This window comes from Pollachius pollachius (genome assembly GCF_949987615.1).
Source record: "Pollachius pollachius genome assembly, chromosome: 6".
Lineage (NCBI taxonomy): Eukaryota > Metazoa > Chordata > Actinopteri > Gadiformes > Gadidae > Pollachius > Pollachius pollachius.
In genome coordinates this window covers 14,011,029-14,083,117 of record NC_136939.1, presented here as the reverse complement: position 1 = coordinate 14,083,117, position 72,089 = coordinate 14,011,029, and the positions used below count along the sequence as shown (strand labels likewise).

Here is a 72,089-nt window from a genome sequence, read left to right as displayed (position 1 = left end):
AGCAGGACTGGAGAAGAATGCAGGGGGAAAAGGCAGAAGCCAAAAGACGGCATCTCCTACGTTCACTTCAAGGCTAAAGTAACAGTAGAGCCGGAACTGAAACTGTATTTTGGTTTTGTTTGATTTAATGATGACGAGGTTGCCGAGAGGGTTTAATGAGTTGACTGTCCTCCATTTTGACAAGTGAAAGGGCCTTTATTCGTCAACCACTGCTTTGTAGCCGTCCAGGGACGCGGTGACATCGTGTTTCCTTCTCTCTAAAACAACAGTTGATAACTACGCTTGAACAAGGTGCAGGGTGACGTCAGCGGCACCTGGGAAAGATACAGGTGTTTCATTTGGTGGTCCCCTAGCAAGACAGTCACCTACCCTGACTTTAATTGGGTGTTAGGCGCCGTTTTTTACCGCGCCAGTTGTTTTTATTGTTTATGAAAGGACACCTGGGTGGTGTTCGGCTGGCAGGGAGACGAAGGCCCCACGGCCCTTGGAGTTTATGGGAATTTGTGTTAGTTGCAGCCAAACCCAATCCTATTGATCGATCAATATGATATTAAACGACGGCGGTAAACAACCCGCTTCGCAAGCAAATGAACAGCATGTTGCTGCAAATGTAAAATATGGCAAAGAGATTTTCTTTGGGAGCAAATTGGAACAGAACCAAAGAGTGTCTGCTTGAGGAAACCACTGCTGCAGAACAAATCAGTCCTCTGCCTGCTCCCTGGCATATTCACAAACCGCTCCCTGCGCCGCCTTTAAACTCATCGCTCTTACTTTACCTGTGGACACACTTCTATGCCTCACACTGAAGTGGGGAAGAGGGGAAGGGGGGAAGGACATGTCAAAATAATCGCACCGCACCCACAGAGACACACGATAGGTAGACGACACACGTGTGCACACATACACACCAAGTGGGCCATGAAGTAGTTTTCCCATCAGCACAAGGCTGTCTGGTGACACTCCAAAGGTTAGATTTGAATATTGTTCTGCAGGCAATCAATTCGTCAAGGCCCTCTGATCGGTGGGGGGGGGGCTTTCATGAGGTATTAACTGCTTATTCCTTCATGCTTGCTGGGGGACAAGCCAACATTTCAATTTATATCTCAAAAAAGGGGACAGTGTGACATTTCCGGAGACGATGACAATGACAGAAGGTATATAAAACGAAAGACAGGAAATATCTATTCCTACCCGTACGATCATGTTTAGACAAACAGCTTCGCTTCAGTGAAGCTGAGCTCTAGGTCTCTAGAATGCAATAATGTAGTTTATTAAAACTGCAACAGTGAATTCTCATTTTTACGAATCCTCTAATGAATACCTCAAGGTTTCATCCGAGCAACACACAACCATGAGCCAACCTTAGGCAGGTATTTCGTAATATTCTTAATGTTTGAAGAAAATTGCTCCGTTCTGTGACTTCACCGGGGGGGTAACCCGGGTGGAGTCAAGGTGTACCTGCCACAGTGTCAGGTCTACGTGCTAAAACATTGTCATCCCCCCTTCTCGCTCACTTCACTCGGTGACTAAAGTTCCCTTCTCAGTGTGTACTCTTACCACCCAACTCGCACTGAGTGCCTGATGCAACGTTGCACAAACAGAACGTGTTATACGCATAACGAAAGGACAATGCAAACATATTTCTGTGCAATCAGCAAGCTATCGTGAACTTGAAGAGCGGAGAGAGGGTGCTATTCTCTGTGGTAAAGGTAACAAATGACCACATCCATTTCATCTGCAGTGTCAAGGGCTATTTTAAGAAAGGATGAGGACGATCATTTGGAGACATCATTGCGATGGAACAACCGTGCGTGCGCCGGTTTTATATTTAGAAACCGAATCCAGTGCTCGGGCTCTTCAGTCGGCCGGTCTTAATTAACAGTGTAGAGATTAAAAAGAGCGCGCTTGCAGATGCAGACTCAGTAACTCGGGCATTAGAATAATTCCCTTACTTCTATTAAAAGGACAAATTTAAATGGATTGCCTTTACCCCTGCCAGGCCCTCACAGGATTAGATCATTCGCCAAACAAATGAGAATGCAGCTGCATAGCAAGTTGATTTTGCCCAATAAAATGAAGAACTATCTTATGTAACTTCTGCATGTGTGTTGGATTGTGCAAGTATGTAATAATGCACTTACAAATGGACGCCATTCGCTGTGGTGTCTGTTTCCTCACTGCAATGAAACTCTCAGCACAACTGACTAAAAACGTCTCAAGGTCTGTCCACAGAAGGTTAAATCGTTTAAAACCCCTGCAAAACCAGACATTGTGTGACACAGTATGGCAAAAAACCAGTGCAAAGCTACTCATTGAAAAGCGCATACAGCTCTTTTCCAGCACACAAGCAGTGAATGAGAAGGTGCTCATGAATAGAGCGATGCCCAAAACGTACATTGTGTGTGAAGTGTGAGTGAGAGAGGAAGGATTGGAGAGGCTCAACAGAAGAAGAGCGTGCAGGCTTTTGTGTATGTGTGTGTTGCTGCGGACACATGCGTGAAAGTGTGTGTGAGCGTGCACATATAATCCAGTTATCCAGCCAGTAATTTATTATCCATGACCTTGGACAGGGTTGTACAATTTCTTGATTCTCCCAAATACACTGTGGCGTTAATAAGGCAAAGCCTGAGGAAAGAGAGGGGCCATACAGATTGGGGTCAGGGGGGGGGTTCCAGAATGTCACGGAAATATTTGGTCTCCTTTTTTGTCTTTGGCACACAAGAGTATCAAATTTAATCCATGGTTCCCCAAGCAAGAGGAGAAAAACAAACAAACGCGAGACGAAGGGTATGCAGGTCATCGACGCATGCCTCTTGGACGAGTGGGAGACTATAATAGGGCCGTTGCTTCAGATTTCAATGTAGTGCTTTTCATCATCACATGGTATGTTTGAATGTTTAATCTATCTATTTTTGGTTCTTTGCTGTATATTTACAAACTGGCCTGTGGCAATGTATTCCCATCATGCAGAGCCAATATGCTAGGTTCAGAGCCTGCCGTTATAGGCTTGAGTAACATATAATGAGTGCACATGAGCAGGGAGGATGTGCAGAGTTTAAACGTGACAAGCATATATCAGCACATTGTCACGTTTCAAATTGACAAAGATACCAATGAAGGGGGAATACAGCCATGCATACCTCCTATGTATACCTAAATTATAATGTTAGGAGTAAATGTCTGGCTTAACGAACCCGTGGGACAAATTAGCACATCCTTAAACCTCTGGAAAGGAAGACCGAACACCCTTGTGCCATTAAAACCAGGGATGAGAAGCCTTCTGTTTAATCCCCTGATCAGCAGTTGCTGCCTCATTTGTCCACGTAGTAACTCGTCACCATGGCGATTATCTTGTTCCGCCCAAGTCATAAAGATTGGCCCTTGCTAAACGCTGTACTTCATCATTCATAGTCAAGAGGGCAGCGATGATGATGACTACGAGGATGATGAGGATACTACTGCATAGACACCACTAAAGATAGAACCACAAAGATTGATGAGGATTTTGCAATTAAAAGAGAGCAAAAATGCACTGTGAATATTTCCATAGAGAAGAATGAAAGTGAGTCAGCAGTCATAAAACATACGGTAAAGCACTGACAGGTTAAAATGCTTGCTTTATGCGAATCATTACGAAGATTACGTTTCCGCAGAGAGGTACACACCCACAGACAGATGTGGAGAACACGATGCCTCTCAACACTCAAATGCAGTGAAATAAAATGAATCTGATTCATGGTAAATCGTCAACTCCCCCCATCCTCCCCCCTCCCCATCTCTTGGTTCAGTGCACATAAAAAACACCAAGCATGCAAAGCCGGGAGTTTTCCGATCAGCGGGGAGGACATATGGTGGTCTATAGTTAAAAGCTATAGAATAGAGGACTGCGGGGGCTGACACGCTTGGAGACCATCCCGGGTAACAACGGCCCTCGCTATCCTGTCTGCCGGCTTGGCAGGGCTTCTGCTCCATTCTCCTCCACAACCCTCCTGGGCCTTGTGGGGCATTCTCATCCCAGTGCCCCCATCTCCAGGCCTGGGCAACCAGGAGCTTGCCTTCCCTGGTACTTCAGTCCATGTTCAGCCAGTAAAACGTCCTCTCCAGCCATTTGCTGAAATGCCTTTTAGGCTGTTTGCTTTTTCTCCCTTGAATCACTGTCAATTCCAGCAGAATGGCTTAGGTCTCATTGCCTGCCTCCTCTCCCCAACTCTCTCTCTCTCTATCTCCCTCCCTCCCTCACTTATATCAGGCTGATATGAGAGATAGCACAGCTGTGTTCCAGTTAGTGATTCTGATAACGACAAATTCAAAGCTATCAGAGATAGTTGAGCTTTTAATTCGTTTTTTTTCAAGTTCCCTGCATGCACCAAGCTGACTTGGTTCAGTTGTTGATACATGTAATGCTGCACAAATGCAACATCTATCTATATTTACCAGGAGGTTGACCACTTGTCAGGAGCAAATTGATTATTCATTACTGGACATAATTAATTGTACTTTAATGCTATGAGGAAGAATGTCCCTCTGTCTGTGTCATAACCAAAATCAGGGATTGTTCTCCATCTGCGCTCTGTTCTTTAACAGATGGACCAAATTTAACATTCTTCTGTTCGCAGTCAAAATGAATCACGCACAGACAGTAGTCAGTCGTATTCCAATCATGATTAAATACAGCTCAGTGGCCAGTTTCCATTAGGCACATTCTTTAGAAAGATGGCAACATAGAATGCTGTAGTGAAGTTGCTAGAACGAATCATGTTTGAATATCTCCCAGAATGCATTACATTTTTTTTTGCAGAGGGGGGCGGTTTATGAAAGTAATATTATTCATTTGAACCGAAATCGTTATTCACACAGTACCTTTATACCAAAGGAATACATTTGCCGCTGATACCATGGCTCATCCCATTTATTACAACCTGGCCTCGGGGAACCCAGCAACGCTCCACTGTTCGCACACCTGTGCGGGACCTGCATGAGCAGGGGCAAAAGCACTGCAATTGCGGAGATAAGAGGGAAATGACATTAGCTCTTTAGCCATGGCTAGTTATGTTTCACCCAAAGACGGCTGCTGGTTTTGCAGCCATACTGCGGCCTTTGACTCATGTGGAGAATGGAAGTGCTGCAGGACATGTGTGGAATGTCACAGCTTGCGCATAATTTGAGACAAAGAGGACGATGATGACCACAGACTAAAATAGGCTTTTACTAAAGAGCTTATATCAAGCATGCTCTATGTGAGACAGATTGGCATAAAGGGTAGGTGAGATGTCTTCAGAGTCTGCCTCCTGCCTGCCATTGATCTGCTTTGCCCGGACCGTGAGAGACGGCTCGCTTCGGCTCGCTTCGGCTCCACAGGGGAAGTGTCAATGAATGAGTTCCTTCTACCTTGAACGGTAAGGGATCACCTACAGTCACAGTACGTCACATCCACCTGCAATCAAATCCCATTCGCGCCCAATTAGTGTGCTCCTCTCTTGCTCTCTCTCTCTCTCTCTCTCTCTCTCTCTCTCTCTCTCTGTGCAATAGAGTGTACACGCCAGGTAATTCTTTCCAGACAGATCCGTGGACATTGTCACCGTCTGTTGAATCTGTGAATCTGAAGCCAATTGATTTGCTGCGGCTTGGCGGGTTCCAGGAAGATGAAGAAGTGGGCAGGCGGATTACATCATCATACGGTTAGGACAGAGGAGGGGGGGGGGGGGGGGGGGGGAGTCGGGGTGCCTTCAAGATATTTAATACCCCAATGAATGAATACCCTAAAATGGCGGCAAAGATCGAATCCCTCCACCTTCAACTCAAGTCTCTGGAGTGGAAGGCTTTTTACACCAACTTGTACATGAAGCAAAGGTCAGCTCTTGCTTTCACCCACATCCACACCCTACACACGCCTTCCCCCCATCCACAAAACACACAGACCACCACGGATATGGAGCCAGCGGCACTGAACCCGAGTGATACAGTACAATAGCCTTAAGCACGTGGAAAACTTTAGAAATGTCACAATGGCCTCGCTGACCTTCTGCAGCTCAACTACAGGGAGAATTTACTATCATATTTGTCCATATCTGCGCATATTTCTACAGATGAACTTTACAGTGCTTTGGGGGAAGCCCCCTAAGCCTCTTTCTGGTATAAAGAATCCCGTCTCAGCTTTTGTAGATAGTCTATAATATGTCCAGCTCGAATGCTCAATGAGCTAAGCATGAATGTACACCGTGTGTCGGTTGGTCAGGGAGCCTGTTCTGTGGATAACACAGCACACGATCAGGTTGTCAAAAAAGGAACACTGTGCTTTGCAACCAGCGGTGTGCACTGAGGGCACGTTTTGCCCTCCTTGTCTGACACGGCCTTCTGGACCAAATAAAAAAATGCTAATACAATTTCAGGAGGCCATTTCACTGCTGAATATTTAAAATGGGAACTTGACACATGCCTGGAGTGCAGTGGTTGATTGTAGCCCTACGACCCGTGTGATTTAATGTCCACTCAGGCATGAAGGAGGCCCCACTTCCTCCGTGATCCATGGCCCACCCTGAAATGCAAAGTGGCTGGATATAGTGCACAAATGTAGCATTGAATTGAGATTGTATCGTAAAACTAAATGTTTCATGATGTGGCGCCTCCATTTACATATGTGAGACTGTAGGGATCATGTGTCTCGTGACAATGATACCGACGGACACTGCGCTGGTCCGTGACCTTTGGCCACACTCCCACGGTCCTTCCAATGTGACTTCAGTGGACGTGACCCAGTCATCTGTGTGCATTGTTGCCCATATTGCCGTTCACACATCCTATGAATTCTTGTCACAATGGGAGCCTGATTAGCCGCCTGGAAGGAGGTCTGGGTCCAGGGATCGCCGTGCGCAGCAGGGCCCGACGGTGAGCCTGAGCCCCGTCTCGTCAGGATGATGAATGTTGCATTCAAAACGACGAGGGTTTCCCAGGTCATGTTTACTTCGGGAGGTGAACACTGCACCTTTCAACTCGCAGGGGGATTGATTATCAAACAGCACATCATGATCAGGTCACTCATTGATTGGCGGCCACTGCTGAGGGTCCTAGGAAGAGAATCCGTAAGTCCTGCAGTAAGGCATGCACTACTAATTTCAATGTCCACAAGAATAATACTTATAACAAGAGAATTCAGCCACAGATGGTGTAGCTTTAGTCTGCTGTGGATAAGCAGTTTTGATTTTCTAGTGTTGTAGGTACAATTCCAGTGTCTCCGAGTTAGAGAGATTGTTAAGATTTCAGAATCTAATGAAAAAAAAACGTGTTTCATACTTTCCTCGGCCTTTGAAAAGTTTTCACGGATCTATCATTGCATAGGTGGCAAGATGGATTCCCTGAACCAAACAGGCAAGCTATGCTATGATTTGTCCGAAATTAGCCGAGAGCAGTCTGAAATCTAAATTGGCTGATACAGAGGCTGGTACAGCCCACAGAGCATTTTACCTGCTTACAGCTGAAAAGATTGCTATGCCATATCTAACAAATTGCAGTCGAAAAATGTCCATACAGCACCTTTGAGGGAAAATAATACCTGATGTAGTTCTACCATCACCAATTCACATGGATAACTGACTAATGGTTTATTTGGTCAATTTCAACACACACAGACACACACACACACACACCCATAGGCATATACTCAACACAGGGAGCTGAGAGGTGTGAGCATGCATTTATTGGGAGCCCTGATTTGTGCCATATTTGAGCTTGTTGTTTGTCAAATTGTGATCTGTGTAATAACAGGAAATAGTAAGGGTTCTTCGTCCCTTTCCCACTGGCTACCGTCACAAGTCTCACCCTCTCGCTGTAACCTTGTGAGATTTGCTTTAATATTCATGGTGATTGAACCTGGAGGAATTCGACATGCATCACTAATTTAAAGTGAGATTGCCTTCATTATTCAACTGCTGATTTAATATGCATCGAGTGTGTAGGTGTGTGTGTGTGTGTGTATGTGTGTGTGTGTGTGTCTATGCCTTTGTAATGGATGGAGGGAATAGGCGGGGGGGGGGATTACAGTGAGGAAATCTGAGAAATCCTCATTTCAATGGCGTGCCTCTCCGAGGATAAAGGTTCAAACAGATGTGACCGATAGCACATCCCCACATCCCCACATCCCCTCGGGAAGACAACTCTGTTACGCCTCTGTGTATTTTCCCTCGGTGTTGTCATAATGAATTATATCTCCCTTCCCTCTCCCCCCCACCCCCGACTCATCTTTCTCCCTCGGTCAAATCACTCACTCTCTCTTCATTTGAATTCCTTTCCAATCGGCGTCACACACTTTGTCACTGTCTCTTCCGCCCAGTCTCTGCTCCGTGGCGTCCGGCACACACTATCTCCGTCACCTGGTACTCGGGCGTGGCTCAGTGTGGCGCACATCAGGCCGTGTTCAAGGTTCATATTCGGGTGGACAACCGGTCCGTGACCTTCCTCGCCATCCTCCCTCCCTCCCTCCCTCCATCCGCTCTCCCTCTCGCGTCGAGGCATTATCTCTCCCCTTCCGCCCGCCTTTTGTATGCTAAAGATGAGGGCCATTTGTATTCAGGAGTCATTCCGATTGGCGCACGTTTATCTCCTACGAGAAAAGGCCTTTAAAGAAAAGGGAGAGGGCGAGGTGGGTGCCGAGTGCACATGAAAAAGATGTGCGATATGGCGGCCTTGTGACATCTTTGTGACGCTCTCACTTGGATTATGGAGCAGAAGGGGTTTCCTAAGGGGAACATATTATGAAAACAAAATATTTCCTGGGATTTGGGGTGATGTTTTGGGTCTCTGGTGCTCCCACATGCATACAAACTTTGAAAAAAGTCTACATGATTTTTTGAGTGAGATATGCAATTCTGAAAGTACTCCGCTTTAGTTACCAAACGAGCGAGTCAGTTTTCGGCGCCCCCCCCCCCCTACGTAGGAAGGGGGCACTGTTGAATATTACCTCCCACTTCCCCACTCCCCTCCAATCAGAGCATAGCTAAGTTTTTGTGGACCAGCGGACGAGCCGCTCCGGCGGGGGGAACTCGGCGGCAGCTCAGCTCCGGGAGTACATTCCCTTTCCCTGCCGACGGCACTGCCGGAGCTTCGGCGGCAGTCCAGATGAGGAGACATGGAGAAGGAAGGGATGGTACTCCCGGAGCTGAGCTGCTGGATTGCGGCCGAGCTACCCCTGCCAGACTTTTCGGCTCCCGGAGGACACCCGCCGGAGCAGCGGGAAAGCTTCGGCGGCAGTTCAGCTCCCGAAGCTGTCCGGCAGCTCCGGCGTGGGGAGCTCGGCGGCAGTTCGGCATCTCAGCTCCCGGAGTACAATCCCTTTCTCCTCCATGTCGAGGTTCATGGACTTCAGAGAGTCAAGGCCAAAGTTCCTTTCTCCCAATTCTTCTCAACCATGGCCGAGATATCCCCCACTACGAGTCTTTACTTGTTGTGAAAGTGACAGAGACATAAGACGCAGTCTTTATGATTCATAATATTATCCGAGGCGCACATAGCTTTAGGCCGTGATATTAGATATAATATTATATAAATACCCATACATAATATTATTGTTATTATTATTATATTATATTATATTATATAGATATAGAGCTCCAGGAGTCCGCAAACGGTGACAATCTCTTCTCCTCCATGCTGTGGTTCAATCTGACAGCTCATTGGTCAATGGGCAGCAGCTCATTTGCATTAAAGCTACAGACACCAGAAACAGAGCATTCTGAAGGGACTGAAACAGAGGGGAATGGCAGTAGGCAAGATTATTTTTCCTAAAAGCTATTTCCAGCAAACAGCTTCAAAAACATGTTTTCTGGAACTCAAATACTATGAGCGTTATGTGAAAACGCCATAATATGTCTCCTTTAAAAATTATATATGACCTTGTCCTTCACGGGACAGGATTATAAGGAATTCACCTGGTTGGCATTAAGGTAGAGGGTGGATCGCAGTTCGCAGTTGCAGAGCTATATTGAGAATTGCCTATGATACAAAAAACTAAAGAATACACATTGCCTATGCCGTGTCCACACCTGCACACGTGAAAATGCGTGTGAAGAATGACTTGCTTCTAAAGGGTAGGGCGGTGCCTTGTTTCCACATACTGTATGTTTATGCTTGACATCAAGGTTCTCCTTATGTTCACTTTTGCTTGGAACAAAGATGTGTTGCGCTAGCCTAGACGTGAGTTAAAGCGACAAGTCTACCACACAGTAACACCTCCTTTCAGAAGGATATCGGAGTGAACACAGTGTGAGCGTACAATACATTTGTCATCTCTCATGCCTATATTCTGAGGGCTTATTATGACAGGAAATAAGCAATAAGCAATAAGAAATTTCACAAAAAATGTATCAGCTTTTTATGGTGATACACCCAATAAACCCAAAGAGGCATGCTGGGATTCGAGTTACGCAATGGCTGTTGAGAAACTACTCGGCTTCAACTGATTGGTTCGACCCTGGCAACGGATCTGCATTGGGGTGCTTGTCTAACAGTCGATGCGAAAGATTCCAAAGTGAATGGGGAAAAGGCTCACTTCAATTGGCAGATGTATCAGTTGACGCAGATCGGCACATAATTAGGAGGCATGATATACTTCGGTGAGCATCTAGCAAACTAGAGAGTCGGGGGGGGGGGGGGGGGGGGGGGGGGTAAAGGTCAGGGGCCTTTGACATCTCAGAGTATCCTTTGGAGTATTCTTCCAAAGACTACATTGAGGATGTGAAAATGGATCTTAACTGTCATTGTCCCCTCCCTTCTCAAACCATAAGGGGGCAGTTCGATCGTCCTCAGGCCATGGCTATAGCCGTTATTCAATAAATGAAGTCGGTATAACATGAACAGCCATTCAGGCTGAAAGTGGAGGATTTCATTTAACGTTGCCATATTTTATAGAATGGTTTTCGCACCTTTGAAGGACCTCTTTAAATCGTTACATCTACTAAACTTGATGTTTTCATAGTTCACTTTCTCTACTCAATTTAAAATTGATTTAGAGTGCAGCGCTAGGCTGCTAGAATAGCTCACGACCCAAGACACTCCTGCCGTACTTCACGCTTCTACACTCCGGCTGCAGGTCAGGAAATAATTGTTCCATAATCACATTGTTGAATGTAACAACAAGACAAAAAAAAAATGAACAGTATATAATGAGACTATTAACGCATATTTGCTAATTGTCCATTTTTGGCTTTCAACTTAATAATTTAAGCTTTGGTATAGCATTAGAAACGAAAATATAACTCTTCGATAGGAATGTACATCAAGAGATTTATTGGGCAGGAAGAAATGTTTGGCCACTGCACACTGCAGAACACCAGTGAAGAGAGCTGTTCAGCAGTTAACCTCTATTTATTTTGTGGTATGAACGCATAGTTGAGGCCAGAGTGTGAAATGCAATGTGGCAAGAATATTGGAAATTACCCCATTGTTAAAGAACAACAAACACATTTGCCTAGCAAGGCCTCTGCCGGCTGTTAGATAGAAATCAAAGGGCACCATCTATCACAAAGTTTTTTCTTAACTCAAATAAAAAATAGGTCGACAAGAATTTATTTTTCCTGCAAGTAACCCACCAGCAAAGAATCAGGGAAGATTGGATTTGACAAATCACACTTTTCGTCTTTCCATCTCTTTCTCCAGTGAAGAAGAGCAAGACAGAGTAGAAATTGCTTATAAGTGTCACGAACGCAATGGTTTGACTCTGAGCTTTCACTCTGGGTTCTACGCAATCAAGCAATGGTCCTACTCTTAGCAAAAAGGATGTTTTTTTTACCATCTAATATTTCTCTGAGTGCTCGCTTCAAGGCATTTTCTTGCCTCTCTGTTGTTGCCGCTGCCCGGAGCATCGTCTTAAATGACGTCCCCAGATGACAGTAGGCTTCATGATGCGGCGATATATTGCGGATGGAGCCGCGGCGAATTCCCTGCTCAATTTAGAAAACAGGGAAGTAAGGGGGAAAGCCTCGGCAAAATCAACATTTATAACAGCCCTGAGACTGTGGAAAAGTTAATTTCTTTCCACTTAGCTGGATTTAAACCTTAAATGGGCTGAACCCTTCTTTATCGTTCTTCTTCTGCATTCCTGCATAATCGCGTCATCAGGGATCGCGTTTGAGACAAAGCATGGAAGAGGCGAAGACCTAACATGCATCTGCAGTTTTTAAGATTAAAGACAGACATGTCACAGTAGTGTGACATATTTTTCATATTTGTGACATATTTGTCAAAGTACCAAGTTTTAATGGTAAGATGCCGCAGCACATCGCCACACCGACTTTGGCTTGCCACCGTTTTATACCACAATCAATTAGGACTGTTGCTAAATGATCTGCCGGCATCTGTCTGATAGTAGGAACTTTATTCTTGATCCGTAGATCACAAGGTTGACTCAATCATCTTTTTTTAATCCGCTTAGGCACATAGCAAAGGTGAGATATGTTTTAAAATGAAAGATTACTGAGAAGTAACACAGAAACACCCACACCCACACACACACCCACATTATTGTCAACTTAGTAGATAAAAATAGGAAATGTGCACCAGCCACACCCTTCAGGGTTCCATCTTGTTATTCTTCATTCCTTTACCGTACTTTGTTTAAATATGTTCACAGGTCCAACCATAACAATATACGTGTTTCTATGTACTATGATGTTATTCAAACATTCCCTTCGCCTTCACCCTAGCATTGCAGGTACAGCCGTGCTCTGAGCCAAAGTGCTGAGCTCACCCGAACGCACTAGCAGGCAGGACACAGAGGATCTGTGGCGAGCGTGCAAGCTCATTCAACACTGGAATGCCGCTCACTTAGTATGCATGGGGTGTCGGTAAGAGCTTACAGAAAGTTGCCGTTTACAGTAGCCCATACTGGCACACAATAACAGCCCCTGGTTATGTGCATGTCTAGCAGGCAGTGCTTGCTGTAGCAAAAAGAAAAAAAGAAAAAGTAGAAGACAAATAAAAGGAATTTCTGATGACACCATTGTATGTTATAAACAGTGTTTTGGGCTGTATCATTTACATTACACTCTAGTGATGTGTTCTAACGTCCGTAGGAGGATTGATTGTGGCGCCACACATCAGAAGAATCTAATGAGAGATATGGCCCCAAATACCAAATACACATGACTCTCTCGCTTATTACTTTCTCGTTTTTTCTTCAGCCAGCCTTTACCAACTCCATCTCTCCTAAATTCGGAAGGGTGATAGTATACTTATCACATTAATTATGTCAATTTTTGTATTCATTCAGGTATTTTGCTTATTAATGACCTGGTGGACTAGAAAAAGGTTGACTGGAAAAATTCAGGTTTTGAACCCAGAATCTTTCTGCTGGGACTACAACATCCTAACCACTAGACTATCCTGCCTCAGCTTCCATTTTTCTCCACCTCTGCACAACATAGGACATGTAAGATAATCATCTGCTGATTAGAAGTCATCTTTCCTTGTTTTCATTTTACCGTCATGCAACCAGGTGTGAGTGAGATTAGCCATTACAAGCCGTTTTCAAAATGTGCAGCATTGTGACATCACAGGTGGGCGTGTCCACCTAGATGTGTGACAGATAGATAAGCAACGTTTGCTACAGTCCACTGGGTAGGCTGGTAGACTGATCTATCCAGCGCACATCTAGGTGGACACGCCCACCTGTGATGTCACAATGCTGCACATTTTCAAACCTGCTTGCAATGGCTAATCACATTCACACCTGGTGGTATGATATGTCACCTTTAAACCTTTCCTTTTGGCATCGCAACTGAGTAAATGGCATCACAGCGTGTACGTCATTCACTTCAGTCATCTAAAAAGGTGTTCAGTTGAGTCACGCAGCCCGTATCTATATTTTCTTTGCCCGGATTGAAGACTTGGTTTTAGGGACTGAAGCCATCCCAACTATTTCTGATTCTGATTTGGACAAATATGGCAAGATCCACCTTTGACCAAGATCACAGGTGGGGCCTCTGGAAAGGTAGGCCTGCATGAGGCTGATCCCATCCTAATCTGCCTTCAATGGCTCCATCTCTCCATTTTTTTTATCAGTGCAGCGGGATGGTGGAGGGGGGGTGGGGGGAGTCCTGACACAGTTATATTCACAGTTTATCGCGCGGCTCTCCTACGTCTGACAGCGTCCTCGTCACTCGGGGGACCGGCCCCATGCGGCAGTAGTTAGGCTGATAACGCAACACAAACACAGTCAGCCTCTGATGGGCAAAATTAGCATCGTGCTAAAGTGGTAATTACCGATTATGATAATAGTGCCAAAATAATCAGGGGTGACGAGCACAGTGCTCCCCGACAATGAGGAGATCGGAAGCCAGATTACGCTAAGGACAATGATCCATTGATCCCTGGCGCCACCAGTCACGAACACAGTGGTGAAAATGCTTTGAAAAAGGGAGACTGGATTATTATAATGCCAATACATAGTTGTATCTGCTGCGTGCGCTCATCCTCCACTCTGATGGGCTAGCGCGAGAGGAGCAGCCGGATTATGCAAATGCTGCTCTCGCAAGGAGCCCTGCATTTTTTTCCCCTCCATGGCAGTCAACTTCAAAGAGTGTAGGACTGGAGATGGAATTAGTGCTCTGTCTAATCCCACTTGGGGAGGGAGGGAGGGAGGGAGGGAGGGAGGGAGAGAGCGAGAGAATGAGGCAGGCTGCACTTTATTAATGCACAGGCAGGTCTAATCACAAGTGAAAGAGAGAGAGAGAGGGGAGAGAGATGTTAAAATGGACAAGTACAAGAGAAAAACAGAATGGCCCCATAATAAGATAAAAGAGTTGTGAAACGGTTGGCTGCAGGACCGGCTCCAGGGAAGAAAAGAGGACGGCAAGGAGAGGGGGAAGAGGACTAAAGGAAAGGAAAAGGGAAGGAGGAGAGAGGAGGAAGAATCATTGTCAGGGTGACTTGAAATGAGTATGATGGGGAAGGGCAAAATAAATAAAAACCTGCAACTCGACAGAGCAGTGGATCAAAGAAAAAGACTGCTGTGTATACCAGTAACCCTCATTTCTCTTTTCCATAAGAACCCAACACAGATGGCCGACTACCTCTCTCATCACGAAACCCCGGGTGAGCTGAACGTAGAGATTAGGGAACTGTCAGAGAAGACCAAATGAAGAGTGAATCCCGCTGTATGAATCCAACCCCTGTCAGGATGTTGAATATGTGAGCTCAACACCAGCCATCTAACACACATATACACACAAACATCCAGCAACGTGCACTTTCAATGTTTAATGTACCATCAATTGTGGTTTGCTTATGCAATGTGTATTCCCCAAGTTTAGACATTAAGTAGCAGTAGTTAGAATGGTTAGGATGGTAACTTCTGTCTCCCTGCACCTATTAGTTCCGATTCATGAGAGATCAGCAGCCAGTGCCAAATAACTTACATTTGAACCGGTTTGGTTAATGCAATGAGCAGTAATACATTCCAAGGAGTTAAACGGAAAGAAGCTTTTTGTAGAGCAATTTGCTTGCCTTTTTTATGCATACCATTTTGGGTTTAATTGATGCTCGTATACATACACAGCAGACTAAAATAGTAGTTCTGCGCAAATCACAGTGGGACATAATAGGCTAGATGTTCTATTACCCCACTGCTCTGCAGATGCAGCGAGCTGCAGAGATCGAATAGAGAAAATGAGATACCGTTACCACTGGCACCACCATGTGGTAGTTTTGTGCTACTGTATGGCCGCCATGACTTATTATATTGATTGCAATGTTACGTTACAATTAAGAATCGCAGCATAACTCCATGTCCGAGAATTGTGTGGTTAATTGTATAATGAATGACCTTGTAAAGGAAGCTTTTATGTTAATGTTTTTACCTTAACGTGTGTCTTCTCCCTGAGTAGATAAGTGGAACTTAAGAAGAGGAAATATAAGAGGAAATCATAGATAAATTTTAATCATCTGACATTTAAACCTATTATATTGTAAAACACATTAAATGGACAAATTCCTTCCACTCACCCAGATCCAAAGAGACTAATGGGGTGCCAAGAACTGTAGGATAGCTATGCTGCTGCTGCTATGGATATTAATTTATTGTACGCTCCCCAGACCAACAGTGGACAGTACCTTCCAGTCTCAATGTTCATGGCTGATGAAGGCAATCACTGGGTGTCCAAACCCCTGTTGATACACTCCATCAGTCCTCTTTCTTCCTCCCCGTCTATCCACTCCCCGCAATCAGGTAGAGAGAGAGCAGCTCGTGTCTTGATCCACAGATGCTCTCGGACCCGGATGTGAAGTCCCTCCTCTGATCTGTGGTTTCCATGGACATAAGCAATGATACCTCAAGTTTTGTTGCTAAACTTCCAGTGTGTTATAGAAATGATATCGCTGCGATAGAGGCCTATTGAGTCTCAATCTGTGGTACAAAGGTTCTAAAACATCTATCTTCAGAGAAAATAAAAGAGAGGAAATAAAACCAAGGTAAAATTTTGGGGCGGACAGGTGGGAGCCAACAAGCCTACCTGGGGGCTCGTGGGCTCTTCCCTGAGAAGTAAAGGGGCCAGCAAACTGGGAAAGAATTGGAGGTGGTGATGACATCCCACAATGTTGTCACATTTTCCAGGACTTGTGGTTTTCTCTAGCAGCAATCTAGCGTCAATCACAGACCTGCAAGGTTAGAGGAAACCATTAACATCATTCATGAAATGGTGGCAAAATCAGGAGAGGCAGGTGCGTAGTCGACTCAAATATCGTCCCCCGTCATCTTGGCCATTTCACTTCACATACATTTGTAGCTAGCTGATTTAGTTCTTGAAACAAAAACCCTCATATTGAGAAATATTAATAGAGGATGATCATGAGGGCGCCACATTGTTGGATAGTGGATACACCCTAGAAAATAGAATATGGGAACACGGTAAATATCACTAAAAATGTCAGGTTTCTGTATTCTGAATAAGCCTCAAAAGTATGCAGTTATAATGCTGCCCGTTTGATTCATCTGCACCTCACCTGTCTTTCACGGCAGCGCCAGTGTCGTCATTCATCACTACCCGACCCACCCACCACCACCATTAGCCTATCGGGAGCGTGTTTTCCTGATATGCTAATAGCCCATCTCCACTGAATCCATCCATTCACTTTCAGTGGAGAACAAGCGACACGGTGGCGCGTACTGCATTACGTTGTTCAGTGAGTTGTATCCCCGACATTGAATATCATTATAATGAATATATATTACCCCAACCAGTGTTCACGCCTAAACAATCCGGCTTTCTCCTCGATTGTCTCGAACGCAGTAAGGACAAAACGACGTGATGAATTTAGGCGGACTTCTCCAAGAGCAAGTGCCAATCATTTATCACAGAGTTTTCTGCGGCTAGATGACGTAAAAGTATCAGCAAGAAGCCCATTGTTCTTCTCACTAAATTCGCATTTTGACCACCTTAAACAAACGTAGGCTACATTCCACTTAACATGATACATCACTTTCTCCAGCTCAGCTCTCTGGCTGGCTGGCTATAGAGGCTAGAGTTACTCACCTGGCTCAATTCAAACTTGAGAAACGGCTTTAGCTACTGTTGTTTTAGTGTTGACATGCAATGTATGTCAGCACGTTGATGTGATGTCGGCCAAGTCTTGAAAGTCTGGTTAAGCTATTTGACTTTTACGCTCTAATGCAAGGGGTTATCTGGGTGTAATTTGAGTGTGTGTGTGTGTGTGTGTGTGTGTGTGTGTGTGTGTGTGTGTGTGTGTATGTGTGTGTGTGTGTGTGTGTGTGTGTGTGTGTGTGTGTGTGTGTGCGGGGGGGGGGCGGGGGGGGGGGGGCAGGAGAGAGATCTCAGTTACATTTTTGGAATATTATATTGCTGGTCAAATTTACAATAATAAAAACAAACATTTATTCTCCGTGTTTATGATGCTGTTATTATCGCTCGGAGATTGAAAGATTGTGTACACAGATTATAGGAAGCGACCGGAAATTGGGTTGGGTTGGACCGGGATAACGCTACATTTCCTGACGCCCTCTCTAATGCACTGGAGCGAACGCAGTTTTATTTGCGTGACCTTTTAGGAATCCCCACAAATAGGACGCTCCCTCTGACATTTAATGTGATTCTCATTTTAAGTTATATAGTATAATCGTGTTATCTACCCATCAGACCGCATCAACTACATTCAAGAGCTCCCTCCCATTCGGCCGCCAACCCAGAACCCTCAGACGCAGTAGAGCCCGTTTTAGCAGTATCTTTGTGCCTTTTGCCATCCTTGCATTCAATTAACACTATCCGTAGTCAAGCAATCAGTCCGTAACCCTCCTTTTAATGTGTCCATGTATTCATCAGGTGTGTTGTATTCCACCACTAATGACGACTTGTGGACCGCGTCTATGTACATGCGCGCTAATATTGTGAAAATGAATTTCCAAATTGAGAACAATTCAATCAGCTCTATTAATGTTATTATGTGTGTATTTAATAATCCTGACCGAATAACACTCCTTATGAGTCCGTCGACCATTTTACAACTGTCAAACGGCAGTGCTCTCTGGTGGCCAGACTCCAGATTGGATGGGAGCAAAATAATGTAGCAGACCTTCAATTTTTCTTTTTCAAGTTTATTGTTAATTTCCATGCTGTGTTTCAGTAAGAATACAGATGGTGCTTGTGGCTCCCGTCAGTAGTACAAATCAAGATTCACGTTACACTAACTGAGAGAAAACAGAAGTGAGAAACACAGGTCAAGCAAATATACGAGGAAGAGACGGTTCAAAACAGAAGGAAAAACGTGAAATAGCAAGAGTCATGGGAGGGGGGTTTCCTGCAGGTCTCTTTCCTCCCCCCCCCCCCCCCCCCCCCCTCCACCAAAGTGCCAATACAGAAATGCATTACACTAGTCAGAATACTTCAAACTGGATTGTTTGATATATATCGTTGTTTTTTTTAACTTCCATCTAAAACAAGTCATCAGTGAGCAAGCTGCCATAAGCAATAAGCGCAACAGCCTTGTAGTGAAATGCTTGACCCGGAGGTGAAACTCTGCAGCCACGTAAGAGCAAAGGGGTAAAACAGTGTGGAGTAGGATACGGGATGGCGCAGGGGTGGAGGGGAGGGGAATACCACTAGTGTTATGAGGAATAAGAATCATTTCTATGCCAAGAATGGAAAGAAAAAGGTTAGAATGGACAACCGAAGAATAAGCAGGGCCTTGGTTTACTTTACCGAAAGCTAAACGTACAGTGGATCCCTTTTTCTTTATTTAAACCACTCGTCACCTCTTTTTCCCACATTCAACCCTTACATTTTCCAGAATAAAGACAAACGTTCTCGCCTTCTCACACATACTTATAATTTTTTTTTCCGAAGCATTATCTTTTCTTTCTCTTGTTGTGTACACACATGCATGATTCAGGTGGACATAATTGGCAAGACATATTCAGCAATGTGAAAGCAACGAAGGGAGGTGTGTGTATGTGTATGTGTGTGTGCATATGTATGTGTGTGTGGGTATGTGTATGTAAAGGGGACATTACAGGAACCCGGCAGGATTAAGCTGGAAACGACTCAAAGGGTAGAATTAAACAAACAAACTTGGGAGAGGAGAAATATACCGTAACATTGATCTTATGATTTCCTTCCGTATGTATTTAACTGGCAGGTATACCAGTGCAATGTTAAAAAAAAAGAAAAGAAAAAAATAACTAAAAGAAAAAAAAATGATACAAATAAAATGGAGAAGCCCTGAGAGGGGTGGTAGCCTAACGGTTGTTGGTGGCATTAAATGAGCTCTAAATAATTAGAATAATAAAAAACTTTTGGCATTTGGGCACCAACACAGCTAGAGTGAGGGAGTCCCGGTGGCATGCAAGACACCCGGCTCACCCCTCTAAAGTCTGGCCCCCCGGGTGGATGGTGAGGGGGTGGGGGGGAGGAGGGAAACAATGTGGTGTAACACGGAAGGTGGCAGACATCTTGGAGGGACGGGAATGGAGGAGAAAGAAATCAATGAAAAAAATTTAAAACAAAAAAGATTGGAAGGAATAAGGAGTATTTTTTTGTTTGTCGTTGCATGTCGTCTCACTGGGCCGCCTCCTCCTCTGCATCCTGCACTGTCTCCTTGTTCTGTTCTTCGCCTGCAGGGAGAAAGGGAGAAAAACAACAAGGTTCTCATTAGGGTCTGGGAAGACCTGCTTATATAGATAAGGAGAATGAGGGAAAGACAGAACGCCCACAGGCTGGACCTCAGAGGAGAACCCTGTACAAAGAGAGGCCCAGGAGGGGGTCAGGTCCCGGTTGAGGTGGGTACCGGGTGAAAACAACAAAGAGTGGAAGTAGCGGTGATGTATTGCATGTGGTTGGCTGCAGTCAGGAGACTTGGATTGTGAAGGGAGTGGGGCAAATAATAAAACTAAATAAGTGGATCGTCATCGCAATTCGTAGACCAAAAACCCTTGTTGGCAAACCAGTCAGATGCACTACGAACGTACAGGCGTTCATACCGTTCATGTAAAATGTCTCCATTAGCTGTGTGCGTTTGCAGTGCACAGCCATTTGAACCTACAGGAGCAGTTGCTTGGGTAACATTTTTACTGGAATGGCTCAGCCATCTTTGGATTAAACTAAACAAAAATGAGCCACTAAACAGGCAGCTTTGTCAAAACAAAAAAGGGTTTACAGTCCTATGAGGGGAACCACCACTGCAATCCACAAAGAAACCAGAAAGAAACCACAACGGTGTCAAAATGGCACCTGAAAAGTTGATGCTGGCACAGATTTCATTAAGGGTTTGGAGTGCAACACAACCTCAAAAAGGGTATTTTAAGTGTAACTTATGACTCTTCTGTGGATTTCATACCGTTTTCCATCTTTTAAATAGCAAGTGCAATGTCATCACATATGTCACACTTGAAGGTGTTAAAAATCTAAAAATGCCTAAACAATATAAGGTACTCATAATAAGAACTGCTCCGATGCCATGTCTATTCTGATAGGCCATTAAGTGGTATGAATCTGAGAATCAATAGAAACTTATACAATGTAGGACACAAAGTCCAAAGGTAAAACTCTAAAGTAAAGCCATGTTTTGGCACCAACTGTTATTTGGAAATGGGCGTTGTGCTAATTAGCAAGTACAGACAGTTGGCTCATCAAAATGGGGATGCCTTTTTCAACCCAACCTCTTGCAACACTGGCCAAGCTTCAAACAGTGGTGCCATCTTCAACGGCAATGATGAGTACAGTCAGCATCACAAACAACCCAAGTCCAAACTGCCAATTCTTTTTTTATTTCTGATTAGTTTGCATTGACCAGGAGCAGATGGTATACCCGGTATGCATCCCTCCAGCAAGCTCTGTTGGCACTATATGCTCCTCTTGGGTTAGTATACGGGTGGTTGCATTTACATCAAAATGTGATGAGAAATGTGAATAGATCATTCAAAGTTGGCGAGGATGTCAGAAACATGACTTCATTAAATTGTTACAACAAACGTCACAGGGATAATACAGCCAAAAACTGTTTGACTGATGATTGCTATTGAATTTAAAACGTCTTGGTGAGCATTTCGCCATTGCTCAGCCTCACAAGTTTATGCTCAAATAAATAAGGGATATGAATCACTGCCCGACTGTTCAGGGCATGGCAAAACCTAGGTGCATCGGTCAAATCTGGGGCCGGGTTAACAGTGAGTACCAGACTGTTCCCTCTTCCGATAAGGCCATCCCTCAGCAGCTGTACGTAGATCATTGCCGCGCCCCAAGCCCGCAATGCCAAAGTGCATTCTGGACTCACAAGGATGCTGTGGAAGGCATGGATTTTGAGAGAACCCCTAATAGGTCACATATGTGAATGAAACTGATAATATACGGATGATGCTACAGTGATTTGAGGACCTGCTCTATTAAACAGTATTGTGCCTACTGCAGCAATGTCTCCTTTAAGAGCAGTAGCGTCTTAATAAGCGCCGAAATGGATGGTGCAGGGTCGTGTGACGGGGCAGGGTCTACGAGACCAAATGTAACTGCTGACTCAATCAAGACGGGTAGAGTCAATACGAATGGCATGATCCCATTACCGAGGAAAACTAAATGAGTAATTTAGAGAGGAAAGGGGAAGGGCTTTCCCCTCTGTAGATTATTTCCAAAGAATCTACAAAGTGGAACATGGGAGAATGCGAGAAACATTTAGGAAGGAACGGAGGACAGCGAGAAAAATGCTCCCATCGTACAGAGTCAACAGGCTGCAGTGCAGAGCTTTCGAAGAAAGGCATCAATATAGGCAGGCTGTCTATGTCAACCCCACTGCTCAAGTCCAGATACCAGTTGTGACAGTCAAAACTAGTATTGTTCGTCTTAAAATTCAGCCCAGGCAATTTGATCTCTTCAATATAATATCTCATTATTCTGTGGGAAAATGGCAAACTGAATGGCTCCCTGAATAGGCGAAATTCTTGTAATTGCACACAGAGAGCAAGAGAGATTCAGGGGATGAAACAATGGTTTTTATTAAGGCCTGGGGGTTGGAGGGTGCAGGTGACGTGTGCTCACCGTCTGCCTGCATGTCTGAGGTCCATAGTGTCAGGTTGTCGCGCAGCAGCTGCATGATGAGCGTGGAGTCCTTGTAGCTCTCCTCGCTCAGCGTGTCCAGCTCCGCAATGGCGTCGTCAAACGCTGTCTTTGCCAGCCTGACAGGACAGACAGTTGGAATGTGTTCATGTCATTTATTTTTTAAAAAGGGCACTGTTCAATGGGCACGGCTCATTGGGCACTGTCTACATTAACATTTGAATGTTTTACTACATCAACCAATGTATACACATGTCACACTGTTAGTGGGTCACTAGTCTTTTTGACAGAAAAATACATTTTTAACAATTCAGGGATCCGGTCACTGAATAATTTGAAAAGATTATTCCGAATTTTTATAGAATCGCAATAAATATGACATCAGCACTAAAGAACAGTTGGAATATTATAGTGTGAGGTCGCTGCCGATTACCGTCCCTCAGGTGCACACAAAACCCATACAATACAACCAATGCCCATAATCAACAAAATAACATGAAATAGATGCAAAGAAAGAGGAAGTCCACCTACTTGCAGGCGCGGTCAGGCGAGTTAAGGATCTCGTAGTAGAAAACGGAGAAGTTGAGCGCCAGGCCGAGGCGGATCGGGTGTGTGGGTGGCAGGCCTTCTGCGGCGATGTCATTGGCAGCCTTGTAGGCTGCCAAGCTGTTCTCAGCCGCCTCCTTCCGGTCGTTGCCAGTGGCGAACTCAGCCAGGTACCTATGGTAGTCCCCCTTCCTAAAAGGTCAAAAGGCAAACGTTTTTGTTTGTTTGATACCCTGTTAAGATTCCGGAAGCAGATCACCATCTTTATAATAGCCAAACATCTGCACATTTGTTTTGTAGTGAGTTGATTTGATGCTGTAGTGACATGGACTTCAAGAGAACACTATATGCTGCACTGCCTTATCCGCAAGCCAGTTAATCTTAAATCCATATCAGATTCTTAACAGAGTGTCTGCCTGAGTGTGCATTTGGTTAGTACGTACATTTTATAGTAAAAGACTTTGGACTCTCCCGTGTTGGCTGATGGAATGAGGTGCTTGTCCAGGACATCCAAGATGTCCTTGCAGATAGTCTTCAGCTCCGTCTCCACCTGGGGGTGGAACACCACACATGAACAAGAAGAAACATTTAGTTGCAGGCGTACTACACATCCAACCGTTAAGCTAAAAAGGTTGTGATAAGAGTAATCATTTAGAAGTTCCTAAAACATTGAAATACATGACAAAATAGAAATGTTTCTCATAAAAGGTTTTGAGGACGACAATAAAGAAGGTTGAAAAAAGAGGTTTCAATGAATATTCCGGATTTTTGTGCAAGAAATGAACACGATATAATGGAATGTTCTGTGCTCATTCGTTCAGTCAGTGTCAAGAAACTTGATACGAGTGTGATGATGGTACATTTTCCTGAGTCATGACAATACTGCAAACACGGAGCAAGCAGAAGCATCGTTCAACGAGCCAGGGTTTTCCCACTTCCTCCCAATTATAAGCAATTACCCCTTAAACAATTTAAAAAGAAAAATCTAGCAATAGCTGATCATACTAAAGAAAACCCCAAAGTACTGATTAAAAAAAAAATCTAATAAGATCCTCAAGACACTTGGGTCCCTCCCGAGCCTCACTGCCACCACTTAAAGCATATAGTGAGCATTGATCTCCTTCTCTTACCAATTGCCTGTATTCCTGGATCATCTTGATGATGCCCTCGCCCTCCTTGCTCTCCTCCTTCTGCTCCAGGCTGCTGATGATCCTCCAGGAGGCTCGGCGGGCACCGATCACGTTCTTGTAGGCCACCGACAGCAGGTTCCTCTCCTCCACCGTCAGCTCCACGTCCATGCCAGCCACGTTCTTCATGGACTTCACCATTTCTGGAAGGGCGGAAGGAGGGGATTCCAACACACACACACACACACACACACACACACACACACACACACACACACACACACACCAAGTTAGCTCATTATACACAGGAAGCTGTCAATGTACTCCTAAAAAGGATGTTACCTTACCATACCTATACGAGTACATCTCATAAAAGAAAGCTTGGTTTAACTGACATTTAATAAAATAGTTCATTGATATAGAATAGATCATATACCTCATCGCTCTGACTCCATTGAAATCAATTTAATTTGGTGCTAAATAATCACTGCAGCATGCTCTGCGACCACAGCATTAGTGCTTTGGACTCCTTATGGAGTATGCGCACTATAGATTGGCCTAATGGTTGAAACTTGGCATCCTTTGCGGTTTGCCTTCGCCTGAAACCATCCATTACACTATAGACTGGCCCACTAGAGTGAGACAAATCAAGGCTTTTCTTAAGGGGTATTGCTTCATAAAAAAAAACCCAAAGAAAACATTTAGGTAAGCACATCGGAAAGATTCTGACATTATGCATTTTATAATGGGATCATAAATCAATGTTAACACCATGTATACACTCCATTTTTACAATTATGACTATTGGAAAGGGAAATTTGACTTTTCTGCAGATCCTGTTATTGAGGGCTGTTTGGGCATGCAGTAAGTTAGAAACACACCCAAAAAGCATGGGAAGTCAATGGCATTGCAAACACAAACCATTTTTAGTTTGCCTGGATCTAGATGTGTGGCACTTAAAAGGGTGAGTCAAAAGGTGTGGACACTACATACGCACACAACAGCCTTGCCAGCTATTGTCATCGCAAAACTCCTCCCATTGTTGAGGGCGAACAGGATATATGTTATGTGAAGGTGTAGCAACAGTCTAAAATGGTTGCTTGTAACATACGTTATACAATTATTCTACATTTATACAGTAGCATTCCATCAGGGATGTATGATTCAAACATGAACACTCATTTTTAACGTTGTGTCTTGAGGATCTATGGAGGCAAACTGCACTTGTGCGCCGATGCCGGAGCAGCCCTACTGACATAAAATACAAATATCCTTTGGATGCCTATATGGTACAACATCTAGATAGACAGACAGGTGTGAGGGACCACCAGCGGTCATACACCAACACACGTCAGGGATCCTACTCATCAGCACCAGTGCAGTCCTATCTATGGGGCGCAAAAGTTGTCCCCGGGTTGCGGAACAACTTAATCCAAATATCCCCGAAAAGGGGATCCATTTCGGCGTCGGAATCTAGCTGAACTGTTAAAGATCGCACAGTAGATCACACTATCAAACAGTACACACCCGCAACGCCATTAACGCCCCACCTTGCGTTAAACTGTGGTGTGCCGTAGGGCGAGTAGCATGGCGATGTGGTGGTGGCTGCTGCTGGCAGCGTGAGCAACGACCCACTAGCCTGACAGGAAGCCGTGCAGCTAGATGCTAACATCATGTACGGCTATGTTTTGTACTTTAGCCCGTAGCTAATGTCGGCAGCGGCACACGGTTCACCACCACTATATTCAATGCTTGATAAAAATCCACTGGCTGCTTTTCCGCCATTTTGTTTCTTGGCTGATCTCTGACAAAAGCGGATCCATCGCCAGCCACCACCTTACCTGCTGCTCCTCGCAGCCCCCTGCTGAAGAGAGCGAAGGGGATACAGGCGGCGGAGGGGCTGACCGTGATATATTGGAGATCTTACCGTCGTATCTTTCTGCTTGCTCGGCCAATTTAGCCTGATATACTGCGTTTTCCCGGTCTGCCATGGCCGTCGGTGTTGAGTTATCGATAATGTCCTGAAACAGACGGTTTATCGTTGGTCGTAGGTCCCAATTGGCGATTCCTGGTGGAGCGATAGCAGCTTCCCCACTGTAACCAAATAGCCACCGGTAGCACTTGGGCAAAGATGGCGTCAGATCTCCATCCGGGAAACGCAACTTTACTTCTATCCCCTCCCCCATCCTTTGATTTTAAATGTGTAAATCCTGATTATTAGGCATGCTGTAAGCTAAAAATACATTTCGAGATGGTGCAGATCATAGTGTCGGTGGTATCTAGTACATTTTATTGACGCTATCGATCACTGCATTACAGTATCAGTGTGATAAGATTGGCTTATGGTGGAATATATACATATACTGACGTCATCATGCAATATCTATGGTGCGCAATGATTTTTTCTCATCCACGATTGGAATATATTATGAAAATGACAATTGAGACGTTATACTGACAAATTGGTAGTATTTTATTGACTAGGTATTTTAATACATTACATGCTACAGAAAAATAAAATGCAAAAGTTGTAGGTAAAACTAGGGACGAATGCCACTAAAGGAAAAAAAAATATGGAAATGACAACAAAAGAAAAACATGGAACAGAACACATTTGGCATGGCACTTTTTTTCCTGGGACAAAACAGAATTAAGGTGCATATTGTTACTGAATGGCATTACCTTGAAAATACACTTCTTTAGAATAATTTCAAAAGCAAATCATTGGTCAATCATCAACTCACTTCTAGTATATAGCACACACTTCCAAATAGGTCCAAATAGTGTCTGTGGTGTAAAATGGGGCACTGGTCCTCTCTAAGAGGTAATAAGTGGAGGGAGTTTGGTGCCAGTTAGTTCTCGTGACAACATTTTCAGAAAAATAATGAATTTAATTGAAAAATAATTGAAATACTAACTGGTAACACAATACAAAAATGCGTATTACTATGAACACAAACTAATGCGATGCTCATGTTTTTCTATTTTGGAAGAAAGACTTGTTTACACTCCTCCACCTATCAAGGTGATTTCAAGCAATGCAAAACCATTGGTAGTTTCTATCACATTTAAGTTGTGGGTTTTTCACAAATTTGTGCAAGCATTGTCATTGCATGATTAATAAAACAAAATAAAATAAACTTAGGCAAAAGGTCACATGTTGATGTGCTTTTGAATATGCTAATTCAATGTTAAGTGATTTCTCTCAATGTTGCAAAATCACCTCATCATTTTTAAAAGGATAATACTCATGTGTATATAGCAATGTCATGGGTATCCATAAATGGCCATGTAAGGTGACATATGGTTTTCTTTTTAGGATATGTTCAATATTTCTCAAATCTATGGCACCAAACCAAGTGATCTGCATTTCTGTATGCAGACAATGATGAAGAACATTGGGGCATAGCATTCAACATGGGTAATTTAATCGGTGTTGTAATAGTAAAGCATGTCGGGCTTTCCTTTTATCAAATGGTTAGAATTAGATATGGTGTCAGCCCGGAGCATCACTTCAATGCGGTATTTCTTCCTAGAGTGCACATATTGTTCTTACATTTCAATGTTGTTAAGAGACCAAGCCCACTACCAAAAACTGTACATCCAATATACAATAATTTTTATATATCTTGTCTACGGACTGCTCCGGTTGTGACATTAATTAAGTTGGTAGCCAACAACTAAATGAAATTATTATCATGGGGCAGTATGATGCACATTAAATATTTTTCATGAATCATGTGATTCAAGATGAAATGCCATATAGATGAGAAAACAGGGTGCTGAAAAAAATCCAGAATGGCTCAATTGAGTAAATGGTGAAGAGGACATTGACTAAAACCTTTCTATTCCAGCAAGACTACAATCCCGCTGAACTTCTTTCGAAAAGTTACAAGAAATTAGCAAAGTAAACGGTAGGACTGTGAGACAGTTGACTTCTGACTCAGGTCTTTAGACCCAGCTCAATTGATCTATGGTGAAATTAGATAAAGATGGGATATAAAAGTGTCAAATATTGTAAACTCAGAAAACTGTGCATGGGGCACTTTCTTCTCTGAAGTTGCAAACAAGAATGCAAAACTGTCATAAAAACCTGTATGATTTGCGGCATACGAGTATATGGGGGCATATTAGCGTAAAATAAAATTTCTCAAAAAAGAAGAAGAAAGCATTGTAAAAATCAAAATACTGATGGACTGAGTATCAACGTCCAGGCGTGTTAATATCATATTCAGAAGTCATCTTCTCTTACAAAACCAAACATGAGGTAGAGAGGACTCAAATAATTACACGAAAAAAAACAAAGTTCTGGCAATCCTCCCCAGTGATCGACATACAAACAGCCAGCAAACCTCCCATGGGCAACTAGCTAAATTTCTCAATATTTCAATCTCCAACTTTGGGACCAATATCCGAATAGCGGAATATGGCACCGCGGCACAGCTGTCGGTATTTATAGGTCTTCTTCAATAACAGGACCAGAGAATGAGAACACAACAGGAAAGAGTAGTGGCTTGGCAGAGATAATGTCGTACATTCCAATTAACCTTTAAAAAAACAAAAACATTTATTAAGTAAAAAAAATGGTGTTTTACAGAAGTATAACGCCGCATTTTGATTGCAACAAAGCATTCTAGAATCAGGTATCCAATTTCACTTGTCTGCAACGCTGTTCCATTCCAATATCATAATAGCAAAAGCAAGCCTTTATAATTAGGGCTGGGTATACAAATCGATTTAGGATTGATTTCATTTAAATTTTGCAATATCGATTCATAGGACATGAGAAAGATTATTATTATTTTTTAGTTTTGTTACCATTAATATTATTTTTGCACTTTAATAAACAATGCCTTGATCCAATTTGCACTTGCATTTGCACAAGTACTTTCACTTGCAATTCCTTTCTAATTTCAAGTTCAAGTTCACAGTTCATTATTTAAGAGCAGATTGAATCTAACCTAATCGTGAATAATAATCGATTCAGAACCTTATGAACCGAAATCAAATTGATTTAGGAAATTGGCCACGATACCCAGCCCTATTTATAATATTAAAGATGGATATAAAGTAGGTGCACACAGTGGTCACTTTCAGCGGTCAGTTCCTTGGTAGTGTGTAGGGTGTGCTAAAATGTTATTGAGCTCCTACAAGTATCTTACTAACAACATTACAACATATTCACATACATCGCACACACACATGTTCACGCACACACACACACACATCCAGGCATCGTCCAAACTTGCTTATAAGCAGCATCGATGAATCACATCACATTGCCCCTACAAGGGCAATTCAAAAAATGACTTGCTCATTTTAAAGATTCATTCCCTAGTTTCTTACACTTGTCAACTGCTGCATAGCTATTTTCACTGACCATCTGAGTTGCCATCCAATAGTGTTTGGGAATAAAAATATAATGGACAGTCTGTAATAACTGGGAAAACAATTAAATATGGAAGAAATAACAGTTTACAGTATTGAGCATAAAATCTTTTTGATTACACATGTATATGGTCAGTTGTTATCATCACATTTCCCATTTTGTCTGAAAAATGGTACTCGGTTTGTAGTGTGTGAGTGTGTGTGTGTGTGTGTGTGTGTGTGTGTTTGTGTACATCCCAGTGAAGTCTTTACCGTGCAGAGGCTGATGCCGCAGGCACAACATATTTCAGCTCCACGAGAGGGCGCCTCTTGGGTTAAAGTATCTTGCACATGTAGCACAGCTTCTCACAACGACCTATACAGTCTAGCAACGTGCAAACAATGAGTTAGGATTCTGTGTGGAATCTAGTGTTTTGTACTGGTTGCGTCAATCTTCCATCTGTGTGTGGTTTCATTCAAATAAACAATGATGTGAGACAACGCTGCACTAACGCTGCTTTCTAGGCAGTAAGAGTCCTGCCCACTGAGAAGACACGAACACAGTCTGTATTCGGTGAGCTCTTCAGAGCGCGTGCACGCACGTGGTTGTGTTTGGTAGTGGTGGGGGGGAACGGGTCTTATTGGTGGGTGGGTGATGACAGAAAGTGAGCGAGAGAGAGAGAGAGAGACAGAGTGAGAGTGAGAGAGACGTGTGCCGGGTTCTCCTCTCTCAGCTCTCGTCTTCCGGTTGCTGCGGTACCAACAAGCGCACGTGTGTGAAGGGGAAGTGGCCACGCTTGCCCTTGCACTCGCCCTCCCACTGGCCGTTCACGTTAATCTTGGTCACCTCAACTCTGTCACCCACCTGTGGGGGAAAAAAATAGCTCATTAAAGACCCCCACACAGAGGACATCATAGCTAAACACATACATACAGGAGAGGCCACGTCTACCTTATAGCGCTGTATAGACCGATACCATTAGTAATGCCTGGTTAGACTATACCATTAAGTTGCGCCTGCCAATATGGGACTGCTGGCGACCTGAAACTCCATTAAAGCAACAGAGAGGGGCTGGTATTGATGGGTAATAGATTGACCCGACTCTCACTATGGAAATAGCAGCGCAACAACTGGTACAGTAACACGGTGCTAGTGCATCAACTTGTATATCCGGATAGTCTGCCGTTAGTGCCTGTTTAGGCTACACACAGTGTATTGGAGTTTAAATAAGTACAGATGCACAACTATGTTCATTGCTCAGGTTGGCAGTTGATAAAATTATTGACGACTAGCTTTGGTAAAAAAAAACATATTTTTGGAGGCCGGGAGGGTATGGATTCACCTTCTTGTGTACACTAAAGGGGCATTGAACTACAGATTGAGGCAGTTTTGAGCAAGAGAGAGAAGGGGTTAATTAGCATCTTGTCCCTTTTTAGATGTGGGATAGCGGGTGCTCTGTGCTCAATAGTAATGAATGTTGACTGTCACGCTCACATCCAACCCCCAAGAGCCACTGTGCACACCAACACAGAGCATTGTAAAAGGGCCCTCTGTGCCTGCCCTTTACTAGGGACTCCGAAGTGGTGTGTGTTGAGCCCCACACCAGTTTCTCAACTATACGTGTGTCTGTATTGGCATGCATGAGTTAAAAGTAAAAACAGGGTACCTGGTCCTGAGCCTAGTAAAGATATGGGGCACCCAAAACTAACCACAGAGAGGGGAATGGGGGGATAAAACCTACCTCCAAAGCGAGCGCTGTCTTGTCGTACGCGTTCGGCACCCTCTTCTGGATGGCCCGGGCGAAGACGGGACCGTTCTGCAGGTTGGGGAGCTGGGCGTTGCTGACCACTGGCTGGGCGTACTGGCCGGGCGCCTCCAACGGCGGCCCTGGTGCGTCCGGGGCCCCGGCCGCGGACCCCCCGCCGCAGGCCCCGCCGGCCTGAGGCCCTCCAGCAGCGCCGGGCGAGGCCGGGCGGTACTTCTCCACGTAGGGCACGGGGATCATGCCGCTGCGGCCCTCCTGGTTGGAGGCGTTCCACCACTGGTCCTCGGGCTTCTCCAGCACGCGCAGCACGTCGCCCTTGCGGAACGGGAGGTCCTCGTCGTCGTTGCCGGGGAAGTCAAAGAGCGCCCGGACGAACTCCACCTCGTCCGGCTGCAAGGGCCCTGGGGCACTGGAGGTGCTGATGAAGCTGGCATGCTTGGACCTACTCACGGGCTCTATGAGCGTGGTGGTGTCCAGGTAGTGGATCTTGTAGAACTCCAGCAGGGCTGGCAGCGCCTCAAACTCCTGGTCCCCGATGCGAAACCGAGGGGGTATGAGACCTGACAAGCAAGAACGAAAGAGAGAGAAGAGTTCTTATTGTGGACATTTTCAGATTTATTCTGAAAAACAAACAATAATACCAGCACAGCTGTACCACTTTGATTTGTATATGGTTTTAAGTATCGTTACACATTTTTAATTTGATGTCATACAAACCAATCCAAGACCTCTTACAGTGCTGCCAACCTCTGCTTCTGCTAAATAAACATGTTGCTCCAAGACAGGCTCTTGCATTAAGCCTGCATATGTTCTAGTGCTGTCAATTTATATTCAAAATGAATACAATTATTCAAGCTTGAGCATACTAGTCATCGATCCGTGTCCATTATAGTTGCATGCTATTGCATTTATACACTGAAAAGGAGACAACTGAATTCATTAAATTTAGATTTACTGTAAATTGAAGTCTGGGAGCCTAATGTGTTCTTTATTACCCAACCACTTTCCATGCTCACTGCCTTGTTTCCCCTCCAGTTATAAAATATTGTATGTATATTATATTACGGTTTAAGTACAATATTGTGTCCAATATATGCTTGAGTATTAAACCCTTTGCGGCATCAATAGCCTAGGGTTGCTTTTCAATTGCATGAATCTACCGTTTCCATTTTATTCTAAAACTTTATAAACCTGAGCATTGGTGTGAGATTCCCAAAACCATGACTGGAATTAATTGTACACAGATATAATATACACAAAATATCCTGCTCCTCCAAGCACTCGATCTTATGAAAAATGACCTTCTTTATCTTGTAAAAAATGCCATTGGTGCGAATCTAGATTGCACAAAGATAAATAGATTATAGACTACAGTTTGTAGAATATGCGGTTCCATTAACATCTACCGGTCCAGCCCTGAAATTGCCCATCATTATCACTATCATGATAGTCATAATACATGTGGCCTTATATTCTGACTTCAAATTTAGACTTTAGAGCAAGGATTATATCTAGATTCAGACTAACTTATAAAGAGGATATGGTTGTGTGGGAAAGAGTGAGTAATACTCAACACCTCTGACACTACTTCAACTTTTATTTTGTACTAAATTAACACTGTAACTATGAGCCAGCTACGTGTGCTATTTGGAAGCGTATATTAGCATATACTATTTAGTAGCAGTTATGAACGTAACCTCTTGGCTGTGGTTGTCCTAATAAATCTTAATAAAGACATAGTGATTCCCCTACTGGAACAACCAATAACCAATGTAGGCAGACTGACTGACACAGGAAGATACTAGTAGCAGCAAATCAGTGTGTGCGTCTAAGTGCAATAGGCCACGATCACACACATTCCGCAAACACCATTGTTAGTAGTCATATTCCAGTTGTGACAATCTACCCCACTCCCATTCAGCACACAAAACCCAACCCACCTTTCCGACTTCTGTCTACAAGGCCTAGACTCAAAGAATCAACTTACCTGCGAGACGCTTAAGTTACATCTCGCACATCTGTAACACTAAGGTCGATCCGTGAACATCCCATGTACTTACGTAAAACTGAACATGGTGTAATTGATTTCTGATGATACGTGAAAGACACCGTAGCTAACATTATATGAAATGGTCAACTTACGTGATAGCATCATATTGATACGTGCAGCCAGCTAATCTAAGTAAGTGGCAAATAATTCTCCACGTTACCTGGTCCCGATTGCCGGTTGTTACTGATGCTATTGATGATATAATGAGACACTTTGGAGTTCTCAGAGACAGACAGCACGTAGTCGCCGGGGCTGGTGATCGAGTCCCTGACCAGGAACACGCCATGTCTCTGTCCCTGCAGAAGGGAAACCGCTTCTTGACGACTTAACCTCCCCCAGTACCAGCTAGCACGGTCTTCAGCGTCAAAATTACCGGCCATGGCTAATAATCGAATCCTAGGCTCGAGGCCTTCCCGTTCACCTCCACTATTGGCAACTCATACAAAAACTTTGGTTTACCGTGCGACACGCTCGTGGAAAAAGCCCAGCATCGGTAGCGCTACACTCGCAAAAAAAAAACCCGCTGTAGATAGGACACTATGGCCAACTTCTACAACAAATGTCGAGGCGCCGTTAGTTCAAATATATGCTACGGCACGACAGAAAACGCCCACTTGTTTGACTTTCAGGAAAATTGTAAGAATTTAAAAGTAACTTGCAAAGCAAACTCGGGCTGAAATGGCGGATCTGGTGGGAAAGTTGACCTCAACTACCGGATGTGATGCCTGGTCTTTGGGAAGAGCGCATCATTGGTGGCGACTACGGCCGTTGCTGGAGATACCAATAGAAAATCAAATAAAAGAGACAGTGGGGCCTATCAGTGGGACAACAGCTGTGGCCGAGTCCTTCAAATGATATGTATATAAATATAAAAATATATAAATATCTAAATATATATTTATTAATATTTTTTCACATTTATTTATATTTATTTATTTTGTATATTTACGATAATAAAGTACTTTTTGTAAGTATTATTTCTCATGAAGATACATCCGAACACAAAATATCCCAAAATGAAAGAAAATGCACGCACAGACGCACAACGTTAATTAAGGGTTAATAAATCACAGCAATCCGCAGGACAGAATCACCAGGCACTTGTTGTGATATCCCGTCTGGCAGCAGATGGCGCTGTCCTGACATATTTTAGAGGTTGAAACTGATTTATTTTTTCTTTCAACACACTACATATGGTATTTAGTGTCTAGTCTACTTGTATGAGATCCTATCTTTCCTGTCCTATATTTTTGTCATCAATTCAAAAAAAGATAATACATTGAATGCATTAGTTGACGAAACTATGTGCATTTTTCCAAGCAGCAAATTTGCAAATGTATCGAAGTCACTGTGTCTCTAATGGATCCCAACTAGTTGTGTTATCACCTTGTATAGCCACTATCATGTGTTAATCAATTTATTTGGATTCCCATTCACTGCGTGGGCCAAAAGAACATTGCCCTCTGGGTTTGGGCGATAATACTTAATCAGAACTCGGAGGGAAACATAATTAATAATATGTTAATTCAATTGTTCAATTAGTTTATTTTAAAGAATGAATTCCAACATAAGTGTTGACACAGGCTTCACAGACACCATAACAGTTTTGTGTATACTTAAATACAAACAAGTTACAAATCAAAGATCATACACAACATTTTTTGTAGGGGTTGATGTGCGGAAGTAGAATTCCTGAAACCTATACTCGATATGACTACATACCTTTTTACAAAGTCATGCAAATTATGTAAAAGTAAGAAAGAAACCCTAAAACCCAACACTTTTATATTCCTAGGGTTATAGATGCATTGTCATTGTAGTGAGGATGATCATGGTAATGACTTTATATTATTACTATGGGGATATAATCTTCCTGTCTCTTTACACTGTATAACACCTATGTGAAATTTCACTGTCAATAAACACGGGAATGTCTCCTCCATTGGCTGAAGCATACTAGTAGATGAGAAATACCATAAACATACATTTTTCCAGCTCAGCTCTGCCAGAGTATTACTCCCCCTCACTTTCTCTCTCTCTTTCTCTCACTCACTCTCTCTCTCTCTCTCTCTCTCTCTCTCTCTCTCTCTCTCTCTCTCTCTCTCTCTGGTACCACTATATATGAATGTGCGGAGAGGAACACAAAGCATTTGTGTTTCACTTTTCTTTTAACCATGAATTATAGCAACTTAAGACATAACAGATCACATGTTTTATCGTAATACAACTGTATTTGACTAAAGGGGGGAATTCAGTGAGAAGTTTCAGCTGTATTTTCATTCACCTCAGCTTTAGGCATTGTTTTCATTGGCGACTGCCCTTTCTAAAATTTATCAAATCGAAAAAAATTGAAGCAAACAGTAAACAGAGCAAAGCACATTACGAATACAGGTCAGTAGACGTTTGGCATAAAAAACAACAACAACAAAGTACGAATATCAATTCATGTACGTAACACACACAAGCAAGTGCTATAATATCATTATTTCTCAAGATCTAAGATTGCCATGGGGCTCAATCCACACAGCCAAGTGAGAGGTTGGTTGATGATTGGAGTGAAGCATCATTCAAAGGTCTTGAGGTGGTTGTAGAGAGACTGGACATATGTAAACACGCACATTGGGTCCGGTCTGTCTCCCATCTCCAACATGTCCTCCACCTCGATGAGACGCATGCAGTCAGCCTGAGATCTGGAGGACCGAGGAAAACAATAAAACCACAACACCATTTGTCTTGGGCATTTAGAATTGTCACGATCTTCATCATCATCCTTATCACCATTTCTCACTCTTTCTTTTCAGGGTTTGAAAAAAATTGTGTGTGTGTATATCGTTGAGGCAATGTTTAAAGTGACAACCTCCTGACTTCATCTTCATGGTCTTAGCCCGTATACGTACTCTGCCGTGGTGAAGGCCTGCTGCAGGTTTTGCTTGCGCTTGCCAGGGTCCAGCGTGTTGTAGTCAAAGTCCAGAGGGAAGAAGGAGTGGACCAGAGCACAGAACGCCATGCCGTCGACCCAGCTGGTAGAGAAGTTCTGGATGTCTATGTTCTGCCCATCGGATGGAGTTGAGAGCCGTGAAGGGTTAGCATTTACACGGTAAGTGTATATTTTTATATGCATGAAGAAACTCAACCTAACACCCATTGTAACTCATTTAATATTATGTTATATATTTGTGAAAATAGCTTATTCTGCAAGCGCAGTCTTGTGCATATACACAGTGCTCCTGTAGTATGAGGAAGATCTCGGCTGAAGTGAGAACCGTAGCCGAGAGGCTTGTGGGAAGGGGGGGCTACCAGGCGAAATTCAGCTGAAAACCGGGTTGGCCGGGTATTAACAGGGCCCACCTTGTAACCAATGGTTTTGGAGCGACACCACTCCAGGAGCATCTGTTTGATGCCGCTGGCGCTGGACACGCCGAAGCTCTGAGAACGCTTCAGCTTGGGTTTGCTGTCCCCAGACTTGGGCCTGTACCAATCACATGACACAAGAAATGACATGAAGCATCACCAGGTTAAACATATATGTCACATAGGCTCTATTGAGAGAATGCCTGCTCTGAAGATATATGTTATAGTGCACCTATGTTAAAACATACAACCTAGTTGACATGTATTGTATTCATGGTAATCAAAAGAGTCTGTTCAGGTCAGTAGTGTGTTGTCACAACACACTACTGAAAAGCCACAAACTACTTATACTGAAATTACAGTCCAGTGACGATGGACTACATGTAGGCCTTTAGGAACAAGAGGCCCCAAACCCAACCTGGTCATTGAGGATGTGTCCCTCAATTCACCTTGGATAAAAGCGTCTGGTCAAAGACAAAGCTAGTGATAGTAATAGCTTTAGGGCAGCCCATGTAAATCATCTCACTTGACCGGGTCTGAGTTCATCCTCTCGAACATGGCGCGTCTGGCCTGCGTCCCGGCGTTCTGCGGGAGTGTCTGCGTCTTCCCGGGTTCCCGCCGTGCCTCTGTGAGGCCGCCCAGCCCGGCCCCGGGGCCCTCCTTGCGGCTTGCCTTCCTGTGGACAGCGGGTTAGCATAGCACACGGAGCTGTGTCAAGGCTAGGCTATAGAGCGGGATGGAAGCAGCCGCAGTGGCAACTTACTTGTCTAAGATAGGAGAGAAACCTGTGTTTTTCACCAGGGTTTTGGAGGGAAGCAATTTTTCTGCCCGGAAAAAGAGAGACAGGAAAGTGAAGTGGGGATGCAGTAAACTGGTCAAAGGGTGACAGAAAGCAACAAGTTAGAGAATGACGGAACCATGGAAGAACTAGAGAAGCAGAGAAAGAAGACAAAGAAGAGTTCAAACAATAAAGAAGCAATAAAGAACCTATAGATAAGCTTAAGAATCGTTTTGTGTACATTCGGTCGGTAGAAAGGAGACTGAAGTGTGCATTGGCCTACCTGCGGACTGAGGGAAGCTTACACTTCTCTTTAAGCTGGGACTGGGAGTCTTTAGAACTGGTACTGGAGTAAGAAGGGACAGCATTTTATAAAAAGGTCAGATATCAGATGAATGGCGATGAAATCACTTATCGAAACCTATAGTCTCTTCCATTCAGCATATTCAGCGAACTTCACCACTCTTTAAGTAAACATGACCGTATCCATTGATGGCATCCCACTTTACTCACGTCTCATAAAGGGATATTCTCCTGGTTTTGCATTGGGGTCAGGCAAAGGAAACTGACTGGGCAACTTGGGCTCCAATATAACAGGTGGAGGCCTTTGAACAGCATGAGAAGACTCTGTGTTGGCTTTGGTCACAGTAGTAGCAATGGAAGTGGTGGACTTACATTCAGTGACATCTGACACACAAAGACATTAAGGAAAGTAAATACAGAATGCATGGCTCATATATTGTTCCATTATTACGCTGCTCAGCTCAAATTGAATTATTAAATATGTTTTTAAGTAATTTAAAAAAAAGTTATTACCACGCTTGAAATGATAATCGCTAAGCTTGGCTGCGAGAGGTTCTGGGAGCGAATGGTTGGTCGCGGGTGCTGAAGAAGGAGAATCAGGACTGGGTTTGGAGGCTGCTGTGACAGGGAGATGTGCTGTCCTCTCCTGGCCAACCGGGGGACTTGGCATCTTAATTTCAGCTACGCCTGTCAAAGTAAATAAATTCAGTTGAATGTAATAGTTAATGTAATCAATTTAATATCTTAGCAATATGTTAAGGTAAGCAGACAGTTTTCTAAGCAGTTACAAAATGTAATCGACGTGGGTGAACACACGCAAGTGCACAAGCGTGCACACACACACACACACACACACACACACACACACACACACACAGACACACACACACACACACACACACACACACACACCTGACCAGCTCCACTGCCCTTCACCTCTTTACACATATAATGTCTTGCTCTCTCTGTATTTACTGTATCATCTCTCACAACGGCTAGGACGTATGCTTGTAATTGAAAGTCTGGCCACCAGGTGTCGATGATGTTCCCGTTGAGAACAGTCCAGTCCAACCAGTCTGAGTCACAGTATAGCGCTCCACTCACCTCGTCTAAAAGCATACTCCGCTGGCCTCTCTGACGTTCCCTCAGTGACCAAAAGCCCTGTGGTTTTAGGTTGCGGCGCCGGGGACTGAAGCGGGCTGGCGGCTATCTGAGGCTCGGGATTAGGCCTGGATAGCATGGCTGAGACAGGTAGATGGGGCTTTGGTTCAGTGTCGTCTGGATGAACAGAAAGAGACGAAGAAAGACAAGACACACAATGGGGATGGTCATTTTAATAATTTTAAAGGAACATCATTGTTTTTGTATTTTAAGAAGACCAAAAATCCCACGAAAAACAATCTCACAATTATCACTTCCATAGTTTTTTTCTAAAGACTAACCGATTGAGCCTGGTGATGGGACCTCTGAGCTGGGTTTGGTGGACGCACTAAGGGGGAGATATGCTTGAGTCGGGAGCTCAGAAGACACATGTAGGCCTACTGTAAAATGAACACATGATGTCACACATCAGCGACATTCATTAAAATATGACAAACTTTACATTTGTACTTTGTACAGAAGGCAGTGGTGAGCGTTTACATTTGATACCGGACTACAAAGTAAGACAGGAGTAATAGCTTAATAGGAATAATACATTGTGTTTAAATATCAATAAAAGATGGGCTTCATATACAGCATTAGCACTAGCCGCTAAAACCACTTGAAGCACTTTGTAGGAAAACCTCACATAGCGACTAATGCTTATTTCATTTAGAGAGAGGCTTGGTTACAGGGTGGAAACAGCAGATTGTCAGACAAACCGCTTACATCCATTTGGAATTTCAAACTCAGAAGTCCATCATACATATTTTTCATCAGGCATTTACATCGCAAGGTGACAAACACAAAAAATGATCGACAAAATTAGGAAATGTGATTGGATAATCTGTGAATGGTGAATGGATGCATACTGACTGAGGCTATTTGTTCTTCATAAACGTCACTGTGTTTGTATTGGTAATGATAGACAACCTGCAGGTAGGGTTGGTGAGCTTTGGAGAGCAGTTTCCTCTGAGGCTGGACCGTGGGCAGTTACAGTTGGAGTCAAACAACTATTCAGAGGAGGACAAGTTGAAGTTTGGGAAAGAGGCATCCAATTCCCCTGATCCGTGTTGACAGTATTGGCTTCCCTGAGTGGAACACCTTCGCTTCCTGGAAATACAGAAACAAACACGGTACTATTGTGTTCTCTTGTAATGAATGCCTTTTTGTCGAATAAGGGGTGGACAGATGCATTACGTTCTCTCCCCAAGAGGATTCGGGTAAATATATGAATTAATATAACAAATGTTGCATCAACCTAACACCTACCTAAAACATGCTCTTACTTTATAGCTAAACTTACTCATCAATAACTTAAATAATTAAGACAATTTCTCACTTGGTATTTGAACCCCATAACTACTATCTAATCAAAACAATGTATTTCTTTATACCTTCACGTTTTCATCAAAACCCTAATAGCTAAACATAACCATTTTTAACTTTGTACTTGTTGTTAGGTAATAACTATTCATCGTCTGATCCTACAGCCGGAGCCACATAAACCCCTAACCTTAACGGCTGCATCAAAAGGCCAATGGAGGATCATTGTTTCCAACTGTTTGTAATCCATTAATACCTATCATACGTGTCCTTTCCACGTGGACTCCACCAACTGGCCTAATGCGGTGCAAGGCTGGGGCTTTCGGATGAGGAACAAAGATAACTTGGTCCCTGATTTGACCCTACTGACATATCGTGCTTCAGCCTTTTTGAGACAAGCGTGCACTGAATTAGTAGGGCATTTGATAAAAAATGTAAAGCAACAAATTAAACCTGCATTTTGTAACTTTTCTACTACAGCTTTTAACTCCATTAAAAACATATCTGAATGAGAAACTATATCTAAAAGACGCCCATCCACTCGTAAATTTTAACCTTTGACCCCTTCCCCAACGGCAGGTAGAAATAGCCATAACTGTACCTAACACTCTAGCCACTTGACATCGCTAATGGGAAAACTTAAATAGTGCAGTTAGAACAAATTGTAAACAAAATTCAAGACCACATCGACATCGAAAAAGTATAACGGCCCCACCAACAGGCATACCTGGCTGACCTTGGGGACACTGAACAGAATATGGTGTGGATGACTCGCTGCTGGACTGGAGAGAGTCCCTTATGGAGCAGTCTTCAGTCGTCCAGGCCATCTCTGAACATATTGAAACGTGAAGGTTAGAACAAGGGGAGGGTTTGAGTTGAAGGGATACAATGAGATATATGTAAATAGCTGTTTCACCAAGATTCACTCAAGTATTTGGAACACATTGGAATTCTTTGGAAAGTAATTACAAGTGTATCCCCCTCACATGAACAGGAGCTAGGCTACTATAACTCTGCAAGTCAATGGAAGAGGCTAATGGAAAAGGTTTGAGGTATTGAAGTTGAGGTATCAGTACGGTATTTGTTGTGGTGGGGTGCCCTTGTACCTTGTTCTCTGCGCTGGCCGTTGACAGATGAGACAGCATAACTTATCTGAGCTCCATCTCTTTCCAAGTTTGCATGAGAATCCTATTCAGCACAAAAAGAGAATCTCATGAATAGATCAATAAATGTCATAATGTTGCAGTCACATCAGACATATGGCTATGCAATATGCATACAAAACCAAAACCTGGTGAACTCTTACACTCTTTTTTATGTTCCCTTTTTATTTCTGGGACGTGTATTTAAACAAAGGGATAATCTTTGTTACGGCATGCACAGTTGTCCTGGTAATCCTTTGTCCTTATGCCTAGACCAATCCTCATGTGTTTCACTCCAGCTGTCTACAGCCCCTGATGCTCCGTCTGTCAATGACAGGTGTTGTCAACAAACCCATCTATTTTGAATTGTGTAACGCTCCATCCCACGCCTCTTGCGTCCCAAAATAGCACAATGTCCTCCCTTCAATCTCTCTCTCTCTCGTTCTCTAAAAAAAAAAAGCTTAGGAAATTTGGAGAGTTTGCTTGAGTGGTCTAAACAAAGACCTAATTATATCCCAGTGGGCTTTGTCGGTCAAAAGAGCCATCACCCCCCAACTGACCGATAGCTTCCCCCGAGAAACAAAGTACTTAGGCACCTTGGTAATAAAGAGTGGCGGCAAACCAGTCAATCTATCATCTCCCAGTTCAGGTTGCGCGATCTGGGATTACCTCTGTAATGATCTGCAAACTTTTTCTGTCGCTAAACTTTATGACAGGCTTACCCCACTCAAGCCCCTCCGTAGCTTTGAGTCGATTTCTCGGAAACATGTGTGTGTGTTGAGTGTTTTTGTGTGTTGCATCTTTGGCATTCAGACCAGAATCAACGCATTGAATAGTGTAAAAGGCCGGGTCGTGCGGAAAGTGTCACGCCTCGTCTCCAAAGGAGCCTTGAAGGGAGGAAGTGACCAGGTGACTTCAGGGGAGTGGAATGCCTGGCGGGGTGTATATTCCTCTGGGGGAACAGCTGGTCCTCAGAAGGGGTGAGTGATGGGGTGGTGGGGGGTTCAGGGCAGGCCCAATGGGGGATTGTAACCTGGTCACACATTGAGGGTTCCAAGTTTCCACTGGGTCTCCCAAGACAGTTTGCCAAGAAGGCATGCTTCCCTTAGAGAATGACGTATCCTACGTCATTCTCTAGAGCAGAGCACAGGGTATTCTAGAAGACCGCAAGTGGTTCTTGAGGAGTGATCTTGGATCTCCATTACATTATAATGATGCACATAAGGAGGACTGATACAATATTTAGCTTGCTCCCACGTGTGGAGGTTATTAACCTCCATGGTTTGCATCCAGTGGGTGTGGGGAGGTTCTGACACGTTCCTAGTGTCCCTATGAAGGTGACAATACTGGCATCGCGGAAGGTAAATTCTACAGTATCAGTTGAGGCAGTAGGCCTGTGCAGTTTATCACAAACCTCTTGAAAGGCATGACGTGACGAGAGTTAATAATAGAGACATTTACAAAAACAAACACTGGGATCCCAAGTAAAGTTAGTTAAAGACAAACAAATGAACAAACAATCAAAACGTATGCTTCCTCTTTGACCCTCTCTCACAAACATGCACGCGCGCATGCACTAACACACAGCCATGCAGTGTGTGAGGCGCCCATGATTGAATGTCTGAATCAGTGGAATACATCCCCCCCGGCCCAACCCCCTCAGGATCGGCCGTTCAGTCTCAAAAGTCCAAAACGCTACGCACCAAAAATAAATGTGCCCTTTTGAGGCCCTGCTGATGTAAATTGGGGTCACAGGCAGGGAGAAACAGGGAGGGAGGTGGCTCGTGTTGCGAATAAGCCAAGCCAAGGGGTTTTAAACTGGTAATAATCGTACAAAAATAGAATTTATGATGAAACACAACCAATTTTAAATGTCATAGTATTACTAGTTGAATCCTTCATTCTGTAGTTTGAATGGCTAAATACAGTTGTAAGTAGTCCTTTTGTTGTCATGGGGACCGAGGGGAAGGTAAACTGAACCCACTTTCTAGACATGGAAAAGAATTGTGAAAATAGTGAAAATAGTTGTAACATAGAGGGCAGCATTGCATTGTAAACGAGAAAGACTGTGTCATAGCATCAATATCATAAAATAGGATTGTATGATATTATATAAACGGAAAGAAAACCTTTACACCTGGTTCTTAACCAGGACGCTAATAGGAACAATTAAAACATAATTTATTTTGAAGAAGAATTAAAGTCTCAGTGTTGCCTTTGTAATACGGAAGTTAACGGTATTACTATATATAGTAAACAGTACAGCATACAGTTAACAGTACACAGCAAAACCTGGTGAAAAGTATACAGTACACCTAAACAGTAGGGTAAACATTATACGGTGCAGTAGAAATGAGGGAATATTGCATGGTATACAACGGAAGGTGTAGTATACAAGACGTCTCTCGGGCACGTCATCTGTCTTCACACTGAGGTAATGCGTCACCACTTCATTAGTGACTAAGGAAAGGCTACACTCTACAGGTTCTGAGAGCTAACAGAATGACCCGCTTGCCTACGCAATCCTGGACTCCAACCTGCTGTACTACCTTTCACATCCTTAAAAGTAATAATCAATCAGACCAACGTTTTCTTTCCAAAATATCTTCAATATTCAATGCTTCGATTTTTGTCTGAATGCCAAAGATGCAACACATAAACACACACACACACACGCACACGCACACACACACACACACACAGACGCACACGCACACGCACACACACACAAACACACAACTTTACTCAAAACTATAGAGGGGCTTGACTTGGGTTAGACTGTCATAAAGTTTAGCAACAGAAAAAGTTCTCTCATGGTCCATAACGCAATAGAAACACACGGGTACTCACGTTGACGTGAGCCTGTCTTCTAGACCTCCAGGGAGCCGGGGCGGGGGTCTCGGCCGGAGCCGCAGGGCTCCAGCCGATCGCCTCTGACCCGTTCAAACCCTCCCGCTGCACCTGCGGCCGGCAAGGTTCATGTCCGTACTCCTCGGCCACACACGCCTCAGCCACCGCCACCCCCATCGCCACCTCCACCGCCACCTCCACCGCCACCTCCACGGGGCCGTTCTGGACCTGCGCCGGGACCTCCGCCGCGGTCGGCCCCTGAACCCCGGCCCCGGTCAGCCCTTGAAGCCCAGCCCTGGTCGGCCCCTGATCCCCGCTCAGGCCCTTCACCCCGGCCCCGGTCAGCCCCTGAACCAGGGCGGCCAGGGAGTCCAGCTGGGCCTGGAGCCTGTGGTTGTCCTCCGTGAGACCGGACACCGCCTCGGCCAGGCCGCCGCAGCTCCTGCACACCTCCTCCAGCCGGTGGTCCAGACGGGCCCCAAGGGTCCGCACCTCTCCTCGCACCTCCTCCACCGCCGCCTGCACGGAGGCCTTGAACCGCCCCACCGTCTCCCGGACCCCCCCCGTGTCCCCGCCAGGAGTCGGCGGTGCCGCCTCGGCCGCTGCTGCCTCGGACCCCGGGCCCACTGAGATCCTCCCGGGGGCCGCCGGGCCTGGGGTGGGCTCCATGTCGTAGCGGGAGTAGCTCCTCACGCTGGAGGGAAATCAATGATCAACAGTGATGATGGTGAACGTAGTCCTGCAGGGGACGGATGTTCTGAGTGCTCGGTCTTTGAGTTGTGTCCCCTCCGGCTCCCTCTTCTTATCACTGGCGAGGGGAGGGCTATCTCATCTGGCACACATTCTCTCTCTCTCTCTCTCTCTCTCTCTCTCTCTCTCTCTCTCTCTCTCTCGGCCTCCCGCAACGTTCGCCTTGATCACACGGGACCCCTCCCATGTGTGTCGGCTCTGAGTTAAGGGGGGTCGGCTCTGGGTTAGGAGGGTGTGTGGGCAGGGGAGGGGGAATAGGCTTTGAGGAGTTATGGCAGTTTATGGTAGTTGATGGCAGTTTATAACAGTTTCCCTACAGAGCAGCAGAAACTGCTTAGTGGGGTGTTTGGGGTGTGGGTGTGTCTGTTTGTGTGTGTGTGTGTGTGTGTGTGTGTGTTTGTCTGTGTGTGTGTGTGTGTGTGTTTGGGGGGGGGGAGGCTGTACATAGATCCCTGTCAGCTCATTCAAATCCCATCCGTCTCTCAATCTCACACACATCCAAGCACGCACGCACACACACACAACCGTTCATGTAGTATGAGCAATAGCAGTTATTTATACACCATGGAAAAAAAAGGATATGCATAATGATATCTCAGACTGGGGTGTGCGTGTGGGAGGGGGGGCAGACATTCCAGCTCCAACACTATCAGGTCACTCTTACATGCAAGGAGTAGGAACATCAAACAACACTACTGACCTGCTAAAGGGCTGTAGAGGTCCTTTCTGGTCGAGGGGAATGGATCCTGTCTTATTCTCTCATGTCCACTGTGGTTGTGATACCATATGCTCTTTCTGTGGGCCGTCCCTCGACACATATAGGGGCAACAGGTTCACCCCGGGGTTGGGAAAGACAGAGGTGGTGGTATGGGGGTTATTGGAAAGAGGAGGTGCCGTGAGCGTCTCTGGTTAATGGCATAACAGTAGTTGGCGACGGTATGTCGACCGCGGTAATGTTACAGTAGTAGTGCGTGAGGAATAAACGGTGCCCATGGCACTGTGCATGCGTGGGGCGGATACAGGAGTATTTTTATATCTGTGAGACAGTGGGAGAAAAAGAGAGAGAGGGAGAGGCAGAGAGGTAGAGAGAAAGAGGCAAAGAGAGAGATGGTAGAGCCGACTCAGGTTGCAGAATAGCACGTTTCAAACTAGTTGTATATTCCTGTATCTCACCATCTCCACACACACACACACACACACACACACACGTACAGTGCAGCTCTCGAATGTTGGCACATCCCAAACTCACCAGACTTGAACCAAAATTAACTTGTTTGGGCCGCCTTGTGATAGAGTCAGAAACAAAACAACACCGGTTATTACTTAGATAGCAGTTATTTGTTTTTATAAAATGATCACAATCTATTATATTTGTTCAGGCATGTCCTGTGATGAAAGGAGAAAGGTATATTACTTCTAATAAATAAATAAATGGTGTGAGCAGAATTATTATTTTCGTTGGGGTCCATTAGCCTTTCCAGACAGCTCCAGCAGTCTGGAATTGTTTTATCAGGTTTGTTTTTTAGAAAGCTTGTCGGTAATTGTAAATGAAATAATGTTTGAAAATACTTGAAAATGATCTAATAGAAACAATAGAGAATCAATGGTTTAAACAGTCATCTGCATTTATGTAACAATTTTATAGTCGCGTCAACTGCAAAAAAAGTGTCAATACTGCCATCTGCTGTTCACGGAGATGGCCTAACCCTCTTGCTCTCAACTTCCTGTCAGTGAGTTGCTTTGAATGAAAGCCCCATAATGACCCAAAGACATGAGCGAATTAATGTGACAAAAACGAAATAAAATAAAAAAGACAAATTGCAAACAGACTATTAAATCAATTTATTTATCTTGAAGGGGTGCTCAGAATTCACTTTTTTTTTTCTTGCAATGACTAAATTAATCATTACCTCTCAATGAATGCCTCTTTTGTAAAAATAAGAGCCCAGTCTTTTTCAGATAGGAAATTTCCTCAAAAAAGGGTCATGCTAAAAAAAAAAAAAGAGAGAAAGAAAATAGATAAACCTATATACGTATATATCAAATCTGATATATAAATATACCTATGAAAAATCAGAAGGTTATCAAAAATAAGGTGGGAGGGGAAAGGAGGGGGAGGGAGGGGTGCAGGTAGCATTGGCGGTTGTGAGTATAGGCTGCAGTTATGTCGTCGACTCCCATGGTGTTGGGACATGTCAAGGGGAGGAAACGTACAGCAAACCGTCGAGACAAACCTCGTCTCAATAATGGTAGCACTGCAAACTAAACAAATAAACAGTAAAGCAGTCAAGGGGTTCACCACCAAATGTTCAGATGTGCATTCAGGGGGAAAGATCCATCATATAACGCTCATTATTTTTGAAAAACCAAGGGGACGATAACATACTTAAAGCTACACCAGGTAGTTTGGACCCCTTTACATAGGTTCTTTTTTATTTGTGAAAATAAAACAGGAAAAACTTATTTTCATGTCACCAGACGTTTGCTCTTTAGAAGAATTCCCGCCTCCCCCTGAAGAATTGACAAATCAAGGGCTCTTGAGGACATGTTGTCCATTCAAGCAGTAAACCAATCAAACCAAATTGTTCATGTCAGTGGCCAATCAGCCATGGTCTGACAGCAGAGTTGAGCGAGGCGTTAGTTTTCCTCCACTTTCCTAGTGCAGCTTTAACATGCTAAAATTACACCTTTAATAAAATCAAAATGCATAAAAAGGATCTGTATCTTTTTATCAGTTATAGTACAATTTTTAATCATCTCTGCTGACAAGTTTAAAGTTATATTCTCAGGTGGACTTTCTCTTAATGAATCAAACTAAGATTAAAAGCTAATGATTTTTAGCCAAAAATGTAAAATGCTAGCAGGGGTTTCTTGAAGAACTGGTGTGAGCTGTTCACCACTGTTGACCTTACAGTGGCATTTTGCCATGCATAGCTAAAACATGGTGAATGATACAGGATATGATAATGCCTTAGGATTTAAAATCGAAAATAAAAACAACAGCAACCTGTAAACACTTTGACCTGTTTTAACCAGTTTTTCTATCATTTTTATTCTTTTCCTTTTTTAAACATGATAGGGTCACCACAAAGAGATTTTTCACAAGGCACTGGATACCATGTTATAGGTTCTCTGTCCAGAGTTTAAAATCAACCTTTGCAATCAACCTGCATTTTTACAGATAGGACAATCACTTCAAAATGAAAAATGATATGTAGACAAAAATAGTGTCTTCACAACAGCCTTTTTTTTTTCTTTCTCATGTATTGCAGTAGCATCTATATCTATTCTCAAACTCTTGTCATCTGCACCAAATATGTAGGCTCAACTATAGTCCGGGGGGTGGGTGGGGGGCGAGTCAGGGGGTACATCTTCTAGTCGTCTAGCTCTGTGCACGCCTGGAGTCGTCGTGGCGAGCGCTGTACACTCCGGCTTATTCTGGTTCCAGACCCGTTGTCGTTGGAGACCAGAGTCGAGCCCTCTGCCACTCACTGTGAGATTATCTTTAGTGTTCCCTCGGCTTGGGTTGTTAATGCATTTCTTAAAATGTACTTTCCATGCAAGCGTGTATGAGGTTGGATAACCTCTTTGGGGGAAAAATAGATAAGTCACCACGTTTCTTCGGGGAGAGGCGACGGGGTCATGGATACACAGGAGGGGGGGTGGGGGCATGCATTCAGTTATCATTATTTTATCGTTATTATGTTTATTTAGCATTTTATCTCAGCGTATTAAAACACTTGTGGTAGAGGGAATGGGGGAAAAACAAAACAAAACAAACAAAAAACCCAACAGAAAACAAACCAAAGAAAAGAAACATTCCACAAAATCGACAGACACATACTGGTTATTTCACCCTAGATCGGACAGTCTCTAGATTTCACACGCCGCCCACAGAGTTGCATCCTGATTGGACACTTGAGGAGGAAGTATGGTGAAGAGACTTGAGGTGGGGGGTTCATCTATGTATGAACTATGCACTGCTCATGTGGTTCAAATGAGATGTGGTGAAAGATGGCATCTCTCGCATTCGGATGGTTGTGTTGGGGGAGGAGGTGGGGGTCAGAGCACCACGGGACGCGTGTCTCCTCCTCTCCAGGTTTGCATGTATAGGCGATTGTAAAGCGGTTGGAGGGAGGGGCTGTGGGGGTAGTATACCAAGGTGGCTGATGGGTACAGGCGTGAGTCATCTCCTCTGCAGTCAGTGAGGAGGAGAATGCATCCACGAGAGAAAACCCTGGGCAGAAAAAAAATCTATGACTAGGATTCTGGGGGTGGGGTTGGTGGGGGATGGGGGGGCATGACGACCTGATGGAGAGAACCTCTGTGTGTTCTGGAATGGTCTTACTCGTGGGAGTCTGTCACTTTCAAGGTAAAACCCACTCAAAAAGTTCTGCTCACGTTGCTACAATTATTACGGCTTTAGTCCACTAAGGTGCCTGATATTCTTTGGTCTAACAACCAAGCTATAGAAGTTACACAAAAGATTGACCAAAAATGAAACATCAAAGTGCAGCGACACCAGAAAGACCTCAACTCCACCATCTCTGCAGTTTGATTCTGATCTTTGGTTAAACTTCAATATGAGCTGTATCAACAAGCTAAGTGAAAGGAAAGAGATAATTATTTCAACAGTATAGACAGGGAAGTACACATTCCAGATATCATCAAATTCAGAATCATCAAGTTTCCTAAAATGTCACAGTTTTAGTCTTAGAATTGACCTCTAAGTAGTAACGACATATGTTAGCATCTTCAGCAGACCCTGAGCAGAACAGGCTCACCTCCTGTGAGGCTGAGGGCAAGACTAGTAATATATCTCATATTGATCATCATTCTGAACTCAGAGCAGAAGTAAATAAATAAAAATCATGTTATTAGTATACGTGCAGCTACTATGTGCGTATTTTTTTGTTTTTGGACCTTTGCTAAGCTTAGTGAGATTCTGAGGCTCATGGTTTTATGTTAGGTATGGTGGCGATTTTCACATTAAAAGCGATTAAAAACAACTCACTGGGATGTTCCACTTCGAGGACCTGTGCCGCACAGGAACAAAGATGGGCTGACAGTTAAACCCTGGATGAAAGCAGCGACCGCAGTGGAGAGTATAGTAGGACCACTGTCATAGCCGCTGTCATACCAAAGTCAAAAATAGCTACATCTTCGCTAAAAAACAAAAACTGAAATAAATCACAAACCAACTCATAGAATGAAAAGCTCAATGGCCGTCTATTGGTCAAATGAGTGGAGAACTACTTGCCTGTATGTGTTTGTGTGTGTGTGTGAATGTACATGTATGTATGTATGTATGTATGTATGTATGTATGTATGTATGTATGTATGTATGTATGTATGTATGTATGTATGTATGTATTTATGTATGTATGTATGTATGTATGTATGTATGTATGTATGTATGTATGTATGTATGTATGTATGTATGTATGTTTGTACACGTGTGTCTGTGTTCACATATGTGCATGTCTATCAGCGTACGTTTATGTGTGTGCGTGTGCACGTATGTATATGTGTGTGTGGGTACACACGTGTTAGTATACGTGTGTGTGTTCACATATGTGCCTGTCTATCAGCGTATTTATGCTTGTGTGTGTGTGGGTGGGTCTTGCATGGAAGGTGAGAGAAACTCAAAGCTCTGCTCCTAGAGAAGAGGGAACCTATCAGACTGCTCCGATCCTCGGCAGGCCAGGATACTGCGGGCCGTATCACGGCCCTGCAGTCCCCCCCGCCCCCACCTCACCCCATGGTGAGGTGATTGATGTGCACGTTGTGGTTTGTGCGTGTGTGTTGAGGCTGTGCGATAAGACTCAACAACGCACAGACATGACAATGGCCAGAGGGGGGTGGTGGGTCATGGGAAGTGCATAGGAGTGGCCTGATGAGATAGAGAGACGTGGCGCGACAGCGAGATAAGATGGGAGGGAGGGACGCCGTGAGTGGGAGCTTATGGGGCCAAACACTGGCTGACACATGTTCGGACACGGAGCCGACCACCACCACCACCGCCACCACCACCACCACCATCACCACCATCATCCCCCCCTCCCCCGCACACAAAACCACAAAGACCCCTGTCACATCCACCTGCTGCTTCCTGCCCACTTCTCTAACCACCCCGCCGCGGCCGGTGTGTTAGCAGCCAGCCGTCTCGCTTGGTCTCGAGAGACGAGCGTGGCGGGCTACTGGCTGCCTTCGCCACGTGCACTTTGCCCACACGTGCACTTCGCCGGCGCCGGAGTTAGCTTGAGAAAGAAAATCCGCAAAGAATCACGTCCAGCCAAAGAAACACTAAAGCAGTGTGGGCTGATATGTGGAGAATATAATAATAAGATTAATAATCAGAATAAAAATCATAATAATAATACAGACGAGGTGATATGAATGCTGGATATCGGCTGCTTACCAATATCGATGTATAGCTTAGACACGTTAATGTCATGTCCCCCCCCCCCCCCCCCCCCCCCATCCTAATAGGCTCCATTACATTGGATTGATTTATGTTACTATGCTAAAAGAAATAATAATATATTCTATAGTCACATTAACGATATTCATGTATGGATAAGTAGACCGAAAGAAACCACTCTGCCTCACGCAACAGGGAGTGGAGAGTGCCCGAGTGGGGACTATTCCACGCAGATATTCCACAATCTACGAGCAAAAGTGCGAAAGAAATACCCGGGTAATGTTAAAAAATAATAAAAATGTCCAGAAAAAGCAGCCCCTACATGAACGACATAAATAACCCATAACCCTAACCTTTCTTTATATCATTCGACATTGAAGCAGTGTAAAAAGGCATGGCTAGGACCTCCTTGCATAGATAACGTGTGCTGGGCCTTGACGAGAAGGGAGTTAAGACTCCTCTAGAGTCTACGTACCAACTCTGGGTTTCCAGAGAGCCGCCCTACGGTTCCAGTGTTCCATCGATTCAACAAAATTATAACAAAAGTTAATGTAACAGATTAATTCACATGGATCCTAAAACAACATGAATTCATGGTTAATAAAATGTTCAGTGTATGATAAAAAGACGTCGTCCCCAAAAGCTGCTCTCCTAGTAGTCATACGGGATTAAAATGTGTTGCAGCTATGTTACTTAAGCGGTCTTGTGTTGAGAGCTAATGGAATTGAGCTTTTTTTTTGCCATCTTTAATAATAATAAGAATAATACATATAAAGATTTAGAACATGTATATATATATCCGTAGTGTTTCTAAAAAATTGTCGTGATCAGGTATGTACAGTGCGATATGCCGGGACCCCGCGACCACTTAAGCTAATCCACATCAACCAGATCAACTCGCCACTCAGTCCGCGTAATGAAATAAAAAAAAAGCCATGGGACATCTGTGGGTTCAATTAAAAATCGGAATCAAACCAAAAATAGATAAAATTGCTTCACATCAATCCTGCCTTTGTGTGCCCCTGCGTCGTAATACTCTCCCCGGGCTAGTCCTCTCCGTGTGCGTTAGTAATGACTGTGATTGCCACTGGTGATCAGCATTATTGCTCTTGTCTGTTGCCCTGAGTAAGACCAGGCACTTTACTATGTGACCTTAAAGGGACACCCACAGCAGGGCACGTACGCAGCCCTCCCTCCGACCACTTCCCGGTCGCCCACGTTGCGTAACCCCCCCGTAAGCCCATCCCACCAGGTGGGGTGGTCCGACAGGCAGGTCTGACCCGGTCAAGCTGACTTCAGGTAACCCCCCCCCCAAAACCCCGCCTGGGTTCCCCTACGGCGTGGGGACTAGACTTCTCTGGGGTTACTGCAGTGCATGTGGTCTGTAGTGGCCTTTGCGTTGCATCAATGTTACAGATAAAATGGAAAACAAAGACCAAACGGGTGTTAGCTCGTTGTTGCTATGACGATATCTGATAAGGGGAGCGCGTTGGGGAGCGAGGAGGAGGTGGAAAGGCTAAAAGACAATCAAACGGATAAATAACGTGTTTAACCGCACACAGCCGGGTGTCATCTCTCTCACAGGTGGCTCAGGTGACCACTCCATTCCTCTGGAGGTGGTCAGGTTTTCTGTTGTGTGTGTAACTTGAAACCCGACTGGTGCGTCGGTGGCACCGACACGGCTGTCGTCTTCACTACCAGTGTTTTCCTTGATAAACCAGGGGAACAGAGCTGCTTTGGAGAGGGGTTAGAGGGGAAGGGGGAGGCGGGCGGGGCGGTCAATGTGGAATCGTCGCGTATTTTACACTTCATAAGACCCGATAAACCTAAGCATAAGGGAGATAAATAAACCTGTTTCAGGTGCGTCCACACCTCAGCGGATCTTCGTAAAGGACCGGAGTCTGCGCACACAGAATGGTGGAGAGATAAAGAGATAGAGATAGATAGAGAGAGAGAGGAGAAAGAGATACAGTCTTTCTTCCGGCAACAGGAGATGATAATCGATGAGTTTCGAGGTACAGAACAGATATCGACGACGAAGAGGCCGAAGCCTTCGTCATCCTCACTCGCCCAGTGTTTTAGTCCTGCCGGAAGCGGTTAGGGTTGAGGTGACCTCTGACCCATAGTCCAGTGCGGTGGAGGGAGACGGGGAACACTGGAAACCAGATTACGTCCAGTGATTCCCCAGGTCGGGGGGGGGGGGGGGGGGGGAAGGAACAAACAAAGAAAACCAACCCCAAAACAAAGTAAAGAAACAAACCCCAGAGGCCGAAGCTGAGTTCACCCCGTGCGTTGGGATGGATGGAGGAGCACTCTGCCCCGGGCGGCAGGCGACAGAGTGAGGCGGTGGGGGAGTAATGTGTGTGTTTTCAGGAGAGGGGCCGAGGGAGGGAGGGGGGAGAGTTACGGATGTGAGTGCGCCGCCCTAACGTCCCTGGAACCAAACCACGGCCATCGGCAGCGAGACCGACCACACCGGATGGGCGGCGGAGAAAGGAGGTGGACCTGGAAGGAGGTGACTGGGGGGTAGCGTTAGCTTCTTGACACGTGTGCCCGGTAGGAGTAGCAGCGACGGCGGCGGGCGGCGGCGGTGGTGGTGGTGGTGGTGGTTCAGGAGGGGGGGGTAGGGGAGGGGGAGGTTCAGGAGGTTCGAGGGGGAGGGTCGGGTGGGCGGGGCGCTTCGAGGTGGCAGCGGCGTCATCACCGTCTCCCCCCCCCCCATCGCGCGCCCGCGTCACTCGCCTTTGGTGTTGTCCGTGACGGCGGCGGCGGCGGCGGCGGCGGCGGCGGCGGGGGCGTCGCCCCTGCAGCGGCTGCGCTGGTACAGGCGGAAGCCCTTGCGGCAGAGCAGCACGAACCAGTACACCTGCGGCGCCAGGATGCAGGAGTTGCCCAGGTTGGCGGCCAGCGACAGGTGGAAGGGCACGCCGTAGAGGGGAATGCCGTAGTGGCGGCCGTACATCCAGTACATGTACGGGAAGAGGGCGATGCGGCACGCGAAGAAGGTGAGCAGCACCATGCCGCCGTTGGCCTTGTGCAGCCGGCAGTCCTGGAGACTCAGCTGTGAGGGGGGGGGCAGGAGGGAGTGCAGGGGTGAGGAGGGATGGGGTGGGGAGGCAGGGGCAGAGGGGGGCGGATCAGAACGGAGTGGGGAGGGGGTGGTGGCAGAGGAACAGTTTGGAGGTGGGGTGGGAGAGGTGGGAACGTAGAGGTGAGGAAGGGGGGAGAGGGAGGAACAGTGTGTAGAGGGGTTTGGAGGGGATCAGATATTTAAGTTAGAAAACACTTCCAGAAAATAAATCAAACCCACTGTTTTTCTCTGGATGTTCAATGATAATGACTATGCCATTTTTCCCACCCATTTTTTAGGGTTTCTGATCGAACAGATGGCTGCAGACAAACATTCCTAGTTTAGAGAGCTAAAATAGTGTCTGTTGTCTCTAGTCCCAATAGTGACCTGCCAAACAAGGTTTGCACGCTGAATGATAGAGGTGTCACTAAAGGGACAAAATTTGTAGTGTCAATGCCAAATACATTTTTTTAAATAAATAAATAATATAAAATATATTAATCCATTAGTCATGTTGAATAGACTCAAATACCCCTCAACGGATGCGTATTATGGTATGTCTGTCCTTTGAATTACTAGAATTGGCTATCTCAAAACATAAACAGGTTTGCATGATGGCATAAACCGGATAGCCAAGTAACTGTCGTTTTTCTAAAGTATTCCTATTGTGCAGGTGCCAATGGCCTGATGACTGTACCCAGCAGCCTGTTTGACCTGCATGTGTGTCATCGGCTCTGTTGGCTCGCTCACTCCAACTCACCTGAATAAGTATTTTTCCCATAGAGACGAAGGGTGTGCTGAGCTCTGTGAGGAACAAGCAGCCGACAAAGAAGTCACCCTGGTCCTTCCTGAAGAACTGAGGAGAGAAACACACACACACAGTCAGCAAACAGAACCCAGCAACCAGATATGAGCAGAGACACCAACCAGGACGTGTCCTAATGAGCCGATACGGACAGGTCTGCAATAGAAACAAACACACGTTTCACTTGGTACGCTGCCTTGATTGGACAAAAGGACAGGCTAAAAACACACAACGACGATCTTATAAGAAGGAGGGAACAGCAAGCAGGAACAGGGCTATAGGCCTACCGGAACAATCAGATACATTTAAAATATTGACCAGGCTCAGGACTCTGTGGTGGACGGATCCCATCGGGGGGGGGGGGGCGAGGGGAGGGGATGGGAGGGGACGACTGAGGACAGACAATAGAAAAAACAACAATCAAACAATCGACAAAACAAGGAGTTGTCTGGCCCTGCGAGTAGTTAGCCGGTGATGAATAAAGCATGAGGCCGAGCAGATAGGCCCCTGCCATCTGCCCGCAGAAGACCGTCTTAGACCACAGGAGAGCAACTTAACACCACAACTCAACTAACCGCCGGGCCCCGTCATCCCATACTCTGCCAACCCCCGGGCGAGGGGGTTGAGTGTCGATTAAACTGATGCTTGGGATTGTAGTCTGAATGTGATACAGGTCAGATAGAACACCTTAAAGTGGCAATTTCCGAAGATCTCAGTTTTCGTTGGGTGGGCAACTATGCCGAAAGAAATACAGTACGTACGGCGCTACACACACACAGGTGAGTTGAAGAGCGAGTCTGTGGTGGTAGCTCTGCCTTATCCTCTCTGGGGGATGGATAACGCATCACCCACGGTGCGCCGCTGGGGATTTGAATGCATCGAGGGAATGAGCCCACAGACACCCAGTTTGAAACATTCATAATACTGCAGATTCAAGGGCTTTCCAAAGTGGGCCATAGGCTCAATCACCATAATGTTACCTCATTCGACAAAAGAAAGTGTCTATTGTATATTATATGTCTAGAATAATTTTGCTACATATTTAATGTTTTGTGCTGTGCCAGAATTGGCCACAAGATGAAATACGGAAAAGTTAGTTTGGGGCGGATGCGGTGTTGCCTTGAGGTCACATCAACTCATTAACCATTAAAACACCGCACATTTCCCCTTGAAATAAACACAGGTCTTTGGGTTAGGGTTCCTTCCACCAGCAGGCACACCTGAACAATGACAGCCACACCCACGTAGTGCTCCACGTTACATTGACTTAACCGTTCGAGGCGGTGGAATCAGCCCAAAGTGCGTGGGCTCAGGCATGATGCTGGTGACAGACAGAATGAGGGAGAGAGAGGGGGGTGGAGGACAGTAACGACGACGACGACGACGACGACAACAGCAGCTGGGCCTCAATAATGCAAGGTAAGGTGATGCTCAGTCACCATTGACGGCCACGGCAAACAAGGGGGCTCGGGTTTACACTGCACCTGGCTGGGCTGGCCAACCACAGCACAGCAACCGTACAATGAAGCGGAGGGGAGGGGTTGTGGTGCAGGGCCTGGAGGGCTGTGGTGAGAGAGTAGCTGTTCGGGGACCGACCGTGTGTTGCAGTCTGACATAGCGGGTTCTTGTTGACACTGATAATATTGATTGAGGCTCCCCCGTAACAGATTTAATCTGATTTGTTTTTCCAGCTGGGTGAATTTTCTTCTAAAATGAAAATGATCAACTTTACAGTTGAAGGGTATTCGTGAAAAACAAGTGTTATTTAGAAGAACATGGAGTATAGAAATAAAAATGGCTAATAATGACTCAGAAAACACAATTATTGGCTGAAAGCTGTTTGAAATAACATCATGTTCTTGTTCTTTGGTTTGGACATTTTGTTTTTCTCCCATTATCTCCTTTCAGATTAAATTAGACCTTTAAGCGTCATTAGTAAAGTCGGGCCTCCAAAGCCCCGTTAGTTTTACAACTGGCTGACTAAGATAACTAAATGTTTAGACCGGTGATCTCCCTTTTCCTTTTCTTCATCAAGTAGCCGTGACCAAGATTTTAAAGGGTTTTATGAAGGTCTATAAGTGTGTAATAAACATGCGAATACACTTTAACAATGACATTTGGTCAAAGGATTTTGCTCACGACTTCATTAATCCATTGTATTTAGCTTTAAAAAACAGTGTGCGATTATCAGTGTGCGATTATCTCAAGGGAACAGTGCTCGGTGTTCTAGTCGAATGGCTGCCTATGAAACAAAGTGGCCACTCTGATAACAACCACCAAGCATGTCTTCATTTGAGATTAAAACTAAAACCATACTAACTTCCATTTGAATAATGTTGGAATAAAGTATATGGAAATATGTTTAGTTGACGCTGCTTTCTAACGGTTTTATATGCCTATAAATTGGCCCAGTTACAAAAGTACATAAAAGAAATATACCAAAATACCTCAACCTCAGATAACAGACATGTTTTTTTTTAGCAACACTTTGTTCCTTTACACGAGAGGCTTCGTCATAGGACAGTTAATGGATAGTTTGATGGCCGTGTTGGTGGAACTATTAATAAAATCGGGCTCCGTTTGTAACCGTCATTGAAATGTACATCAAAAAAGGAGGATAACTCAAGGTCGAAGGGTGACGAGATGATAGAATGGCAGGAGCAGCCTCTTGGATTAACCAGTGTATGATGATCAAAGTTTTCTGCACGTCGACGAAAGGGTATGACTGAAAACACAGCATTTTGTCACCAAATTGAAAGCACATTCTCCATTAAAAAAAAATGACATTATGCGGTCGAATACCATTATAGCGATGGTGGAAGTGGCTGATCCTATTGTCGTTAAATTTGGCAAACGGCTGACGAAATTAACATCAGGATCATGAAGTACTTTCCATAGAAACTATAAAATCTGTTTACTGGCACGGTTTCTGCAGACTCTAACAGAGCAGTGGAGGCCTGAAGTCAGCAGATATCGCCAGCTAACCAATATTATTAATACTGAAAATTGACCATTTTCCGGTCTATCTTGTATGGTGTTCATGAATGAGTGTAGCCTCCCACTGTGGCTTTTTTCTATCTCACCGAGCTGCATGGGGCTTTTAACTATTTAACCCTGCTTCTGATCATGAAGCATTTTTACTCCAAATCTATTAATGTGATCCTGTTTTGGCTCATAGTCTAATCTATAAGAACCTCATTGAGCATTTGGCATTGGGCCCGCAAATGTTAACATTGAAAGTTAAAGTTCACTTTCAACCTTCCCCACCCCCCCTATTCAGGGTTTAAAATAAACAAATCCAGGGTTACAGATCAAAAATTGCTTGGCTGGTAGATTTTTTCCAATCTTCTCAAAGTAACATTTGGACCGTACCTGCATCCACCAACCCTCATTTATTAACCATTTCCTACCGTCATCCCCCCATTCATCGATCTATGAAATGCTTTGATGAATGATATCTCCCTCCCTCTACCCATCCCCCCATGGCTCACCAGAGTGACGGGTAGCAGAACAGTGAGCAGGGCGATATGGTGGAGCACCAGCAGAAACTCCTTGCGCACAAACGAGTTAACTGTGCTCAGCGAATGCCTCTTGTAGTCCTCGTGCCCTTTGACCTGGAAGCGGTAGTAGTGGCTGAGATACATGGCGTAGAGGTCGTACGCCATGTAGGGCACGCCGTACCAGATGACAAAGTAGGGGGCCAGCCAGTGTCTGCAAGAAAGATAGAAAATAGTGTCAACAAAATCGTTTCAGTCACATTCTGTACACTGAAAATTGTTCTTATGTTCCTTCACTTTATTATTGTTCACCTTTAAGAAGGGATTGTCCCAACACACTGCATAAGGCTTAGGTTTAACACTTTAATCCATAAAATGGCTCATGTTCACCGATGCAAAGTTGCTTTCAACCGTCCTCGCATAAAACATGTGAGCACTTAAACGTGCGGCTGCATGCAATTATTACAAAATTCCTGGACTTAATTAGTGGCGATTACTATGACGGTTAATTACGGGCTGGAACAAAGAAACAGCCACTGGAGAGGCATGAGCTGTTGACCCTTGACTCCTGGCCGAGTCCCCTGTGCTCTAACCATGCCGCCTTTGCACTATTTGGCCTTACGTTGAAAGGTACATGTGGAACTGGCTTGTTCAAGATTGGACCCAGTTCCAGGAATAAGAGTTGCCTATCAATCAGTCACACAGATATATAGAGAGAGACACACGCACACACACACACACACACACACACACACACACCAAATAGCTGTGCTAATGCTCATGCTCTAGCTGTGCTAATGAGAGCAGCGATTTAAATAAAAATAGTTCATGTCATGTTAATTGTGATGAGTAATATATAATTCTCCCCAAGGTTTATTTTGTTTATTTGTGTATGGACTGCACATTGGTGATGAAACGACAAGACAAGGGACCACATTAGCCGCCTGAAGGCAAAGCTCTTGAGGCAAAGCTAACGGTTAACCGCAGCCTCGCATTATGGGGCCAGGGTCAGGCCATTAGAAATGACACATGAATCTGAGTTGAGCATTGAGTGCTAAGGATGTTCAAGGTTTCTTATAAACAAATACTCACAACCGTATAATAATGACGAGTAAGTACAAATGTTTGGGGAAAGACAATGCTTGACTCTTATGCGAATGTGACCTGCTAGCAGTTCAGAGGAGAACAGAATAGAGCAGTGTTGTAAACCCAGGCACTGGGGGAGGGGGGAGAGAAGATTAGCAGTCCAATGGCCCCGGGGAGGGAGGCAGGAACTGTGCTGGCCAGTAGCTCAGTGGGGGGATTAATACAGTAGCATTAGCTTAGCACGGCAACGTCGTTCCACGCATCGGACATGCTATTGCTACGCTAACACTCAGTGAGTTAAACGGTTGAAATGTGGCTCCGCAAGCGAGTTTATGGCTCTCGCGGCCGGGGTCTGGGATGTAGCGCAGCCAGGGCTTTGGCGGCTGTGGAGCGCTAATGTTAGTGGACGAGAGTTAGCAGACAGATGGGTGGTTCGCTGCTATCCTTGCTGGGAAAGGACAAAGAGGGCATAGGGATTGTTAATCAGGGAGAGATGGAATTGACAGAACCATTAGGGGGAAGCTGGAAGAGCATCAGTCAGATTCATGCATTTGATATATTCAGAGTGCTCACTTTTTTTTTATTTATTAAAAACACACTTGCATTAAACATATAGCCTCGGATAATAGTCTTGTTAGATTGCCCGCTAAGTGTCTGATTCATAACCTTCAAAAAGATAGGCGGGTCCCTAGCGATTGGGGCCTTGAGATCCCTGGACCAAACTGACTGTATAGGTGGGGAAAGAATAAAGGGGGTCTCTGTGTTGTGATTGGCCGGCACTCGACTCACCTGTCACTAATGACATTGCCCCGACACGATGCCACCACGATGCACCCAACCGTGGTGGCCATGACGGCATGGATAGAGGACACCAGCCTGGGGAAGAGAAAGAGAACAAGAGAGAGAGAGATGGAAAAAAAGAGAGGGAGGTTAAGATCGGCATGTTCTTCAACGGAAAACGTCACCATCACCTATTACATTATAGGTTAAAGATTCTAAACAGTGTTGTGTCAATTAGAGCCCGACCGATATATCGGTTGGCCGGCATTGGCGCTATTTCTGTGCTGATATAAAGATTTTAGAAGTGTTGATTTAGAAATGTTATTGACTCTTTATAAATCCTTTACAACTTTTGTTAGATGTATTTGGAAGGACAAAATCCACAGACTATTGGTTGTAAAAAAATTTAAACCACAAGAAAGAAGTTCAACCAGAGGAATCCTATGGGTATGCACTGTGTAGTGCCAACAAGTCACATGACCCAGCTTTACTGGCAGACCATGGAGTCAACGTGCTCCCTTCCCTGCAGAAACGTGCAAAACTTTCTCACACGTGTCAGGATTGAGTTATATTCAAGGTTCACACCTGCATGAGCTCTTGCAGACATATATGACCTTCTTTGGTCTTGGGCAACTTTGCTTGATGGAACGTTAATGGTTTAGTAAATTGGATCTGCAATCATGGGTTTAGCTGCCAAACAGTGGCATGAGTAAAGCTGGTTGACACACCTGGCATAGCCTTTCAGAAAAGTAAGGTAATGGGCTGCCTGCCCACTGGTTATCGTTTTTTTTTTTATGTACTTTCTTCAAAAGGTCAGCTGTTGGAAGTGCATTAGCAAGGGGTCACTTGCAACACACTCAAGAGTCAGTTGAACCTATGATTATATGCAGTCTCTCACGAGACAACCAGAACAATTGCATTTAATCACAAATCTCATTTGACCTGTAAATCATTTCAAACAACACCCCACAGTAAGCCCCTTAACGCACTGATTGCAACACTGAGTAGCCTCCTGTTTGATAAAGAAATTCTTCTTAACTTTGTGAGACTATCTTTGACTAAGGAATGCTATTGTCCATCAGGTTTGTAGAACGAGTTCAGAGTCACAGCGTTATTCAGTGAAGCAAGAACCTTTGTAAAGCTTCCTTGGACGCCACGGAGACATGTGACTTATTGTGAGACACTTGATTGCGATCTCAATCACTTCAGATGGGTCGCGTTAGACATATGTGTTTGTGTTTATGTGTGCATGCAGCAGTTTCCTGCTCAGACTCGTGACCCACTGTCCCCTATGGGTTCCCCCCCCCCCCCCTCCACACTCTCTCTGTGGGACCGTGGTCATGACACCAGCCTTGGCATGGCAACAGAGAACATGTGACTGGGCATCATGAAGAAAAAAGTCACACCATATTTTACTGTCTTCTTTGGCAATGTTTTGCATAGACAGATGTGTACAATACAGATGAGTGAGGGAAAGAGCTGCGTGTGTGTTTTCTTCATCCTTCTCCCGTTACTATTCCCCTTTTTAAGGGCACAACATAAGCATGCGAAGTGTGTAAGCCTTGCGAAATCTGCCCCAAGCCCCAGGCCCATGTTGCGTACTGATGTCACAGGACCAGGGACCCACGAGCTTAAACAATGGGTTTTTTGTTTGCCAACCAACAATTGCTTCAAAGGGGGAAAAAGCCGTCAAAAAAGGGTTGTTAAGGTGTGCTCGGGAAAAACTGACGGGTAGGGGAGGTTGTGAGAATGTGTTTAGTGTTCCCATGTTGTTACACCGGTATGTGAATGCTCATCTCTGCTACCCCACCCCCACGACCCCTCACTTACTTTCTACTCACTGCTGCCACTCATGTGAGACTCTGCCTGCAAACACAAATTAGGCAATTGCAGACGTATGCACATGCATGCACACATACTCATACTGTATGCCAACACATACTCTAAAATACATACAAACACACAGACACAAAATTACAACCCTGTCTGACAGAGAATCACTCCCCGTTTTCTCTAGTTAATGCACTTTGTAAAACAGGGTTGCACAGTCCACCACAACGTTGTGGGCTGCTACAAGCAACCCTGGGAGAGACAGAGCGTAGACCCAAAAGGAAAGGAGCCAGCAGAAATGAGAGCAGGAGAGAAGGAGAAAAAATCTAACGGAGCATAGCACATCCGAGGCAAAAAAGTCTCACTTCCTTCCTATCTCTCCGACTCCCCTAACTCCCCGTCTGCCCATCAAGTGGATAGTCATGCCATTCACTATATTATCCCATTCAGCATATCTAAAATGAACTACGTAGATATGCGTGTGTGATAAAAGGCTGTATGTAACATGCCGAGGACAGTGTGACGGCCTCAGCTCGTTATCAGAATTGGAGGGCCAGTCAGCCGTGATCTCGATGACCGTTGAGTCGTGAAGCATCCATCAGCCACCAACTCGGGGACCGAGTTCAGCGCATGTCCCTGCCCTTTGTTTTCCACACTTACAGTGGATGTCCAGGGCGAGAGCGCATTGGGACAACAAAATGGACATTTTGAGCTTTCAACTCACAGTAAACTGTCATCCACACTGTTACTCGCTGCTACCAAAAGATGAATGAACAAATAATTACAACCCTTGATTGGCTGCACCTGAGTGACAGAATTCTGTCACAACCTATGACGGTTGAGGACGAGTTTGGTCACACAAGGCCTCTTGCCATGCTTCACTGTGCACCGAGCCAAATGTGACTGTCTGCTTCCTTTGTATCAGAAAAACAACCTTTTGAGATCTTGATAGAGGGACTGTGCTATGAAACCCCAAGTTGATTTAAAAGTGAATGATAATAATAGTTGAATTGCATGATCAAGTATAAAAGGTATTCACGGGGCACAGATGACCAGCCTCCACAACTTGGGAGAACATTCTAATCCCATGTCAAGTCACTGGTCTTTAGAACTAGGCCAGCACCATGCTTTAAGACACTTAAGTAACTGTGTTACCATTAAACATTGGCTGCCAGTGTTACGTGGAACAGATATACTACCGGTTCTCTAAACTAGGCCAGGGTCATGCTTGAGGTGTTCAAGGAAAGATATTGTAGCCAACGCTTGTAAGCCTTTTCCATGAAATCTCCAGTCAGTTCGTACAACAGAGCATGTTTGATTGGTTTGCATTTTTGTCAATCAACAGCAATACCCTATTCATATGGCTTTGTGACTTAAGAAATATGAAGATGGTCATTTGTTAGAAAGCCAACAGAATATCTAACAAACCCCTTTATTACCTTTGTCATGTTCTGACAAGATTAAACTGTAAACCGAGTCGTCTGCAAAATCCAGAGGGAAAGCGTTTTGGTAATTGCATTGGTTAGATTTGGGTGTGACACGCACATTACCCACATTATGGAGTACTGGGTTAGCATTGCTTGGCTCATTATGTACTGTCATGAGCACACTGAAACCAATCCCTAGCAACTTGTACAGAGTTGTATGGCAATAAAGTATTGAATCTTGAATCTATACAAGTGTTGTAACGTGGATTGTAAACGCATAGTAAGGGACCAGATCCACTTGAAGGTTGAGGTGTTTACCCTTGAAAGGTTTTGTATAATAAAACACAATGAACTGGTACACTTGGTACACAGAAGGCTAAGGACGGGGTGTTTTATAAACATGCAGCAGCTGTCCTTTATCTCTATTGTGAGACTAAATTGTATTGTCTTCATTCTTAACCTGTGGTAGAACCAGCTTGGTGGGGATAACACACCTATCATTCTCCCCATGCACACTGCATTGCAACAAGCAAACATGGGTGAAGGCCAAACCAATGGTTCACTGGAACACTATGGAAGGAGACATCTTCAATTAAAGTTCTATATTTCCGAATTACAATCTGTACTGCTTATAAACACTACGGCAGTGGAGATGGCCTAGTAGACCAAGATGACATATGCTAAGCCTTTCATTGTAAAAGCCTTTTTGAAATGATTTTTCTCTGTTCCCACTAGGCTGCATTGAAGCGTATGAAATACATCGTTGATGCCATGCAGTTACAAGCAAACGAAAGTGTTTAACATCGCTTGCATTTGAAAGTATTCGCCGTTTACGTGATGATTAATTGTCACTCGACGGCATCGCTGTAATAGCTAAGTGACCAGCTTTACACAAAGCTAACTCAGCACTCTGCCGAGCTCATAGGCGGATTAGCAACAGTGACAGCGTTCAAATGAGCAATGGTTTGAACCCCCCACAGCACATGTGAGTTTACTGGTTTAACACAGACCAGTAAACATGCGATATCGTTAGACATTAATCGTCCATCATGTTTTAATGGTATTAGGCGTTTCACATGAGCGGTAGCTATAACGTTACTATGGTAGGGGTTTGTTATCGAGCCGGGTTACGTAAAACAACACAGCGCCTCGACTAATATATAGTATTTTTTTTACTTCGATAGCGAGTAAGACCGCTAGATACGTGTTCAAAATGCGTGTGGCCATTTAGGCCATGGATGTATGGGCCGATTAGGGGCCCCTAGTGGATAAATATTTCAGAATGGGTCCTAAAAGTGCCAGTCCCGGGCTACCTCTACGGCCCAACTTGCTGGAGACATGCCTGTCTAAATATAGGGGCTGAGGACCCATGGAGGCTCTGCATCATTTATGATGGCAATGTTAGACAAATAGTATAATGCCTTCACGGGATAGAATCATCGCCACCCACACGATCAAATGATGGGTTAAAGTTAATGGTTTTGCCATAACAAATTACAGGATGGTTAATGGTTTGTAATAATCGGATTAAACCCGAGGATATTTTCAACTGAAAATGTATGCCTAAAGAAAATCGATACCCAGTGGCAATAGTTGTGTTATTACTATTATTATACCATATGACATACGTTACAAAATGATGGTGTATAATATAATAAGGAATCGATACATTTATATGGACACCGTAAGGTTATGTCATTACATTCGGGATTGGCAGCGCTGTACTATAACGTTATTGTATGCTTCTGATGCGTTTCACTGCAAGAAGACTGCTATAATGAATGCACATTGTTTTCAGGTGGGCTATGTGATGAAAATGAATAAGCATACCTCTCACTGACAAGAACCACGTCTGCATCGGTCCACTGTTTGAAAATGGACGGGAGTATTCTCCGAAAGGCGAAGAAGAGACCGGGAAAAACTACGACACCGCAAGCCAGAACTTGCAACATCCTGTACTTGTCTCGGGAGCTGGCACTCGACCTATCTCCGTTTTCTAATCAGGGTCGACCTTTTGTCCACTATATTTTCCCGTTACACGCGACGTTTACTCATTTTTGGTGGCCCGGAATCACCGTGCTTGCTGGATTGTTTCAGCGCTCACGCCACAATCCGGGCACCAGTGAGCGCAGCGTTTTAACGTTGCCTCAGCAGCACGGCACTCTTAAGTAGGGATGGGCGGCACACGAACGAACTGCTCAAACGGAACACAATATGAATAGAGACTGATCATCCATCTTATAACAATTCAGTAGTTTACAAATCCGTAAACAATATTCCTAGTGAATAGTGTTGTCGTAGGCCTACATAACCTTACAACATACTATTATGCAACAAAATATGTTAGCATAATAAAAAAATGTTATAGGTTCTAACTTCTGTTGATATGTAACAAGGCAAATAATGCAATTGTACAATGATTGATTCAATTTTTTCAGCTGTAAAGAAGTTTATTGTTTATAGTTTTTTATGAGCTGAATACATTTTTGGGATCTGAATTGAGTTATGCTTTAATGAATATATTACAATAAGAACAAACTTAATCCTTTATATTCATTTTAATAATTATAAATATTGATGGTTTATGTTGGTCATATATTTTAGAATATTTTAGTTTTTACTGATTTTATACACTGAGGAAGTTCGACATGTCAAACCTTTGTAAAGACTTGGACTTCCCATCGCTACTATGATGACAAAAAATGAGCATGATCTTCAGGATTGATAGCTCTGTCGACGCAAACTAAGTCAGACCTTCAAGCTTGTCACACATTTATAATAGCATATATCAGGACAAAGGCTTGACAAACAAGCCAAACTTCTGTAAAATACACTCCCTGGTAGAGCATGTGGTTACCTTGAATTGATAGGTAACCACATGCTCCATCCACGAAAACAAACCAATGATGGTTAAATATTATTATTTTTACTTTTTGATGGTTTTGTAGTATGTTATGGACAGCATTTGGTATTGCCATATGAGCATGTTTGACTATAGTGTAACATGTATTGAAAATACATGTTTTATCTAAACATATGTGATCCCAATAACCCACAGTATATAACATTTGGGTCTGAGTGCATGATTGGTTGATGTAAACAAAAAGTAGACCAGGGTAGTGCGGCGGTCTCTTGGTTTGTAAGTAGGACAGTTGCTGGTGTTTGAGTGGTTGCTCTGGTGTTCTTTATGGTTCGTAGGTGGTAGCGGTCAAGGCTAGGGCATTGTCTGTGGCATCTAAGGTATGCTATTGCTTGGGTGCTTCTGGATTGTTGCTAAATGGTTGAGGGAGCTGTCTGGTCAGTAGGTGGTAGTCTGGAGCTGCGTACCCAAGCTTAGCCTGCAGCTAAGGTAAGGCGTGTCCTTTGTAGCAGTATCCTATGAAAGCTCCTAGGTCACGCATAAATTTAAATGGTTAAACAAGGCCCTGAAGGATACAGCAGTTGTGTTCTTCAGAGTTCTCAGAAAAAAGGCTGCATTTATGAGCCTCATTCGAAGGATCTTTTGCATTGGGACAGCCTCTATGACGTAGCAGCTGAGAAAGGCAGTCCACCAAGGCAGCAGCCTAGGCTTTGGGACACAGCTTGGAGGCCTACGATGGTCATTGGGCATTCTTAATGTAAAAGAAATGGAAAGTATAAAAAATAAACTCCTATAGGGAGACTTCTACAAATCTACAACGTAAACTATATAGTCTAACTTAGCTAACCCATTGTGTTCAAGATAAGCGAGCGAGACAACAGTACTGAAATGCAAGACCCATATTTTCAAACAGCAACATCGATCTTGCAGACAAATTGCATATCTGAAGTACCCAATGTGTACATACTATGTTTAAGAACTATATAATATCTCCTGTCAACTATGATCGGCTTATATTACCATTAGTATGATTTTCTTTTTTTTACAGTTTTTTTCAATTGCTTGAACACATTTTGCAAAACTTGGCTCATTGTGTCAAAACTCAACACACAAGCAAATAAGACACAACACTGAGAAATATACCATTCACATCTATGTCAAATTGAAACTCTTCTATGGAAACCTAACAATCCTTTGCCAAAATGTCACTCTGATGACAAAATGATACACACTTGTATCATATGAATACACTTTCAGATCAGCAGCAACACACTAGACTACTTTATATAAAACATTGCAGTCTTCCATATTCACTGTTTTTATTCAGTTCCACAGAAGGCACGTTTTCACAACAACCAAAAAATCACAACTGTACTGTAAACACAGAAAAACACGGCAATTGTGCGTTGGTTGGCTTATGGATCCTCACCTTGTGTGCCGAATCCATCCATGGATTGACCTTACCTCAATGTCTCTGCAGGCCAATTCCATTGCCTGCAGAAGAGGCATGCAGGCATATGGTTGGCAGTCATATACACTACATCCTCAAGCCGAAAAAAAACCTTCTATAGGTTTTAGAAATGGCGAGTATAGGCCTACGACTTCAAATTGTTTATGGTTGGTGTACCTGTGCCGGACCAAAAACAGTCAGACGGAAACGAACATTATCGAAGACAACAACAAACCTGGGCTGCTCTGATCTGTCCTGTTCAGCTGCATCATGAAGTGCATCTAGAAGTGTGATGATATGCTGGATATTGTAGGGACCTATTTTTGCATGATGATGCAGTTAGCCTCGAAGGCTTATGGCGGCACACAATGATATATTTCCCCCGCCCTGCCCCGGGACGTGCACAATTGCCCTTTGACCTTTTTGTAGCTGGCTGAAAGGTGTTCAGTTTTGTAAGTAAGTAATTACCCAATGTGTTTAGCATTTTAAATAGATTTGTTCTCCCAATGATATACTGAGATGTCATTTTTGAACTAAGTGTCTTATGTATGAAATGGTGTGTAGTGTGCAGGAGCAAGTGTGTTACAGAAAGGAGCAAGTGTGTTGCACAATTGCAACTAAATGCAAAGCAGCGCTTTTGTTTAAGGAATGGTTACATGTGTTTAAGGTATGGTAACAAAAACTTCAAGTTGTGTTACTTTGGTCTAAGCATGTGTCTATAGTGTTCAAGCAATTGAAAAAAACTGTAATCAAAACCAAAACAGCAAAAGAACTAAAAGAACATCTAATTTCTTAGAGGTAGTTGACTATTTGTGTTTTCTTTCAATGGATGGTCTGGTTTACAAACACATTTGTATCCTTCCAGAAATAAATGTAATAATAAATAAATGAAAAAAAAAGGGGGTTGTAATAAATGTACTTCCTTCCCAGCAGCCTCCCTATGGTTGCAACACAATTTAACGAAGGAGTATTGTTCCAAAGTTCAGATGGATTTAGGGGGCTATGGTATTGTTATCTTCTGTTTCAAAGAAAGGACAATAAATATGATCTGATTAAGATAAATATTTTTCCCTTGGCCAAACACATAAAATAATGTCCTGGTCAAGTTTATGTACTGGTATATTTTTCGATGGCCTCGGACCAGAACTAGGCTCACCTTTGTCATGGACGAAGGGTATGGCAATGTTTACCCATCTGTTTTAAGAGGTTATAATAAAGTAACATTTACCACCGCAGCCACATGGGTACATCCTTAAGCAAAGACCATTGAAATTATTTACCTGACTTTGAAATGAACTAAAAATGTTTTGATAGACCCTTTCAGAAAGGCCTCGAAAACTTGAATGGGAATCATGAATTGGGCATATTTATATTTCATCCGTTTTTTTTTCTTTTATAACCATATCGACAGTAACTTTTATGCAATAAGGTTAGATATTTTATTAATCACAAACAACATTGATTTGGCATGATAAGTCTGTGTATCATTGTGTGCAAAACAATATTCAGTTATAATCATTTTGAACTTCATGGCCAAATTGGGGGCCAAGGTTTTTTTTACCTGCAGAGACTCAGTCTGCCTATCGGAAATCTTACATACAAGGGGCAGATAGCCCTGGTTAGGGTAAGGGTTTGGGCGAAGGGGTGAATTGGGATCGAGCCAGAGTTGTTTTATCTAATTTTGACTCGTTAAGTTATAAGTTTTTCAGTTTGACTGAAACTCAAAAATATGTAATAGACTTATCTGATCACCCGCACCCAAAACCCACACATCCACACACACACACACACACACACACACACACACACACACACACACACACACACACACACACACACACACACACACACACACACACACACACACACACACACACACACACACACACACACACACACACATATGGGAGGGCTACATGGGGAGCATGGTAGTAAAATTGGCCATAAAACAGGTGGTGAGAATATATATCCTGGTGTTACAGGAAAAATGAAATCGACACCGGGCCAACATCGCATCAACATCTTAGGACTCAGGTAAGACATAACATTACTTTTTACCATATGGTAAATGCAACATATGTTGCTCAACACAACATCAGAAATGTTGTACAAATCGTCGTTTTTGTAGCAAATCCTTAACTAAATATTGTACAGGAAAATGGATATTTGACAAGCCACTCACCCCTGTATACAAATAACTATTTTGTTCTAATTATATTACAGGGCGGGATGTGTAGGTTACTAGGCAGTGGGTGTGCTACTCTGCTTGGCATATAGGTTTTAGATTGTCTTCTCTTTAATATACATCAATTAAACATGATTACATTAATATGTACATATCCTTTCTTTATTATTGTATCTGAAGTTTAAACGTTTGCTCCATCTGTGCTCTCTCCCTATTGTTGTAAGAAGTGTTTTGTGTACACACAATACAGATTCCATGAAGTACTTCACACAATGCGATTGATAATGTGTTTCCCTCCAAATCAGTGTACCTTAACAACAGAAGAGATCATGTGGGGAAATCTGACGGCATTGACTGTTTGCCTTTTAGGCACAGGTAGGATTCCTCTTTTATGACCTAAGCATGCATGTACATCTTTGTTCTAATGGGGGTAAAAACAGCTAACAATTAACCTTTTCCATTGTGAAAAGAAAATGTTTCCTCCCAACTTTTCGCAATCATAATATTGGTCTAACACTTTAAGGGGATCTTCACTATTTGGCTGCCTCTGAGAACACTATTCATTCTATTTATATAATATGTCTACAATTATCCAGTTTCCTCTGCCTTATAGTCAATGTAATCTTACTACTAAACTGTGGATTCCAAAAATTGATGAAAAAACTTAAATGTGTGTTTGATGGAGTTTTCTTAAACCTTCACAAAGTAACCTTTCCACTTCATCTATTTCGTCCAACCTAGTCCTCTCTAGATACATTTAATCTGTTGCGAAAAATGTGATGGATTCAGTGGAAAAGACATACAATGTATAGCGCCAGTATACGTTAACTCTGATATAGGCCTATATGTCATTATTTCCCTGTGAATAACTCCTTTGCCACCCTTTATGTGTGCCAGTATTCATATGTGGAGTTAGCAGCAATACAACGGTTCAGTCAACAACCCCGGCTCCAGTTACAGCGAATCCGACAAACATCGTTCAAACAACAATTACCGCATCAGTCAATCCAGCAACGGAACCGACATCAGCGAATCCAACAGGGTCTACGACATCTCAAGGCACCCAGAAACCAGCCACCACCGACCCTGTGCCGGCGCCGGAGCCACAGGGGCTGAGCGATGGGGAAATCGCAGGAATTGTCGTAGGTTCAATCGCCGGTGTGGCTGCCTTGGGTGAGTTGGACCTGCCTCCTTGATGCAGGATATAAATACTATGTATATCTTGACGGAAATTATTTTTTCCGATAACGTCAAAGTTAGTCTGGAAGGTTAAGACAACTGCAATAAAGTAACACAATGGTTTAGTGGTTAATCATTAATTTCCCATCATAACAGCAGTTATAAAAAATAGCTTACACCTGTTCCCATCTGCATCGGCACATCAGATTGGGCTTTAATATCCACATAGAAAAGATTATAATGGATTGACATGATTGGAGTTTAAAAGTAACAGACAGCAAATATTTTGCCATACATTTTAAACTAATAAGGCTGCTCCTATGTCGTTTGATGATCTCTCTCTCTCTCTCTCTCTCTCTCTCTCTCTCTCTCTCTCTCTCTCTCTCTCTCTCTCTCTCTCTGTCTGTCTGTTTCTTTCACCCTCTATCAGGTGGCGGTATCTTTGGTTTGCTGAAGTACACT

The 72,089-nt window shown here is 44.0% G+C and overlaps 4 protein-coding genes across 4 annotated transcripts; all 4 read right to left on the bottom strand.

The window, feature by feature from the left end:
* Positions 1–18,571: 18,571 nt before the first annotated feature.
* LOC307077142 (14-3-3 protein epsilon-like) lies at positions 18,572–26,336 on the bottom strand. Its single transcript, XM_079738447.1, has 6 exons — positions 26,139–26,336; positions 24,215–24,414; positions 23,528–23,634; positions 23,070–23,276; positions 22,521–22,657; positions 18,572–20,107 (listed from the first exon to the last, which is right to left on the bottom strand). Exons 1-6 carry the CDS (start codon positions 26,200–26,202, stop codon positions 20,052–20,054), a joined length of 771 nt encoding a protein of 256 aa, XP_079594573.1. The 5' UTR covers positions 26,203–26,336; the 3' UTR covers positions 18,572–20,051.
* A 339-nt stretch (positions 26,337–26,675) lies between these two features.
* On the bottom strand, positions 26,676–34,086 carry LOC307077074 (adapter molecule crk-like). Its single transcript, XM_079738348.1, has 3 exons — positions 33,555–34,086; positions 31,321–31,904; positions 26,676–30,443 (listed from the first exon to the last, which is right to left on the bottom strand). The coding sequence occupies exons 1-3, from the start codon at positions 33,772–33,774 to the stop codon at positions 30,309–30,311; spliced, it is 939 nt and encodes a 312-aa protein (XP_079594474.1). The 5' UTR covers positions 33,775–34,086; the 3' UTR covers positions 26,676–30,308.
* A 1,092-nt stretch (positions 34,087–35,178) lies between these two features.
* Positions 35,179–44,953, bottom strand: LOC307077625 (uncharacterized protein; the record flags this gene model as incomplete). Its single annotated transcript, XM_079739054.1, has 14 exons — positions 35,179–36,084; positions 36,292–36,443; positions 36,743–36,863; positions 37,272–37,421; positions 37,509–37,569; positions 37,807–37,869; positions 38,037–38,210; positions 38,340–38,513; positions 38,931–39,104; positions 39,269–39,367; positions 39,900–40,079; positions 41,020–41,121; positions 41,399–41,480; positions 44,285–44,953. 14 exons carry the CDS (start codon positions 44,951–44,953, stop codon positions 35,958–35,960), a joined length of 2,328 nt encoding a protein of 775 aa, XP_079595180.1. The 3' UTR covers positions 35,179–35,957.
* A 1,908-nt stretch (positions 44,954–46,861) lies between these two features.
* Positions 46,862–66,079, bottom strand: LOC307077005 (TLC domain-containing protein 3A-like). Its single transcript, XM_079738242.1, has 5 exons — positions 65,784–66,079; positions 60,706–60,792; positions 58,825–59,044; positions 55,289–55,384; positions 46,862–54,519 (listed from the first exon to the last, which is right to left on the bottom strand). Exons 1-5 carry the CDS (start codon positions 65,903–65,905, stop codon positions 54,193–54,195), a joined length of 852 nt encoding a protein of 283 aa, XP_079594368.1. The 5' UTR covers positions 65,906–66,079; the 3' UTR covers positions 46,862–54,192.
* Between the last annotated feature and the right edge of the window lie 6,010 nt (positions 66,080–72,089).

Excerpts from the sequence above, each read along its gene's own strand:
- LOC307077142 (XM_079738447.1), bottom strand. The coding sequence starts at position 26,202 with ATGGCAGACCGGGAAAACGCAGTATATCAGGCTAAATTGGCCGAGCAA. Across the intron at positions 24,415-26,138 it reads GCAAGCAGAAAGATACGACG|AAATGGTGAAGTCCATGAAG; the intron begins GTAAGATCTCCA and ends CCGCCCTTCCAG. Across the intron at positions 23,277-23,527 it reads AAAGTCTTTTACTATAAAAT|GAAGGGGGACTACCATAGGT; the intron begins GTACGTACTAAC and ends TTGACCTTTTAG.
- LOC307077074 (XM_079738348.1), bottom strand. The coding sequence starts at position 33,774 with ATGGCCGGTAATTTTGACGCTGAAGACCGTGCTAGCTGGTACTGGGGG. Across the intron at positions 31,905-33,554 it reads CAACCGGCAATCGGGACCAG|GTCTCATACCCCCTCGGTTT; the intron begins GTAACGTGGAGA and ends CTTGCTTGTCAG. Across the intron at positions 30,444-31,320 it reads AGACAGCGCTCGCTTTGGAG|GTGGGTGACAGAGTTGAGGT; the intron begins GTAGGTTTTATC and ends TTTCCCCCACAG.
- LOC307077005 (XM_079738242.1), bottom strand. The coding sequence starts at position 65,905 with ATGTTGCAAGTTCTGGCTTGCGGTGTCGTAGTTTTTCCCGGTCTCTTC. Across the intron at positions 55,385-58,824 it reads TTCTGCTACCCGTCACTCTG|TTCTTCAGGAAGGACCAGGG; the intron begins GTGAGCCATGGG and ends TTCTCTCCTCAG. Across the intron at positions 54,520-55,288 it reads TGGGAAAAATACTTATTCAG|CTGAGTCTCCAGGACTGCCG; the intron begins GTGAGTTGGAGT and ends CCCCCCTCACAG.